General features: G+C 42.0%; 4 protein-coding genes across 14 annotated transcripts in view; 2 read left to right on the top strand and 2 right to left on the bottom strand.

Annotated features, from left to right (window-relative positions):
* The window catches only part of LOC111252385 (adenylate cyclase type 3-like), a 169,191-nt gene extending 149,494 nt beyond the window's left edge, over nt 1-19,697 (bottom strand). Inside the window, exon 1 of the mRNA XM_022810190.2 lies at nt 11,183-19,697. Coding sequence (XP_022665925.1) covers nt 11,183-12,322 — 1,140 coding nt within the window. The 5' untranslated portion in view covers nt 12,323-19,697. The remainder of the gene's footprint in view (nt 1-11,182) is intronic.
* A 17,568-nt stretch (nt 19,698-37,265) lies between these two features.
* On the bottom strand, nt 37,266-59,708 carry LOC111252485 (uncharacterized). 9 transcript variants are annotated; one of them, XM_022810469.2, is made up of 18 exons: nt 59,539-59,708; nt 59,115-59,406; nt 57,837-58,280; nt 56,860-56,924; nt 50,365-50,442; nt 48,863-49,108; nt 47,394-47,932; nt 46,894-47,148; nt 46,098-46,551; nt 44,621-45,819; nt 44,205-44,401; nt 43,859-43,977; nt 43,384-43,576; nt 42,433-42,639; nt 41,568-41,915; nt 40,797-41,200; nt 40,081-40,408; nt 37,266-39,477 (listed from the first exon to the last, which is right to left on the bottom strand). In XM_022810469.2, the coding sequence occupies exons 3-18, from the start codon at nt 58,030-58,032 to the stop codon at nt 39,287-39,289; spliced, it is 5,019 nt and encodes a 1,672-aa protein (XP_022666204.1). In that variant the 5' UTR covers nt 58,033-58,280; nt 59,115-59,406; nt 59,539-59,708; the 3' UTR covers nt 37,266-39,286. The 9 variants fall into 9 exon arrangements, with proteins under 9 accessions (XP_022666204.1, XP_022666205.1, XP_022666209.1 ...); XM_022810470.2 differs by having other exon boundaries at nt 59,543-59,708; XM_022810474.2 differs by having other exon boundaries at nt 41,628-41,915; nt 59,539-59,706.
* Nucleotides 59,709-64,164: 4,456 nt separating this feature from the next.
* On the top strand, nt 64,165-65,244 carry LOC147754714 (patatin-like phospholipase domain-containing protein 4). The gene has a single exon (XM_086992491.1). The coding sequence runs from the start codon at nt 64,165-64,167 to the stop codon at nt 65,242-65,244; it is 1,080 nt and encodes a 359-aa protein (XP_086848617.1).
* A 2,294-nt stretch (nt 65,245-67,538) lies between these two features.
* On the top strand, nt 67,539-69,974 carry LOC111253152 (uncharacterized). 3 transcript variants are annotated; one of them, XM_022812165.2, is made up of 5 exons: nt 67,539-67,649; nt 67,934-68,258; nt 68,637-68,783; nt 69,299-69,608; nt 69,755-69,974. In XM_022812165.2, exons 2-5 carry the CDS (start codon nt 68,239-68,241, stop codon nt 69,926-69,928), a joined length of 651 nt encoding a protein of 216 aa, XP_022667900.1. In that variant the 5' UTR covers nt 67,539-67,649; nt 67,934-68,238; the 3' UTR covers nt 69,929-69,974. The 3 variants fall into 3 exon arrangements, with proteins under 3 accessions (XP_022667900.1, XP_022667901.1, XP_022667899.1); XM_022812166.2 differs by lacking the exon at nt 67,539-67,649 and having other exon boundaries at nt 67,656-68,258; nt 68,681-68,783; XM_022812164.2 differs by lacking the exon at nt 67,539-67,649 and having other exon boundaries at nt 67,656-68,258.
* The last annotated feature ends 2,115 nt before the right edge of the window (nt 69,975-72,089 follow it).

Raw genomic sequence — 72,089 nt, 5'->3', positions numbered from 1 at the left:
TAATACACGCAACTAGTCCTGAAACGTGAAGGACTGTTTATGTGATGAGCATTATCCTGTTTCATTCGCCCATGACAACGGCGATGTCGGATCTGTCCGGTGCTAAAAAGTTTTCTAGCCGACCCTTCGCACTCGAAAGGCGACCCACAGACAGATCAGCAATGGGTCCCTTGACATCTGTGTTCTGTGCAGTGCTTAATATTGCGAATGCAGACGACGTTTTGGCCAATCGTCTGGTCGGTCGTACTCATAGACGGTTACTCATTTAGTAATAAACGAGTAACGTCCGAGCGAGTTGTTGTCCGCAATTGAGGGAAGCCGCACCAGACAGAGTCCTATCATGAGTTCGTCGGGCTTCGTTTTACATTTAGTCCTAATGAGATCAAAGGCTCATATAAGGCTAACAAGTATCGTCCAGTATGATATTTCTGAATTATTAGATAGTGTCAAAATACCGTCCCTGTGTACTCACACTTGCGGTGTTTTCTTGCATGTTGAGTTTTAAGATGGGGCTACCATAAGTTTAGTACCTGCTTTTTTTTTTTTTAGAAAAAAACTATTTTATCTGATCTTACACATTTTATTAGTAGCTGGTTAAAGTCATTTTGCGATTATAATTTGGGCCCAGGCGGTTTACTGGTTAACGACTTTGCTTCATTACTAGCCTTATTCTGTTTCGATGTGCAAGTTGAACTTCTGCTTGGACATCAACTTTCCTCTGGACTCAAGTGGAGCTCGTTGACAAAACGTTCTACATAGCCGTCGTTAAAGATGGCTATTTTGAGCGTGGTGTATATGGTCCGCACATATGCAGCATATATATCTCTTCTCCTACGAAGTCAACCAATAATAGTAATGATCCTCTTTAGCTCTATCGGGCATCAAATATCGACCGATCGGATCCCTAATTATCTGTGTCAGTTCCATGCGTAACCTTTTTATGCTGCACTGCCCTTGGAAGCATTCTTTAGCGGGATCGGAGCAGCCTGATAGCCTTCAGCGCAGCGGGATAGAGCTTTTAGCTTTTACCTGCGGCGGCGGCGACGGCAGCAGCAGCAGCAGTTGCGCTTGCTCAGATGCCCGTCCTGCCACCACCATTAGTAGTACGGACCCTGTAAACTTCAACCCCACAGTCTGGCGGCGTAGTAACGCTATTATGGCTCATTTTCTATAGGTGCGAGCGGCAGCGTGTGGCCATATTGGCAGCGCCCCCGCAGACGCAGGTTAATACCAGATCTAGATATCAACCAATAAATTAAATTAGTGGTGATGATCATAATAAGGCGAACAATTACCTCAATTAGCCAACGGCAGCACGAGGGCATGCAGAGTCAAAGTATGGATGAGGTCAACATCGACCGAGGCGGCCGTTATTACTGCAGCCATTATGATTGCAATACGCCTGAGACAATACTAAATTAACTACGCGAGAAGTGGCGGCCTTTGAATACGAGGAACTCATTTTAACTGTTTTTAGCAAGCGATATATTATCATGTCATCATTGTGCTCTTCGCCAATCGTTGTATGGCTTTTGTTCGATCTTTACTAAAAGTTTGTTTGTTTATTAGCGTCAAGGAAATGTAAGTTATTCGTGAGAATAGATAAATCACGTAACTGTTAATCGTATCTGGGTAATTTTAAATGTATAAACTATTTGCTTGCGAAAATGGAACTATGGCAGTACTGAATTTCGCTGTAAGGTCAACGTAATCTGTTATATTTTTGTACAGCCGACAACGACGATGCCGTGATTCCACTACCAGCTCAAAAAGGGACTAGACATGGATCTAGAGAGATTTAGAAAGATTGCTCTTTTTATTATTTCGATTGCTTTCGGATTGCATCATAAATACGCAGTTCGCGCCATTTTTTGCTTTACTACCATTTGTAAGGTAAAAGTATTGTTACATTGGTTCTGCCGCTGCTGCCTCTACTGTTGGCCACTCGTTATTGTTTGCAAGCCATTATTCTTTTGGGCACCGTATATTCCAATAGCTTCAAATGCACAATCGGATGTGGACTTTGGGACTGCATTTATAAAGCGGACCGACACGTCATATATTTGTAAATCTACCCTGGGTTAAGACACTCAGTCTCATGTAAGATTTTTTGCATTTTGTCCAAGTGTCAACCTGCTGCTTCCGACACGCAAGATGATGCCGCACTCAGCAATGGGCATCCTTCTCTGCATCAGGAAGCAGCGCTCGATTATGTCGGCGCAGAGTGAATTAAAACGCCGGTTGACATCTGCAACAACAGAAGCGATGGCGTTCCTTCAGTAGCAATTCAGCTTATTAGATACTATAACGATGCGACGACTGTATGCTTCTTAGTTAACCGCACTCATATAGAACGTGTATGAAGTGAAGAACGCTTCGTAAATGGTTTTACTTCAGGCAGATGATGCGTCAAAGCATGCAACTTTTTAGGCAAAATGCCTGCAGGCGCGAAGGCCCAAATAAATTGGCTGCCAGAAATATCGCAAGGGCCAACAGCTGGGGACTCTAGCCACTCGTCGGACCCGCTTGCATTGCCACCCTATGAAGCGACCACGCACAAAAGAAGAAGAAACGAACACACATGCATGGAACATCGGGCCACAATCTGCCGTCCTATAACAGTTATTGCAACAGGTCAGTCTTATCTGCCACCAGGAATGCTGTTCCAGTTAAGGCCTTTAACGTTCTTCAAGAACAAGGTCTTCAATATTTAGCGTATTTTTAACGTGTCTATAGAAGTCAGCAGCCCTTTTACCTACACGACACCGACGCTAGGTAAGCGCCCGGAAACCCACACAGGTTAGTAAGCATATGAGTATGAGGACTATCAGCCTCATCGCATATAGACCGGCATGTGGTTGAATCATACCTGCTTAAATTCATCATTCGTCACGCATATATATCTAGAATTTACTTCTTCAATCGCATAAAGTTACTCTCAGAGATTTATATGGGCAACAATCTCATGATATCTGTACGCCACCGTAATAGCAACATCAATTATTTAATTGAGTAGACCCGAATTTATTGCGCAATAATAATTCTAATACCCCTATCCAGCTATGGCTGCGTTGCGGGAGTCGAGTGGTTAACTGCTGCTGTTCTCGTTTTACTTAGTTGATTTTTCATTCTCAACTTAATTGAACGTTGATTAAGTAATCAAATGTCTTCACAAAAAAGTTTTGGAAGTTGTCGTCGTCGTTGCTATAGCAACGCATTTATTGCTGGTCTGACACAAATATGTCCTTTATGCATGCAACTAATTTAATCAAATTTACAACTACTTGTACCGCAACGACCTCTACCTATCGGGAACGTACACACACTTAAGCAAAAACTTCCTACGAAACATACACACAATTTATCTGGTTATTGGTCTAGCTAGAAGAACTGACCCCCCTCTCCTGAACCCGTTCAGCCAGAAGCTTGCCCGTCCAGGTTGCGCCGTCACTAGCCAAGGATCTTGCACCTGCGTGTACCGGTCAAGCTAAAGGCACAACAAAAATTAATGCCGTACCTGATTTAACAAATTGAAGCGAAGCTGGAGCAGCCTAAGCGGCCTGTTGGAAATATTGTATACCATCAAGCAGAGCGATCCGTTTTAAATTCAAGTTTTATTAAGGTTCTCAGCTGTGAAACAGCAACTTCATGCTGTGTTACCCGTCAGCCTCAAAAATAGAGTTTGAGTACGAAGTCCATATATAGGAAGTCTGTACTGTTCACTCATCTGTTCATTGATGAAGATCAACCGAAGTGACTGCCCGTGCTATTTATTACTCCACCAACACTGAAAGCGGTGGGCAAACCTAGGAATCTTTGCTATTGACTCAGGTGTTTATTGCATGATGTATTATTCTTCTATCCAGAAAAAAAAGTATGGCGCGTTCGATTGAGACCTACTGGATGCAAAAGTTAGATGAACTGAATCAAAAAGTATTTATTTTAAAAAGAACAGCTTTTTTAAATATTCTAAGGCATTTTAATCACTAGGATAGATCAAACACTGAATAGCGTTTCTATTTTTTAATTAAGTTATTGCGTTAATTGAGAGAAAAGTTCTCCCTCTCGGCCACGAAAATACAATCCCTGTACCGTAAAACAAGAGCCATTTTTCAAATTAAGATTTTACTCGGGATGTTCAAACACTCGGCCTCTCTTGCTATCGATGAGCCTCGCTTTACGCAACAGGATCAGATGGCCAAAGTGTATTGAGTTGCCGTGTCCTATTCAGTTTGTTACACGAATCAACGAAGAAACTTGCAGCTTTTTATAAATGTCATTACTGGATGTCCCTCTGCTGTTGTTATTCGAATCCATCTAACTTACTTTCTTACTCTATTACGACGGAAATTCCAGGTTAATTCGATTAACAGAAATTTCATACGAAGCATTTTTTGCCACTTCAATGACTGCGTCTTTTCTCTCGCACGGTTTTATCCAGCACTCATGGGAACACCTATACATATGTACATGTATGTACAATGACGGAGCGTAATGCCATCGGTTTTCAAGGCTTCCCTCCGTGTTCATTAACTGTGTGCATTTCAACACAGATCCTGTCGTACAATGGACGGGACCAGACTGGGGGCGGCTAGGTCGGTGGAACGGTTGCTCGTGGGGCAGATGGATGATACAGCTGGATACTATCACTTGAGAGACAAGCGCATGTGGCCTAATAGAGGTAAGCGCTGGAGCGAGCGTTTCATAAGCAGAGACAACGTGGACTACCGTTGCGGATGTTGAATTCACGCCGCTACTATGGGCCGGTGGTGGCCTTGAGGACCGTTCAGAAAACGATTAATACTAAAATGTCGTACGTTCCTTGTCGTATCGACAGTTCTTCGCGGTTAAATATATTTTACCTTTAAAGATATTAACACATCCAGAAAGAGCTCAACGGAAAATACCGAAACATAACGTTTAAGAACGTAACATGTGACTTACACACGAGTCATATATATTCATGGATATTGTTAGTAATAATAATTCTTTTTTTTTTTTTTTACTAATGAATCGAGAAATGAAACGTAGTGCCGTATGCCTGTTAACCTCGAAATTGAATTACTTTTGAATTGTTTGGGTATATATATGAAGATTTTTAATGTGTCTCGTTCATTTTTTACGCACTTGTCCCAGCGTTGAGCCAGCTTCCGAACACCCATACGCCTACTATTCGTGTTCCTATATGCAATATCTCTATATATAAGCTTTTCGAAGTGAGTCGACTCACCTTTTTTAGGCCAAACGGAATAATGTGGGAAATATATGCGGGTTAACGGTAACATCGGGTATCGTTTTGCATAAACTAGGGTGCAACTGATGCATGGCGCTATTGTCGAGTAATTAAATTGCGGGCTTTCGACTACCGCACTAACGGTCTACGAACCACCGGAACTCCATTCATACTCATACTAACAGGTTGTAGGATGACCGTTGCAAGTATCTTACTTTAGAACATACTCAGCACTGCAGCCGAACTCGATTTCGCCCAAGGGCAAAGCTATTCTCTCGTCTGACCTCCTTTCAGCTGGCAGTATTGATCTAACCATGCCTGGTCCATGGCGATCGTATGCCTTAAGCGGTTCTCTGCTGATTCAGTTCCGTAAATTGTACGTGAAATACACCACACGCATTTCCAATTCATGAAACACCTACGTTTTTTTTCTTAGTTCTTCCATTTTCAGCAGTTGAATTATAATCACAGGCCACGTTAGATTTGACCTGCCCACAAAATTCTTGAGCTCCAAACTCTGTTTCCGTGAAACGCCTCCTCGATTGCGGGAATGCGTTCTTGTCCTCTGGGTCCCGACATTTGGTCACTTCCTGATTGGTCTTCAACGCGCCAATCTTCGTTATTGAAACTTTTACCACCGTTCATGTACTATGCTTTTGTTTAAGACCCCCTTGTACAATGCATTCGCCATTCTTTAGCCATTTTTTAGCCATTTTCGTCACCTTCAATCCCTAATTTACTTCGTCTTATTTCAAAGCGGTTATATATTGAAGCTACTTCCTTCATTTTCCTTTCATTCCTTCATTCAAGGATTCCTTCATTTTATTTATAGCAGCATAGGCGTTCGGACAGACGCAATAAATAAGCGTCGTCATTAGGTAGAACCTAGCTAATAATACGTGTGGCGTCTCTTTTATAACATTTGACTGCGGACGCCGACGGTAAGAAATAAGCCTAAACGTTGCAATGGTTTGCACCACTAATTAACTACTTATTTGGTTTACAACTACTCGATTGAGCTTGGAGTTGACTACCAACAGGTAATTTTTTTAATCAAACCAAAACTTCCGCCTTTCAACGTTTTCGTGTTTGATAAAATCGGCTCCCGGTCGACAAATATCTATCTATCTATCTATCTTTCCGCTTGTCCGCTTTGTTCGAATTGAACCTGACGAACATATCCTGCCTATGCAAATCCAGGATTCGATGAGACCTCATTAAAGCAAGTGGAGGGAACGTGCGGCACTAACGGGCAGACGAGCTGCCGGCATCATTGTGGGCCGAACTTAGTAGGGAACATGGCCAACAGTTGCTTAGACGCTCTCGTCATGTATCAGTCAACTGTCATGATTTCGTTATTACATGTATAATAAGATTATTTCATCGTAGCCTTTATTTTACAGATGTGTAGGCAAGCGAGCTACAATTGAGCTGTAAGATGCGGCCCTCAACAAGCAGCTAAGAAGAACTAGATAAACTGATAAGATGCAAAAACAAGCGTCATCATTTATAAACTTGATAAATTCGTGGTCGCTAAATTGACGTCCGGTGACTGGACAAACCAACGCACAACGAACTAATGCGTCATTCGTCACAATCACCGGGACCTGCCAGTAGGGATCCTGTATTCAAGAGAGCGTGTCTGTATGCATGAAATCGATCACAGCAACCAACTATTCCTATTGGTCCTGCGTTCCCCAAGGACGTTGCTAACATGACTTTGACAAAGCAGAGGACACAGCGACCCTAATTTTTGATGCTTTACCAGCAGTTTTCTAATTCGATCGCGTATTACCGCCCATACGTATATGGGCTAATTACGATAGAAGCCTATTACGACGTTGATGTAGTAGTTTATCAGCTACAGGAATAGTAGCGGTAGCCCTGCTCGGTTAACAATGGCGCCTCAGAAGAGTACTAGGATGTAGCAAAGCGCAATTACGCCTGTACTCGGTACGACTGATCTCGTACAAACAAATAACGAAACACGTGTTTTCGCATTCAGATAATCATATGGCAAATGTCGGGTTAGCATATTAATTCCACCCTACTATTTTATTACTATACTAATAATGATATTAGGCCTGTAATCTAAAGGCTGGTAGGAACTAGAAGCTGGCGGGGTGATAGTGTGTGTGCAGCAAGGACCTGATAAGGTTTTTTGTGTATCAGTTAAGACTCAATTAATTTTAGCACGGTAAGCGTTAATCCAATAGTCAGCTCATCTGGGAGCTATAGCGCGTGTCACAGCTTATATCTAAGCTGCTTCTCCTCAGAAAGTGGGCAGCGCGTTGTGGTAATAACAACTATTATTATGTAGGTAAGTTATATGGGATAGTCGAGGTATGATTAGTAAAGAAAATACCATACCGCACCATTCATGAGGTTTAAGAACGCCCCTTGGCTACAGATAAGTCTAGTTACGTTTACTGAAGCATAGAGAATATGTCAATTCGTGTTGTTTAATACACATTTTATGAAATGATAGTTCGATAGATCATTAAGAGTTCATATATATATATATATATATACATATTATTATAGAGGATGCCTGATTCACAAACAGAAGCAGGCGTAACAAATTCGAAAAGGGCGGTTTGGGCTAAATAAAGGGCATTTGTGGAGAAGAACACTACTCGATGAGACGCCGTGGAGGTGCAGGAACCTAAGCACATGTGATTCATTATGTTTGTATTTTTATTCGTACGAAGTGACCAATGGTAAGCGTTCTCAACTACAGAGATTTCCATTAAATGAATCCGTTGAGATAACAACCATCGTGATGGATGTACTTTGGATCCACGCTGAAACTTAGTAGGCGGCTATGCCGTGGACGTCATCCCTGTATTGCCGAGACTTCATTCATTAGTAAAAACTGTTGGTTAAACTATAAAAATCAACATTATACAATAAATACTAATAGACTGAAAAAAAAAAAATAATTGAAAAGTTATTGCAAACACAGTAAAATGAAGATTTACCACGCGGCAGTAAAATACAGTTACCAAGAATAGAGCGCATAAAAAAGGCGACATTATCTATAGCAGATTGTTCCTACCTATTTAAACCCATCTGTATGCGTTCGTATGCTCTTCAGAAGCCCACAACGACCCACTTCCTTCGTACTTCGCATTGCGTTTCGATCATGCTAGCCAAGATTTTTCTACCATAAAGGCACCGAGCTCCTATAAACAACGTGTCTTATTCCAGTTAATTCTGGAACGTGGGCAATACGCCTACTATGTTTCTAGGCATTCATATCTCCTAACGCCAGAGGTTTCAGGAACGAAACACGGAACAGCTCAAAAAAATGTTCTTATCAAACGCCAAGATTTCCAGACCTCATGAAAAAATATTTTTCTGCCCGTATTATTACTATTCTTAGCGATCGGCGTCGATCGTTTCCTAATCTTGTAGTCGATCCGCAAGAGTGCTGGAACGGATTCTGTTTATATATTTACAGAAGCATGGTAACTTGCGGGCCCTTGTGGTGTTCGATGTTGAAAATGCCGATCTGATCCACAGACACTATGAGTATGTCTAATGTGTATTTTTGTAAACTAACTTTATTTCATATTTTAAGGAAGTACCCTAATTGACAGATGAATAAGAACTAAAAAACACACAACAAAAGTTTTATTATGGAAAACCCCCCATTTCCAAGTGAACAGCACATTTCGGACGAACCTGCTGCGAAGTAAATATCTCATTTGCTCTATATTTCTGTTAACAATTTCCTTCCAGACAGTTGGAGAAGTGTGGATTGTACGGAAGGATATGTAGAAATCCAGCACAAGTTACTGAATAGTATTCTTTTTCTTTCTTGGTGGCCAAGTAGCAAGTCAGGCGGTCTGTTTTTAAACTTAGTTGGCTCGTGAGTAATGTGGGGTCGTTGTGAGGTCGTACGTAAGCTACGGGAGTGCCACGGCACTTTTCCACGTCGTTACTTCGTTGATCTTGCTCATCGAGTTGACCATGGAAGCGAGGGCGAGCTGCATAGACGTCCATAGTTAAATCTACGAACGTCAGGAGGAAAAACTTTTGTGCAACGGCACAAATGATTGCTCAGTTAAAACTAACGTCACACTACGAACTCAAAACTTATGGAATACCATCTTGCAATAGTTTTCGAGTGGATTGCCCTGTATATTACAGTGACCTTTGCGGCAAACTTCTCTGCACAAAAACGTGCACAGATACTCGGAATAGTCCATGCCGAATTGTATATTCTGTAGTCATTCATTTCTATCCTTCCTCCTTGTTTTCTATGAACAAAGTTTATATCACCACATCCAGAGATGCCCCTGCGATCTCGTGCGCAAAACTTCCATTTTCCAGCGGCTTAGACATGTTTCTTGTACAATAATAACGACCCACACAGCTAGAGGGTCACAGCAGCAAGAAAACAGACTCGAGCTTTGCTACTAACGCTTTGGCGACGGAGTCAATCAGTACGACCGGATCGTCACTGTCATCCGCAGCAACAGAGAGGACGACGAACTGATGCTAGCAGGTGCTCGGGCACAGGACATATCGGTCTTCCCATATTCATATCGGCCGACAGTACACCGCCATGACTTGGAACCAAATTGGTTCCATATTAGTCCCATAATTACTCCCTTGTATTTAGTTTGTATGCATAAATAACGTCGACCTAGTCATACTGAATAAATCCAATAACATATTTTAGGGCATTCACGATCCCATTTACGGTGGCGGCCATTACCGCTATGGTGGCATAAAAACGAAGAGTCACGACCGAACCATGTCAAGTTTTGCTGATGGAGGATGAACTAATTTCTCTTGGCCTGTATCTACCTCTGTGTCTGTCTACCTGACGACAGGTGGCAAGCGGCGACCGAAAGACTTTTATGCCAGACATATCGGAATAGTGTTTACGTAAGCATCATTGATTAGATGATACCGGAGTTATCGACGATCTTATCACCAACTATTTCTATTGAGAGATAGGCACAGCAGCATATTTCGGCAACGATATAGCTAAACAGGACAAAATTCCGGCGACGTGACATTATCACATTCTTAACTAGAAGTAAAATAAAGCTGGCATGAAAAAAGCTATATACGATTACACTGTGTCCTATTTGTGACATCGCGAACTACGCATAGTCGTGCTTTACGTTGTAGGTCCACCGGACGCATTTGTGAAAGTGTGCATAAAGTTTTTCCCTAAGTGAGCATCTATCATTGAGCTAATTGGCTTCTTAATAAATGTCAAATAAAAAGCTTGTAAAGAACCAGTTCTTGTCAAAGAAGGGGAAACACTGAAGTATGGTCTTTACGCTCCCCGTTAAGATGGGCTCTGCACGCGGTTAAATCTAGCTACAATAAAAACACGCAAAAACGTTTGTTTTTTATTTTTTTTTTTCTCAAAAATGGCTGCATATCGATTGACACAATGTACAGCTTTCCAATTTCAATGTCCCCCTAAGGTTAGGTGTGGAAGGAACTCTACAGGAAGCTTCTAGCGAGGCGATATATCTTCACCGAGAATTTGCTGGATAATAAATAATATCAAAGTTGGCGGGCTGTTTCCCGGGCACGATGAACCTAGGATTGGCGTACTCCGTATGCTAGTTCTCTCGAATATGTCTGACGTTTGACTAAAAAATTACGTATTCGACACTCTGACCGATATGAGAAAAAGAAGCTTCGTCCATTTCGTACAAATGAGCCGCTTTAGCTTAGTGGACATTTCAAAAACGGAATGACTGCTTCCATTGTGTTTGAATAAAACGCAGGGGCAGTTTGCCATCGAGTTTAGATAGCAACGCATATTATATAACTATCGACTGTAATAGTAGCAACGTTTTTCGCCCGCGTTTGTACATAAACGTAACCTATCGATTTTTGTACCCACACTTCTATGTACTTTGCATCGGCTGTATTATAATTATTGTATAATTATAGTATACGTATACTACTTACCTCGGAAAGTTTGTCGAATCGAGCAAATAATTCGTTAAGTGTCCTAACTAGGTCGGCCGCTGAGCAGGTTGATGAAAAGGCTGTAAAGCCAACGATGTCGGCGAATAGAATGGATACGTTCTCGTGTCGAGACATGTAGATCTTTTTGAAGGGGCCAGTTACGGCGGCATCCAGGTCTCGTTTGAGTTCGGAAGCAACATGCTGCGGCAGCACAGACAGAAGAAGACGTTCCTGTTCACGGGATTCTTCCTCCACAACAAGTTTCACCTCGAGTGACTGTCGTGTTTCGAGAAACGCACGTCGCTGTAGTTTCTCAAAGAAGGCATAACACATGACGCCCAATAGGTTTACACAAAGGAATAGTACAAGATTGGCGCCGATTTGCGCCCCGTTGTCGGGTGCCGAGCGGTCGATAACAAGGCCAACATGAACGCCGGCTGTCAGCACAGCGCAGACCAATGTTGTCGGTAAACGGAACGGAAAGAGGAGATACAGCGCGAAACTGTACAACAATACCCATTGCAGGGCGTCGGCTGGTAGTCGAGGGGCCATCGAAAACAGGTAAAGATCGCTGAGCATGTGACCAAGCTGGATAAGTACTGCTCCAGCGACGAGCGCTGCCAGCACACGGCGCGACAGGATCCGCCGGGTCGCAAGCGACCTGGCGGACACCAGAACGAGCAGAGCGACGGCGCCTAGTGTCACGATGGGCGGACCCGCTGCGCCGGCCTCGGCACCGGCGAAGAAGAATGCACAGTAGCCGCCGAAGATGGCCAGATTGACCAGCGACGCCGTCGGGAACCACGCTCGGAAATCTAGACACTTCTCATTCTGGTAGTAGTCCTGGTACAGCCGTTCGGCGTCTTCATCGGCGAATGCAAAGCGCAGACATCGCGGCAGGAAGCGTTGGATGCCGGTCGTATCAATCGAAAGTTCCGTCGTCTCGCCGCCGCCCGCGTTACCCGCACCCCCGGGGCTGCCAGTGGCCTCCATCCCACCGCCACCGCCACCGCCACCATTCTGTGGACAGGGACTGCGGACCGCTTGCAGACCGCTGCAACCACTGCTCTGCACAAGCAGCGTCTGTTTAACCGATTCCCCGTCAGCGACGGGATGCTCGTTGTTGGCCTCGAGCGTCATCGTTGCCTAACGAACGAACGTTGTGTCAGGTACGTCTCACGAGCGTGATGGCCTCTGCTTTCGTTCTTTCTGTCAGTGCAATCCCAATATTGCTGCCGCTCCAAAAGGTTCCGTTGTAGTGTTTGCTGTTAGTCAGGGAAAACGGCCAACGCGTACCAGTTTGATGGTAGGGACAACGGCAACAACATCGCTGATGACGATGACAATGCTTGAATAATGGTTAATATTAAATAGGTGTGGTTCTATTGGTGTCGTTCGTTAAGAACTTTGGTTCTCTGTGCAGCAGACGATTAGGTAACAAAGAGAACAGTGCTTGGTTGCTCTTGTTTACCTGTGCTACAATGCAACTTGTACTTCTTGATTTGCGTTTATATTTAGCTTCTAAGTTTAGATTAAATTCTAACTTGGCCTGCCTACTCGTTCGCTTGCCTACTTGTTAACTTTAGAGTACAAAGAGAGTGAACTGTAACATTCATTGATCGCTTGGTGGAGATCCAACGCTTAACAGCAGACTTTTTCGTGAGCAGAGCTTGAATGCAGAATTTTGATTTTTCCTGATACGGCTGTTGGCAGGATCTTGTGCTCCTGATGTTCCTTTCCGTGCTTAATACGTATCTTTCCCCTGCTCCGATGTTTGGCAGATAACTGCACAATGCAACTTGAATTTATATAGTGGTAATTATCCCGGCTTTCGTATGGTAATAAATCAATTAGGATCACTTGATTTCTATTATTGCTACCTTCGCTGCTGCTGCTACTGCTGCTGCTGCTGCTGCTGCTGCTGCTGCTAGAGAACCCGGTCAGCGTTGATCAAAGCCTAGCTTGTGTTTCTATGCGTATTGTACACGGTATATCAGAGCGACGACGAAATCCGCACATGTAATCATGTACCACCATTCAGAGAAAAGGAAGACATAACATTTTGTAGCGCACATAACGGTGACACCACTATCCACGTTGTTTGTCGTCCTATTTCAGCAGCTCATACCTTACTGACTTCACTTCAATGGCTGTCGAGGTGGGCCAAATATTATGTTGGATGCAGTTTCCGTATTGCGCTCTTCACAATACAGTGATGATGGAACGCGTTAAACGTAAATATGTTGCTGTGTGTGTTTATTTTTCCACGGGTCCCTTTATGTACAGTGAAGTTGTTTAAGTTGAACTTGAGGGTTCCTTTGTCTCCTTGTCAACCAGTGCTCCGCTGGCAAGGTTCTGAAACATGCGCACATCCATACACACACTACATTCATACATTCACACATACACACACACACACACACACACACACACACACACACACACACACACACACATATACGCACGCATGCACGCTCGACACGACGAACAGTACGCGATAAAACGCAATATGCCGAAACGTTTATCGACGATATGCCGCACAAAAAGCCCAAAATTTTATCCTATAAGGTGTTGCGATACGAAGATAGCGTACACCTCGCCATCAGCATTTATTCCTTCCTTATGCACGTTCACTTTATAATTATAACACTATGTCAAAACACTATATATTTATATACCGTTAGACCTATTAGTCTTCTGAAGCTCAGGCAGTAGCAACTCAGCGACAATCGAAGAGATTTTTCAGTTTTTTCAACAACGCCAGTCAGAAAGGATTAATTGTATATACGCGCACCTCCCGCACAAAAGGGTACTATTATTATCTACCCGGTCAGATTTTCAGAATACAATGTATGCTTCTTGCGATTTTGTACAGATATCTAATTGTTATATCTGATGATATTCATGATACACCCTTGTGTTTAGCTTCACTCGCTCAGGCCTGGCAGCCCTTTGTCGAGTTCTGGTCCTTGTCGTAACGTGAACTCAGAATGTTGTACGCGGGTGGGCGACTTGTAACTTCGCCTTTGAGCCTATGTAAAACCTTTTGAGGCTTTCGAGCTATGGGAACAAGAGTCACTGTCGTCGTTCACTTCATGATGCAACCTGGCGCTTGCAGTACCGTTGCGTTGCCGACGCTATTGGCGACAAGAGAGACTAACGACTCTCGGGACGCGGCGAGCCCAGTGATATAGTCGCAACTATAGCGGAAATGGTAGCGCCAGTAGGTTTCGTCGCCCCTTGCCGGCGGTAGCAAATACGAAACTGGACCTGCCGGACGCGTGCGATCGTTTCACCCGCGAAGGCAGCCGGCCGTTTTTTTTTCCCCGTTAGACTATCGCTGTCGCTGTTAGTGCAGCTACTGTCGTTTGTTTTTTGTGTCTTGTCCCGCGTTTTCGCCGGCTGCGTCGCGGCGGTAGAATTTGTTTCAATCTCGTTCTGATATTAAATCTCCTCGTCCTCGTCAACACCTGCCCACGACGGCTTGTTTATACGTCAGCAACGCGTTTTTCGAAAACGACCAGTTGAACGGGACGAGGTTACAGTTCGTACTGGTTTGATTCTTGTTGTTGTGCGTATCGTTCCCGTCCTGTAGGCAGACGGCCTTTATCCGCTGCAGTTGGTCGAGGCTATGAGGCCAGGCAACGTAGTGCATACTGACGCTGTTGATATTGCTACTGCTGCTGCGGGTTTCCGCAGGCTATTTGCCCTATAGCTTGCTAAGTTCGCCGGTTTGCCGTAAGCCTGCTTGCGTTTCCTGATACGTTTGTGTGCTTACTACAATAGCGATGCTTTAGCATCACAAATGGTGACAACGAACGCTTTTTCTCAACGCGGGACGCCAAGCCTCCCTCCTTGCTGTTTGTTTTTTCGTTCCTTTTGACCTATCGCAGTAGGAGCAGCCTTCGAATATATTTTGCAGCGAATTGTCACTTTTAGTAAGTCAGCGGTGCCTGCTCTGAAACCTGGCTCATTGCTTTCGGGGCTCGACGAGCAACTGGCTCACGCGTAAGCTGTCGATCCGTTGGTCCGTACTGTTGAAGAGATTCGCCGACGTTACTGTGTCCGCGTATCCTGCGACAGTCGATCTAGCAGCGAATTGCTGTCGAATGTTGTTGCATGCGCCGCAATGGCTACAGTCATCGCTGACGTCGCTATTGAGCGGGACGAGTTACTGCTTTCGCGGGTGCTGCTGCGGTGGCAACGTCTTCATCATATCTTTAGCAAGCGATGGGCGTTGTGCGCCACAGATAAACAGCGCTATCGTCGCCAACCGATAACAGGTCATCACGAAGCTGCGTCGTTACAGGGTACAAAAACAACACCTTACCCTACTTGCAATTTCTTGTCTATCTGTCGTTCGTGCTCTTAACCGGCTGGTAGTCCCCCTGTCGATAGACCTCGAATCCGTAGTCATTGTTGTCTCCGACGCTCGCGTGTGACCCGTGTGTGTGTGTAAGTGGGCGTGCGTATGCGTGTCTGCCTGTACCCCCGTCTCTATAGGTTGCCTCCGTGGAGCGTCCCCAACAGTCAGTTGGTCAGCCGGCAGCTGTGGCCGTACCACCGGAGCGAGGCCTTGCTTGTTGCCGCTGTATGGGTTAAAACGATCACAACATTGGTATCAGCCATCGCTATTTCTCGAGTAGCAGAGGTCAGACCACATTGGTGACGGCCTTTTCCGCCAGCACTGCAACTATAAACCTCTTTCTAGTGCAACAGCATCTACTTACACGAACTCGTCATGATGATGAAGACAAAGAACAATGATACAGCTACCGGCAGGGACTCTTCCGTCGCTCGTCCGTCACTCACCCGCTCGCAAACTCACAGGGTCATCATGAACCACAAGCACACATCAGCAGTGGCAAGCGCTGTCGCGGTTACTGGCTCTGTCTATTCCCGCTTACGCATTCGCGCACCCTGTCTACGACAAAGAAGCGACGCACAAAGTACACTTTTCTGTAGATGCTAAAGCTTTGTTCCGTCAACACGACACGACGGCAGGAGAATAGGTAAGTGAACACACACTGGCGAATGACAGCGGAGATAGTATAAAACAGACAGCCGTAGAGTCCCTCAGATACTGCCGGTCAGCAGTCGACGACACTCAATGTTTGGCTTCGTCGGTTCGAGAACAGCGGCGTATTATTTCGGGACCGTAAGTGTCACATGGATTGTAGTAGCAGCAGCAGCAGCAGCAGCAGCAGCAGCTGCACCAGTAGTAATCTACGCTGTGTGATGCAGTGCTGGGGACGTAAAACCCACAGCGCTCAGTAATCGCATGTGGTGGCCCGAATAACTGTAGCAAATAGATGAGCAGGAGTGCTAATGTTCGCAACAATTAGGTGTTGGGGGTCAGCAATTAGTCCTCGTTTGTGCGCTTTTACACAGTCCAATCCATGCTGCTCGCAATGATCATTTTTGTCAATGGCAACGTCAACGCTACTACCACGCGCATGACGATTGACAGACGGTAGCGGGAGCGGCCGCGACGCTGGTGACATCCCCTTTGTCTGCCCTTCTTGTATCAGTTGAACGCGCACATTGAAACACCAAAGGAGTAGAAGTGTGAGCATAGCCTTTAATATAGAGAGCCACGTAGAGAATGAATCACGCGCGTTGAAAGCCTCGCAGAGCAAATTGTAAATCCTGATAATTAGCGGTCAACCGAATGGTTCGATTGCTCCAGATAAATGGCTCGCTTATGGACGAGCGTGACAATCAGATGTTTGTTAATAAGTATGGTAGCATTTATTTTTTGACTGCAATTCTATTGTTTTTATCGAAACGAACGAAACCCAGGCAGCGAATACGTGTGACGTACCTCGTCATTCAGTCGACCCAGGAGCAATTACAAGGGTAACGATACAGTTCAGTAGGGATTTTCATCATCGACGTAATTTATATCTCCTTATATACGAAGCATTACTTTCTCGTTCCGATCGTAGGGACAAAATCACTGCCATTGTCAAGGACAGCGAGCCCTCAAGATGCATTACGTACAAAACATGATTCCTTTAGCCTGTGTTGCTGCCACCGCCGCTGCTAGTACAACAACAAATAAGCATTGCCCGTTCTTTTCGGACTGGTAGCGGGAGCAGAAAGGGCAGCGACAACAAGTTGATTAAGTTCGTGGCAGTTACAGCAGCTACGGTCTTTGCTGTCGGCACGGCGGCTGGTCAGTTAAAGTCGGAAGCGGGCACGTGTGGTTCGAGGAGTCTGGCGAAAGAGGGGCATAGTCCGCTGACCTATTGTTGCACATGGGCGACCCGCAGCAAGAACACAGATAGCTGTTTTTTCAGTTAAACCACTAGACAGAGCCCTAGGTAATTCGTTTTTCGATGTGCTGCTACCCCTCTTTTTGTTTTACTTCACTGTGGATAATGAACACGAGCGGATCACTGACAGCAGTGGTCAGCGCGACAAAATACAACCCTATCAGGCAAAAGCACGGCAAGGGAGCGAGGGCCGGTAGATCGTGCTTCGGCTAGAGCCTGCCAGAATATGGCCCGATGACAGTAGTGAAGACGCTGAGAAACGCCGAATGAAGGCCAGATGATAAAGGCTAGGGACCGCTGCTTAGACGCGACACATGCAGATACAGACCACACAGACAAGGAGAAAACGGAAGGGAGAGTTGGGACGGGAAGAGTCGGGAGGCGGCGATTAACAGTTAGACGTAGTATTCAGACGCCAATGCACTAACCGGGACTCTCCGTCGGTCGATCGGCAGAATATATTGACAGTGGCTGAAGGGAGTCTGTCGTTTGTCTTGCGTACACTGTGCTCTTCTGTAATTGTTATGTGAACGACCCATTAGTGGTCCTAGTAGTAGTTCCTTTGCTGAGTCAGTTTATAAAAGCTTGCAAACGCTGGCTAAGAAAACCTTAAAGTTTTCTGTAAACGTTGCTATATTATCAGTGTTGACAATGATAAACTGTACCTGTTGTTGTTATTACTATTGTTGATTCTGTGATTGTTTTGTGTCAGTCAAATGGGGTTCTGCTATTTCAATTCGGTCGTCTTTGCATCGAAACTTTAATACCTTTTCGTTTAATACAACTTTTCGTTTACACGTAATCAAATTAATACAAATATTATCTGTCGAACTTGCACTATTATCGCTGGGTACGGATTGTTGGCAGGCAATGGCTTATATGCGGCGTACAGCTCACGACATTATATGTACATTGCAGGTGACTGTAATTTATCTTGGCTGCCGGCTGGCTCATCGGCTGCACGAAAAAAAACCGATGATGGCTAGCGTCGTTGTTGTTCTAGCTTGCTGGATCATAGGACATTGTCTGCAACTGCTTTGCCTCTCCCCAGCCCAATAGCTTTGCCCGCCGTCACTATTCGACCAACACTCTATGAAAGCTATTGTTCTAAACGACTTGAAACTATGGGGATCGGTTGCGGATGTCGTCGACGACCCGCGCTTCTGTGTTTTATGACTGTAGTTAACATTGCCGTAGCAATGCGTTCGATACTTCCATTTCTGCAGCCGAATCAGGACAGACCACTGCAGGACACAAGGCTGTGGCGGATTCTCACGACGCACTACCAGCAAACGCTGAAGGTATCAGCACCGCAATATATAAGGGCAGGATTACGACATGAGCCGAGACGACAGAGTCGCGTCAAGCGACAAACATCGCGCAGCAGTAATAGCGGTAGAACTCGTCGTCTTTACTGGCCAGGCAATAATAATAATAATAATAACAGCAAAAACAACACATAAATAGTCGAGCATGAACGTCAATCGTCTTCACTCAACAGCTGAACGGTGGGTCCTTTCTGCTACCAGCTTTTTGGTAGTGCCTCCCTGTGTTATCAATTAGTGACTCGTTTGTACATCAACTGAGAGACATGTTTGACGATCATATGAAGCAGGTAAATGGTGAACCTTCGAACAACGACCGATTAATAAACAGATCCTTTAAACACACACACATGCATACTGCTCGGCAAGCGATGCCATAGGCCAGAAAATTATCCCAACACCCAGATTCGCTGCACGGTCTTTTTTTCTATGCACACTAGCAGTAGCACAGTAGTGCCGCCTATTATGTTGCATCTGCTTTTCGTCCGCTTTGCTGCTGGAACTTTTATTCCTAATAAATATAACAGTAATCTGCTCCGTTCGTCTGACGGGGCCTCACGCCCGATCTACACTTGCTCGCCGATACTCGGCCTTTTGATACGAAAATTCAGATGGAGTAAAAGAGACTGCGGTGTCGTAGTGCGGTTTCTGAATTATTCCGTGACTCGTGTTCTCATGCTTAGATTAAGTGGCAATAGCAGCAGCAGCAGCAAACGCATTCTGCGCGAGCTCATTCACTGTGAACAGCAGTCAATCACCAAAACATCCTACTCCTGCTGTTTTTTGCTGCTTCGATGGTGGCGGTGGACCAGCAGCACGAACCGCTGTTACGTTATGACGGCCGCTGTGTATAGCGTCCGCTTCGTTCCTGGCACGATAGCTCCTCGCTGCCCCGCTATGGCCATAGGATTACTGCTGCTTCAGTCGACTTGAGCGCCATCGTACCGTGCCACAAAAGTGAGTGTTTGTTGTAACTGTCTGGCGGCAGCCAGCGAGAGGGCGGCTAAAAGGGAGAGTACGTTAGTAAGCAACGGCCGTCACTAGCGAGCCCTTCGTCTGTTCACACGGTTTCGCGCGACCGTCTCTTTCCTGTTCCGTTTGCTGCCGTTCGCCGCCCCTATTTGCCTGCCTGCCTGCCTGCCTGCCTGCCTGCTTGCCTTACTGCTTCGTACGCCTGCCTCTTCACTATCGCTATTGGCCGCTGCTGTCGCTGTGTGGTAGCCGGCAATCTTTGGTCCCACTACTGCCAGTACTACGACTACTGCCTTATTCCATGCGAGAAAACAGCCGGACAACATGGAATCATCGCAGCCATGGCCACGGCCACTTGTCGAGGCTATGGCGCCTACTTGACTGTAAAGGCAGCCTGCGCTAAGCGCCCGCCAACAACCCACAGGGGTGATTTCACCGCCCGCCCCAACGAGTCCATTGCTATCTGCGAAGATAACAATGGACCTGCAGACGGCACAGTGCAGATCACTCTGTCGCATGCTAAACTATTTACAAATATGTACCGGCAGTATTGCGGGAAAGCTGAACGACGGCTACAGCAGACGTTGCCAGATCAAGATACTAGTATGAATGAGAGGAGATATGCAGCAGCATTGAATAGTGGGCTGCAGTCCGACTTATCGACAGGGAAACGGAACAACAAACTCACGGACGATGTACCTGAGAAATCAGGTAATCGAAGTACCTCTAATAAAAGCTTCCCTTGGCAAATGGACTTCTGTAGTTTCTATCCTATGTTGCCCTCTGATCCGGATGGATCATTCATGTTTTATACGAGCATCGAGGGGCATATCCCCAGTTTAGCTTAGCTTGAAGGGGACATGATCGTTAGCACCTTCCCTGAAGGGCCCCAAACCCGATTATTCAATACACATTTAGAAGAACTAAACGCGTGAAATAAATTAAAAAAAAACATTAACCAAATCAATCTCTATATTGTGATTATGATTATCATATATGAGGAACAAGTAACGTCCCAAACATATTTACTCCCCCTTACTTTCCCACAAAAGGGAATACTGTACATTTAACAACTGGCATAGCTGGATCATCCTGCCGACCTACTTGACCTACTGCCCAAAAGCACAAAACGTCCTTAAAAGTGTAGAATCATCTTAGTCGTACGTATGAGGTAGGTACGTTGATAGTTGGCTAAGAATAACTCGTAAAGGTATGATTCGATCCTAGTTAGTGTATAACACAGGAAAGCTGTGTCGCATCAGGAGTTTATGGTCACGGACATTTGTTGTTTACGATATGTACGTTAAGTCTCAATTCAACCACTGATACAATGTTTCATTAGGAAAGACATGCTTTTGAATTTAACCCACTTGAAACGAGCACGGACATTGGTGACCTTTAAAGGTACTTTCAAACAGTACTTGATTTAAAAATATGTGAATATTTAGACTCAGTGTCTGGTTTATTTCGGACAGCGACTGTTTTTAAGTGAAAAATGTATATAAATAATACATTATAAAGCAGAATTTATATCTAACATAATTAGAAGTATACAGCATGTACTGGAAGCGATTGGCTTGTTTCATAAGTAAATCTTTTAAGAGGGGCAAGCTGGCGAAAAGTTGTTAATTACAGCCTTAGATTTAGCGCACCAGATGGAAATTTCATAATTCGACCGTAGTAACCTGTGACCTAATCGTGTTTCATTACCTCTCATCATTACTATCGTGTCCCATTTGCATGGAAGCGTTTGTTGTATTGTATAATCGTGATTTCGTTATCGACCGGGTGAGTGCGCATGCGTCCACTGGCCCGAGTGAAGGCCTGTTCTAGAGTGGAGCGGCCACCGAAGAGGGCCAGCTGACGGCGAAATCAACAAGCGTTCGTTTTTACGAATCGAATTCGTCTACTGTAGAAGTTCTTCGTCTTTACTGCAAAGAAGCACTGACTCCTCCGAACAAACGCATGAGATCAAATCTCGAATCAAACGGGTCGGTTGTTGCTGAAATAGATAGATTAACAGTCACATTTTAAGAAGCACCCCTATGACTATAGGCTTGAGTGGAAAACAGATGACACGAAATGCGGCCTCCTGAAAAATGTCTGTTACTTGCAATTGCAATACGCCGTATAGCGTCGCCATTTTATGAAGAAAAGAAACCCTACAGTGTTCTTCTTGTTGATTATCATAAAATAGCAACGTGTTAGGAACGCATTTGATCATTTCTTACTGCCGATCCTCATCGATTCAAGCACTAGCCTTACGCCAGGGGGCTGATCGACATAGCATCAAAGCATCATAGCGACAAAGCACCTCCTGTTGCTGTCAGGTCAGTGTTGTGGCTAGGATCTACGATTGTAGGACTACGTATCGTCCTTTGTTCTCTAAAAGTCACTGCATTAGCATAAAATACGCATTTTGAAATGTTTTTAAGAAGATAGAATTGTGTATTTATTAATGTTTTTTTGGCACGATTGGCTAGTAACGACCAGGAGAATGCACTCATATATCTAGTAGGATTCAGTAGTAAACAGTAAACAATCAATACAAATAATAAATCAAATAGATAGGATACACTTCGATAAGCGTTAGACAAGATACGCTGTTGTTGTTCTTTGTGCTTTTACGCGGACATCTGGAGTATATAACAACATTTTATTTAACATCTTAACCTTGACAACTAGTGACCTATTGGGTTTAGATTGATATGCGTTTTCAAGATATCTTAGTACATCATATTTTGGACGGATCTTTTTTTAAAGGAACCATTTGAACAATTGATACCCATAAATTTCACTGAGATTTTATGCCAGCCTGTAAGCAATACCAAAGATTAATCTAAACCTAAATAAAAACCAGAAGAGCCTGAGTCCATTTCGATAAATGACAAAGATAAAATTTATCCAACTCAACCTAAAATGAAGCTGAGGTTCACTAGTAATTCTTATGTAGATAATGCGAACTAACGTTATCACTTTTTATTCGTAAATAAAATGTATTTTCTCGATTTTTATGAAGATTCATCCTTCCCTGAATTTGTTTTTGCACTATATTAATGCCAAAACTTTGCTTATTACATCCGTTCAGAGCTAGAAAAATGGGCTTCTTGAGAAAACAATGTACATCTCAATCAAATATATCCTTTTTTGGCTATAACTTTTGGACAGAGAATGTAATTACTTTTAATGAACATATGTTTTCCGTCCTTTGTCCAGGAATACGCTAGAGTTGTGTCACACTACGGGTCTTCTTTTTCTAGACGGAACGTCTTATAGAACCTTTAAAAAGTATGAAATATAGCCTTTCTCTGGCTTTGACACGTTGGCTTTAGAGAGTCTCATAACATAAATGAATCTTATAACATTAGTGAAAATCCCTGGAGCGTTTCGTTTTACTTTTCTTTTTTTGCAGAAGATGCTTCCTAGAGAGGAAATTTCTAAAAGAAAAATTCAGTAAAAATAAAAACATCTGGATGTATCGTCCGAGTGTATGGTACCGCACGAATTTCATAAACGCAACCCTTTGTTGTTCCTGCAGTGGAAATATTCGGTGCATTTCGTTCGGTTTTGAAAAAGAAGGGAAAGCGAGTGATAAAAACTTCCGTCTTAAGTCGTTTATGCCGGGCGTAAGATCCACGGGTGAGGCGTCTCTGAGCGTCTGGAGGTTTCCATATGTTCAGAAGATTAGATAGATCACGGGAGCAGCCGGCCGCCTGCCCGGCAGTACAGTGAAGTGCTTCTGCTTGCCAAAGGGGTTCCTTCGGGGGGTATTGCCTGCTGATAAAAAAAAATTAAATTAATTTTTCAGCGCTACGTTCCGTGCGGATGAGCGTTAAGATGCTATAATGGGTAGAGCCGTCTGCTTCTCGCCTGACATCTTGAGTCGAAACCCCATGTAGAAAATTAATCAGTAGTCCTTTCGAAACCGCCCGCGGAAGCCGCCTGAGAACCGTAATTTTTTCTCATCCTTCCAGAAATGGTCGTTGACAATATCGTTACCTAGCTGGTGTAGCTGTACGCCATAAATACTTTTATCACGATTGTCTACATAGCTTTTAGTACTACTACTGTCATATGTCTTTGTTAGTTTTGACTAAGTTAGGAAAACCGTATAATCGCTATCGAGATGCACCGAAAAATAATCGCCAGCTGAGAATAGCCTAGATCTGTCAATTGTTATTGTTATATGGCAAATATTTTGGTAATTTAGAAACGTACGCAGTGGAGATAAAAAGCTTCGTTTATTTTCACACGATATTTTCTGTTCTACCGCAGAGGGTTGGGCAGAAGCTTCTTGATAGTTTAAAAAATTTCCGTACAATTAGACAGTTTGTATTTTGCATCGGTTAAAGTGACAATGAATTTTCTTAGGATATAACGCAGCGTAAAGTATTACAATGACGTATTTCGAAAATACAATTGGCCAGTGCTGATCCATCCTATCAACAGACAATTCCTCATGGAAGTTTCGAATATATCAGGTGCATGTTTGCGCATCCTTCTATCCGAATATATCCGTGTGTCTCGGATTCAATGCTAGCAGGTCTTTCTAGATAAGTAGAGCCGTAAGTTTTTCGCCCGCCGTAAAGCTCTTTCTGCAAGCCATACGTAATCAATTGAACCTTGAGAACCTGGTGATCTTAACGGAGTTCGAAAAGCAAGGCTGGTAGTGATTGGGTTAAACCGATATTAATGAAACCCTTTAAGTGACCACAGCAGATGTTGATGTTGTATTTGGGTGGACTAAAATTAAATATTTTACCTTAAAGTCAAATTAGATATTAAAAACACGTAATATTAGCCAATTTGGCTTCCATGCAGGGATTGCTTATATGACCCGATCCATTTTTGGGCCATGAACTTGCATAGTTCAGCATCAATTACTTAATGAATACGGTTTTTCTATTCATGGACCATTTTCGATACTATTCGTATGCAATGTTTTTTTACAAAGCCTCATAGCTTCATAATGAATCGGGGAGTGGCGTCATGTTGAGGTCGTCAGATCAGCATCAACGCTGCTCCGTACGGAAGCGATCTCCCTGGCCCCTTTTTATTTGCGGGTGAGGCAGCTCCTTCGCATTTTTTGACTACTCGCTCCACTGTTGTTTAATTAAACATGTCGCCTTACTCTGAAGTGCCATCCTAATGGACTTTCCAGTTCTATCGCAAGTTTTCCGATACGACACAATCTACTCCGAGCTCCAACGTTCTTCGTTGACAAACCGCAAACGCAGCCACGCTCTGCTGCGCTCCCAGCGAACACAGGACGAGAAATACGAAGTGGAATACAGACATTTGATGGATATTGTAACTCTTATGTTTTAGACGTATCTGGCTGTTCTGTCCTTACAGCATCGTATCATAGGAACTATAAAAATGCTATTAATGGACGTCGCCGTTACGCATGTGTTACATAGTGAATTTTTTTGTGCCGAGAGTTTTTTTTTTTATCTCCTGCTGCTTCATTAGATATTAAATGATGATGTCTAACTATTTACAGATCCACTTGTTTCTACATCATAGAAAGGCTTCAAATGTCAAAGACTTTTGGTCCACCCTATGCATTGTCTAATATGTCTAATATGTAACCTCAGAAGGTTCGACCTAAATTCATTGTACGCATTTCTCTGTTTTGAATATGTCTTTTCCTTCATGCGTATACTTCAACAGGCTTTCGAAGCTTTTCTGGTATCTCCTGAAGTATCAGTTGTCGAGTGAACCGAGTGGACGACAATGTTAATTATAGACGAGCACATATGTGGATTTCTCGCTCATCGTTTTGTGGTTAACAGAAACGTGAGAGCAGGTTTGAGATTATGGGAGCGATGAGTCTCAGCGAGCTGGAGCGAGAGCTATTTAAAATATAAGTATACAGTATAAGTCTATTTAAAATAAATAGACTTATACTGACAGCTATGACGAAAATCGACTCGAGAGAATTGGCGAAGATGGCAGAAAATGATTTGAGAAAAGAATCGACAGTAGACTACTAGTGAGTAAGACACTGTAACGAGATGCATGATACAATGCCTCCAGCCGGTAAAATAGGAATAACTATTGAAAAGCCTCACCGGATGTAAAAAACAGACAAAGGTTGGAACTTGGGCTATTAAGGGAAGTCGCGCAATGTTTATAACTGGGTTATAGACTTTGTAATAATTTTGAATGGTGCCTGGTATACAGTAGTTACGATTATATATATGATCAGTTGGCACATCGAAATAACGTACAGGCCAAGGGATGTTAAACAAGCGGAGATTTAAAGCGGTAAATTTTAATGATCAGCGCAATGTAATTGTTTGTCAAGTTACAGCAGGTCTTTTATTAACACTTCGAAAAGCTTGTTAATCTGTTAGTTATGTTGTTCCTTGACGCAGCTGTATGTTCATGGTGGCATACCTTAATCTTGTTCCTTTCATTAAACAACCTGGTTACCCACACAGCTCAATATCTTGAGCATTGTTCTAAGACTATTGAACCTGCGTGGCTGATTTGTTGGTTTTTGTCGTTCTTGATGATTGTTCTGCTGTAATTGTTATCGTCTTTTGTTTTTTTTTTTTTTTTTTTTATAGGACACTGTAATCGGTAACTACCAGATTAAGGCAAGGAACGTCCTAAAGTATTTCATCTTCTTTGTTCCAAGGTCAGCGTGAAGAATATAAGGAATCTACACTTTGAGTAGTTTAATACATATTGATGAGTGCACACTCACAAATCAATTCCATCTGCTTTCGCATATTTGCAGGTTAATATAAGCAAGATTAATTAGTTCCTTTAAGTTAAAGTTCATGAAGAACCGCAGAAATTAACCCGAGAAGAGAGGATTTATCGTCCACTGTCCCGCTCTGGGAAACGCGCAACGCTTCGCCAAGGGTTTGAAACAGGTTTAAGTTCTAAGAACTTAGAATGGTCATCTAATTGAGCAGCTTGTTTTTTTGACGGAAAGCCGAGAGAAGGATTCAATAAAGCTAACATCTTAACAGAGAAAAAACCTGTGCTGCGATATGACGGCGGCATTGTGCCTGAGGAACGTAGTCAAGTTCCAATGAATTAAGCTGCAAGATGATTTCTAGAATAAACGCATGCTAGCGGCTATATAACGAGTGACTTTAGAACGCTCGCTTCTGTCTGCAAGCAACATAGCTAGAATGGTTTCGCCTTTTAAACGATGTCTCTTCTTAATTAAACACGATCCTGGCCAATCTTGATGGTGTCTAAGGGTATAGTGAGGCTAACATTATCAATTGTTATTAAGTCATTTGGATAAGTCGCGCGTTCGAAGCGATTTTTACAGACATACAAAAGAAAACTTCGCGGTGGGAACATATAATGAGGAAAAATTTTGCTAGAGGAACATACATTCGGAAGAGAATTTGTGCTGCGACGATGTTACGTAGTACCGGAGTATGAAGCGACTCTAGAGTCGAAATATATGAGTCACTCCAGATTGACCAAGGATTGGGCAAGAAAAATTCTAAAAAAACACTGACCAATTACGGTTGCCATGAGCGAATATTTTGTTTGCTGTTGTATCACTTCCTCATTGAGGGTCGTATTTGCCTGAAATCTATTAGACTGGATAATAACAGATTGGATTTCAACAGATTTACGCTGCACTCATATTGTTTTATTCCGTCTCTTCCGTTTAGTTGAAAATTATTAATACATATTGATCTAATCCGCTCAAACCTGGTTTATGTGAACAGATTGAGGGTAGAGCGTGACTGGTCGATTAATACAGTACTAAAAAATCAGATACCATCAAAATTTCCGGAATGGATGTGAACATACAACCGTCGATAAAGTCAATATTCGCTGTTCTGTTTAGTGAAAATAAACAGTACAATCTGATAATAAATAGCACGGATGAAGTAAGCAAAATTACGGCGTGGCGACATTTCTCTAAAAAGCCTTGACCAAAATCTGCATGATCCAGAGAAGCATCTACGGAGTAGCAGCGCCTAAGCTAAAGGTAAAAGGAAGGTAGCAAAGAAAATGGGCTTAGTTCCCCACGCGATTCCAATTTGATGCTTGATCAACAGAATCGAGGAGATAATGAGTTTTAGTCGCTATGTAGTGATATATATATATCTACTGTAGATGTACAGAACTGTATATCGAGCTCAAGTTAAAGAAAAGAAAATTAACCCAATAGATACAGCACACTTTGATCATATTTTCAAACATCAACCGCACCGTAAACCTCTAAACCCTGATTCATCTACACTTTTTTTTATTAGTGTCCAGCAGTGTCTCTATAAAGACACTGCTTTCTTTTAATTATTGATTAATTAATTACAAAAAAAAAGTAAGCTTTCTTTTAATTAGTAAATTGGTCGGTTTATTCGTTCATTTATATATATCAGGTATAATGATTCGATCAATCAGGCTGAATTTGATAGCGTCAATACGATGGAAGAAAAAGGCCAAAAATAACTCGTGGATTTCCAAGTAGTTATTGCCCTGAACTAATAGGTATGGAAATGGTGTCTCTAGTAGAAGCCTGGGCGTTACCATTCTAAAAGGGGCTGGCAAACAAATTTTTCGTTGAAGTGACAATCAGCCTGTAGCTGATAGATATTTTTAGATCAGCCTTAGCAGACAGCCTTTTACCCTCTCTTCTTTTACGTTGTAGTTGCCTCCTCTGCAACAACGGTCGCGGCCAAGTGTCAAAGTCTGGCAACTCGATTCCACAAACTTGAAAGGTAGGTATCAATATAGCGAATCTAAGATAAAACTGGCCAGCAGATGGTGATCTTTGTGCTTCCAAGGCCATGTACAAACATCGTATTATTCCTAATATGCAGTAGCAATAATATAATACCTATATATTTCTACCCTGATACAGGCCAACATTCAAAGAAGTTCAGTGCTCACAATAGCGGTTTTTCCGAGGGTCTTACTCGACATCTTATCTGGACGTTTCAAAGTTGCTCGATCCTACTCGACCCAACCGTCGTGAGTTTCTGCAAATAAAAAAAAGACTTGAAACTTGCAATACGAAACGAACATGTCTAATGGCATCCACTCTTTTCAGTTTGAAGTACGGTAATACTGTGTACCGTAATAGTGTTGTGGGTAACTTTTTTACTTGCTTTAGGGACACACTGTGGTCTAGGTTCGAACCCGGGCATAGACAGAGACACGCGGTTCGTTGCGTGCTGGAAGCCAACCAGCCGCCCGTCCGACAGCAGACGTAAAACTCGAAACACAGTAATACTAGCCTTTTATTGCCTTGGAAGTAGGCTATTAAAAAAAAAAAACAGTTTTTACATTGTTTGGACCAGAATTCCCAGAATAACATGCTAGCTCCAAAGAGATTCGAGACAACATATACTATTTGCTTAGGACAGATAGGAGCGTCTCTGTCAACTCTAGCGGCAAAACAGATTTAATTTTCGATGATACTGTCGTTTTGCACCACCTTATTTTTATATTTTTAGAGATGATAAGAAAGATTTGGCAGCGAATTGTCGACGGCATCGTAAGAACAGCATCTACCCTCATACTGGCCACATTTCATTATTAAAAGCAAATATTATATTATTATACACAATCGGCATTAGCTGGAGTCCAAGATCACAATGAACGAGTACGTTTATTTGTTATTATTATTATTTTGTCAAATTCAGTTCTTTACAATACACTCCCCGAGATCATCAGCTTTTATTTTTTTTCTCGACTCGCAAAAAGTTTAGGAACGTTGAAGTAATGTTGTCATATTGTTTTCGATCGTGCAAATTCGCAAAAAAATTCTTTAGGCCAGATATGTTTGGATCGTTTGATCAAGCTGCATGTTTTAAGTTTTTACAGATGGTTCAGTTAACTTACGCTAGGCTAACTTTCACAAAAAAAAATACCTATGCCACCCATGAACGGCTACAAAGGTACAATATTAACCATGTGTTCGAAAAAGCTCCAAATAATATCCCAAAATATAATATACTTGTTCGTCGTACTATATGCTCGAAAGCGTATGTCTAAAGGTTAGCAGTTTAGCGTAGATGACATATGTCCGCGTACGGATTTGCGCTCTGCGAAGTGTACACACTTCGAAGGATCAACGCTACTGACTTCCCACCAGATCACTCCATATTGAAGTCGATTGAAAAAGTACACTTGCATCAATTAACTATTAGAACAACAAGAACCTGACCTGGACTAATGAATTTTCCCTGCACATCTCTCATGGTAAAGCCTATTAGATAACCCACGTGCTTTTTGAACGTGACCGTAAATGCTATCACAGAACTAGTATATATGTAACAGTTATCAAAATTACAATATGACAAATTCAGGTACTACAGTAAGACACTCTTTTTTAGGACGACTAAGGATTAACTCATTTCCTGGCAAATTTATGAGGCGGACCAAAAGCACCGGCCGTACCAGGGTAATACAAATAAGCACTGGAAAGCTTTAACCGCTTTGCAGGGCGTACTGTAGCATAGTGGCTGAATAGACAAATCTTCGCAATATATTTCTTAGGCTGCTCCATGAAGACCCAGGGCGCACAGTTCTATCCATATATGCCCTAGCCGTAGTATTGTCGCACAGCAGACTGCCCAGTCGAACCCGCATGCGTAGCCGTGAAAATCCTTGAAGATTATAAACTGCTCAAAGTAACGGACTTTACCCAATATTAAGCGGGGTAGATGTTAATCGAGATTCCTCAATGCAGCCATGATATACGTGTTGTAACTTGTATCAGCACTAAGTTCTGCTTGGTTTTATTTCATAATCACATTAACGGGAAGAGGGTCAGCTTTCGTCGATACAACTATATGCAGACGTTTATATTTTAGGTTTAGCTCATTTATAGACCAGGTAAATATATGACTTTCCTAATAGGAAAGCGGTTTTTTGCCATGTTAATTTTCTACGGCCCGTTTTGTCAGCTTATGCTAAGGTTATGGACATAGTTATTTTTATAATACGACCACTTTTCCTTGTGTACTTCTATTTATACTTTCTGGCTTACCACCGCTCACACTGTTTGTCCATTTTTGCTTGACCTTTTTCGCTTGACCTACTTCGGAAACCACGATGGGCGCCAGACTGGATGAGAAACGCAGATCGTCACATCAATGATGTCAGTGTGTAATAAATTCGCACGAAACAGCGAAAACTGGTGCTATCTAGATAAATCATTTAAGGCAGCGTAATTAGAACCTAAGTTGAAATAGCAGCAGCTGTGTCGCCGAAGACTGTACATCTCGCCGCTCTCTCAGAGATATACTCTACAACAGTTACCGATATGGCTGGAAATACTGCTTCTTCTCTTCGTTGTTATCCTCGTCCAACGACGATCCAAGACAACTACGGGATGACGTTTTTTGCCTAAAGTCTTTGGTAAAGTCAGGCCGCTGCTCTCAAATTGGTGTAGCGTGGTAACATCGTTCGGTATTGCAGCGTAAATGTTTAAAATAACTGCTCAAGTCCAAGTGTAGGACGTATTAGAACCTAGTATGCTTAGGCGCGTTCGAGGAGAAACGAATATTCTATTTCCATACCTTATTTTCTTTGCTAGCCCATATCGCTGTTCCTCTAGAATCATTTAGTCGACAAACACTTATAATCGACAGAATAAACATGGAGCTTGTTTTTTTTCTGGAAAATTCTGTTTCGTCTGGGCCCGTTGATCGATGACTCTGTACGTTGTAGTACTAAGATTAAATAGGTTCCCTGCGCGAATACTGGCCCTGCTAGTGCGCTTCACCAGCTTCGTGGAACGGCAAGAATTGTAGCAAGCATGTGTTTTATCGAAACTGCTAAAGATTACGCGTGGGACATTGGAGGAAGTCTATGCACTTGCTCTTGGCTCGTTGGCGAGCTATCAATACTGAACTAATACCATCAGCTCTATCTATCAATGTTTAACACAGCATTTGATTGTAACGCTTACTAGCTTATCACGCGTGTTAAAACTATGTGTCAAGATGTGAAATGTTCTAGGTAAGTCAAATGAATAATACATACAATTTCGTAAATAATCATAAAACTAATCTGGACTTTTACCCAAGATATTTCCTCAGGTATTTTTCTTAAGTACAGAAAGAAATAGTAGTCATGATTTCATTGAAACATGTACCTCAATTTCCTCCATCATTTTCTTTGACCACTTCACGTAGTTAGTTCAAGTGTCAGGCACTTAGAATAAAGTTAAATAAAATATATAAAAATATATGTTGTTCTATTGCGTGCGACAAGTACGCTAATGTTCTTACATATACATAGGTTTCTTATAAGTCTGGTATGCCTAACCAACTGAACATAAACTATACAATAACAAAATAGATATATTTCATAACCGTTTTATTGTGACGAGTCGGTCCTATTTTAAGTTCTAAAGAAGACTAGCACGCAAAGTAAGGTGTTACAGACAGACATCTATACCTCGGCCACCCAGCTTTCTATGATAAGGCCAGAATGCTTACGGCCGTTCAGGATTAAAGATCTGCGTAATGACCAGCGTTGAGGATGTGTGCCGACACCAGTTGACATAGCTGAAGCTCTGTAGTGCAAGCAAGGATTCACTGGCTATCATCGTCGGGAGACGATGTAACGCGTAAACAACCCCCGGTATCGTGTCTGCCTTAGAACGGGAAATAAACATCCCTATTAAGTGTTCCGGCTTTGGCATTGTTCAACTCAGCAGGGATCTATCTATATGAGAGAGATCGATTGGCGTTCGTGTAACAGGTGTGCATCTGTGCTCGATGTTGACCTTTATGACCATAGGAAGCAAGTGCTGTTGATTTTTTTCTGGACCCACTAATGTCAAAGTTATTATTCACTTAGAATTAGACGGCAGTGTAAGAAGAATAGGGAACTTTAAACGCGGCGGACTACGCTGTTCTTATAACATTGCTGTCAACGACATCCTTGAGCGTGGGTTATCTGACGGGTGCACGACAAATACAATTTGTAGTCGGAACGTCTTCTGCCTTCTACTAATACATTAATTTAGATGACTGGAGGAGAACGAAGAGCACACGCACTCACCTACCCGAGCATAGGGTCTATAAGAAAACACTGGACAAGCTTACCTAGCATATCGATATAAAGTTATTATACTTGTCGATTTGCTTTAGTCGGAATAAGGAACACATTGTGACATCTGTTGTGAGCTACGAGCAGTTAAAATATCATCGATTTGTGTGTTCTAAGAAGACGTCACCCTCACAATCTAAACTGCATCTGCTTTAGGCGAATATTTGCCTTTCCTAAATACGTAATTTACTACTCAAACTTACGTCATATTCTATTGTAAGTCTGCTTTTGCTGGGCCCTCACACTGCATCCCTATCTAATAATAGGGATCGCTTTGTTGGTCAATTCTCAGCGAAGACGGTAACAATCGGCAACACAGCGTCTGTTGTCACGTGGTGGCACCGACTCGTATACGCTCCTTTACGTCGATTGCAAATAGAAATAGCAATCAAGAAACGCTACTAATTGACGTAATCTGGCAATAATAAGAGAAGCTGCTTAAAATAAGACCAATACGCAGACATATCGACTAAAGCTTCAAGTGCTCCGCGCCTGCATAGGTCGGGAAAAGCAACCTGTTACGTACATGCATAATTCGTTGTTTTGCAGAAAGAAACTATCCAAATATGCGTTATCGACGCCCAGAATGGATTATGATGTCAGTAAAATTGTCATGGTAATGAGAAGACCAGAATCCTATGATCAACAGCCTGCTTTTCATCGATGAAATGCTTTACCGATAATAATAATCTGGAAAATAAATACAATGGAAGCAAAAAATAAGCCGAGCCATTAAAGCAGAGTTTTTTCAACTTCTGATTTATTATATTCTCAATCCATAAGTCACAAATAAATACTATCGTCGTCGCAACCAGCTTAACCAATAAGCCGCGTTCTTTAACAAACTTTACAGTGGCGAATGATAATGCTGGCCTCTAAAAGACCGTACACGTTGGGAATAGATCCTCTCTGCTTTTATGGGGCTTTGCTAGTACAACTAGACGGATCAAACACTTTTTGTCTAAAGCGCGAACTTTCAATATCGACTGTAAAACTTCGTTATGAGTGTATGTATATATATAGGGATATCGACTAAGAACATTTAGAATTGGCAGTGGTCTCTAACTAAGCAAATCACACACAAAGTATTTATTAGATCGTTATAAAGCACGTCAGAGGTTATCCTGCAATCCTGCAAAACATTCTTGTGTTCAGGGTACGTTATCGTGCGTAGATCACAGTCGTATAACAAGCAAATCGTATTATAGATACAGGGGACGGAGGCACGAAGTTGATGAGGTTTGATACGAATCCCTTACGTAGGCCAGCCGTTCTGGAAATCCTTTGCGGTGATGGGAGTTGCAAACTCAAATTGTGGAGAAGAGGGTACTTTAATGTTATATTTTTAGACAGTCTGGCTATTGCTGATATGCGTATCAGGTTCTGTCTTGCACGCTCCTCGTGCGTATACGGAACCTTTTTGCGTTATTGCATTGAGACGTATAATACAACGGATTATCAAGAGAATTTCTGAAAGCTCGTTTCTCTGAGAGCTGCGTTTTATCTTAGATAGTCTAGGCATGAATCAAAAATCGATTCAACGTATGGAACTTCTGTTGGATATCTATCTATTTCAGAACCATCAGAAATACATAAAAGAAGCGACTGACTGATGAAGTGCTTGATTAGGCGTTCATCAAAAGATCCAGGAGGAATTCAAGAGCAGACTGGAATATGGATATGCTTATTACAATTGTTTAGGGCGACAGAAAATAGGTATATAGACTCGTTCGCTACGTGGTGCTTATAATAGGCTCCCCTATCGTCTGGGGAGATCCTTAAAGCATTTAAAGGAACGACGAAGAACTTATCTTAATGATCAAACCGAGTAACTTTGGTATCACTTTCAGGTGCGGAAGGCGTCGAGCGAATGCCTCTTGTGCGACCCCCCTAAGATTTTATTTTTATAAATAAAGTAAGTTTTCAGATCAGTTCATTCGGCGGGTCTTACAACATTTCGGTCGATTGTGCAGCAATGCAGCTTGTTCCGGCTGTTTGTTGTGACTGTTTAGTCGAAAAGCAGTATCTCCTAGACTACCAAATCGCCACATATCCACCGGCGTAACGCAAAAGATTAATTATACGATTGTTGTTTTGGAAGTATTTTTCTCTAAACTGCAGGAATGACTGGGATTTGTGATACTCCGTTTGGATTTTGTTGAGTGACGATGGCGAATCATAAACAATAGTGAAGACTTATCATAGGAATGAGTGCTTCGAAGTTATGCAGACTTTGAGCTCGGGCAAAAAAGTCTGGTGAACAAAACTCAAGCTTTGTCTCTAACCGCTGATAGCAAGAATTGAACAAGATAGTGCCGCGTTACTTACTAACAGACAGCAGCATCGGAGATGACTGTATCGGCAACGACCGGCCGAGGTACCTTGCCGTCCGCTGCTCACCGTGCAATACCTAATCGGCCCACGCGGCCCTCATATTCAGGTCCAAAAGACGCGTCGTGAACGCATCCATCGGTCACTGTAAGACTATTGGCCGATCCAATAGAAACAGCAGTACTGATTTAATGAATAGCACTGCAAACGTACGAATGGGTGTGTTTCTACTTTCGCGAAATGCAAAGCGTCATGTCAAACAACATAAAGGGGAAAGCTTTAATTTTGTTCAGGCCATACCTGTCTTTTAGTACAATTAAATGAGTCAAGTATGCAAGACATGACCATTTTGTTTCTCCATAATTCTCGTTTAAGGCCAGGGAGGCGTCGGCAGGATGCGAGCACCCCACACCATTAGACTCATCGGCTTCACTTTACACTTCTATACATTTCATGCAACTGCAGGGAGGATTGTTACTGAGTGCTAGCTCATATATATAATATTGCGCGTAGAGCAATTAGCTCTAAACGTGACGTTAAGCGGCTGCTCGTGCTTTGGCGTCAAATTTGTTCTCTTCGCAAAATATTTCTAAATCCATTTGCGCTAATTAGTGGCTTTTTCTTTTCCATTGTCATTGAACGCAGAGCAAAGTAAGATTAAATAAGGCGAAAAGTAAGCGCCCATATGAGTGTTTACGTAGAGTTATCCTCCCATACTTTGCAACGACACTGGTGCAGATCTTAATATTGTTCCGAAAAAGATAAAAACCGCATGCATGTTGCAGCAATTTTGTAGTGCGTCAACAGACACAATGATCCCTTCAAGTGCTACCGCTTTGTAAATAGTGGTGTTAAACTTTTTTGTTTTTGTGAAAAGACACCCATCCTAATTAATAGATTATAGAGCACGGGGAACACGCATTGCTCATAAAAGTGATAATCTTTCTCTACGACGCTTTTGCTCCCCTCAACTAATGCACAATTATTCTAGAATGCAAAAAAAGTGTATTAAAGACTACAACGCTTACCGGTGTGATGTAATGACAACTTTTAGAAAAGATATGTTTATTGTAACGATATAAATCATATGTTCAATGATATTAAAAAATCGATTAAGTAAAAGGAAACATAAAAGAAAAGTTGAAGGCAAGTTAGAGCATCTGATGCAAACGTTCGAGAGCTTTGAAGATCAGCAGAAATTAGTACAGCGCGGGTGTTTGCCTTGCGCATAATGATCAACGCACGAGTTCTCGAAATCCACACACAGAAAAATAATTCCTAATTAACAAGTGTCACGGCACAATTCAATAACAGTATGCGACTACGTCCGCGGATATGGCCAAACTCAGACCGAGTGCTACCGTTTTCGATATTTCAACCTGATCTACTTTTCTTCTCCAACAAGTATGGATTCGCATTGCCATATGAATCTTAATTGAAGAGCGAAAAAATTATCACTCTTCTGGCGCTTAACTTTTCGACAGACTTTTATTTTTTGGCTAGCATATAATTACAAGGTGCTTGACGTTTTGCAATACCAGTTCATCTATTCATCTCAGCCAACTCTTTCTAAAAAAGACCAGATAAAGCGGCCTTATAACAGATTATCAGAACTTACAGCTGGCAATGTCGATATCCTCTGTGAGGGTCCATCGATAGATACCGGAGCGCCTATGAATAAAATTAGCCTTTGGATTAAAATTTTGACGTGTATTTTTAGACCAAAGAGAAGTATCCGCTGCTCGCTACTCGATATCCATTTGCCCTCACAGCAATGGACTTCAGGCAAATGTTAAGTGTTTATACGAAACAAACATAATTTAAGCGACCGCCAGAAACGCTCATATTGTTTGAGAACACATGTCCCTTTCAATGTTCCTACAAAGGCGCTAGCCATGAAAAGGTCACCCAAAAGACGAGAGAGTTCTAGGTTAATTGGCCAAAATCCTTATGCACGATAGTGGTCCTCAATTGCTATTATTATTATTATAAAAATGTGCAAATTAGCTCTGCTCAAAAGTTTCTCGCATGTTCCGCAGTCACTGCTACAAATACTAACAGTACTGCAATATAAAAAAAATTTTTTAATGAAATTCACGTTGTACCACTGTAAACACACAGTTTAGAAGCCGTCGAAATGGATGTTTATTTAAATAATAAACGACCGAAACTAATCACAATTTCATCGTCGATATTATAATATATACCTGACGTTCGTCGTTTTTCTTTCCTTAGCAATACTATGTTCGATATTACGAAAAACAAACGTACCAATCAAGTGACGACTTGTCTCCCTAATAATGGACATACTTCGTTATCAGTAGCAGAATTAAGGTATGGTCTTATTTTATATTCGTGTTCGTTTTCGTATCATGAACCATGATCGACGCACGTTGTGACCTATTCATGGCATCATCGTCTTTTATTCCTGCCGTCATCGTTATATCCACTCGTTCTCCCGTTTTCGTCTTTTGATCTCAGTACGTACATTGTATTATTATTTATATACTTATAGAAATTCATATCTATATGTATATGTATGTATATATATATATGTATATATATATGCATATATATATGTATGTATATATATATATATGTATATATATATGCATATATATATGTATACATATATATGCATATATATATATGTATATATATATATGCATATATATATATATATGCGCGAAATCTACTTGTTTTGCGACGGTTTCGATGAAAACAAATTCCGTGGTTCTTCTTTGTCTTTTTCAGCATCAACGTACATTTCCGACGTGTTCAACATTATATATCTATATAATAATATTATATATAGTATCAATAATAGTATTATTATTATTCATTGTAGTATTACTATACATGTGTTTATATCTGTGTGCCTACGTTTATAAATGTATAGGAATATAGGACAGTCAAACACAACATCTTAGCGTGGGCGGGAGAGCAACAGCGTGGGGAACAGGGCGATGATCACAATTTCTCAGCCTGTGATTTCTCACAATGCTGCGGTCTGTTGGGGTACCGTACCTGCCTAAGGCATGCCCTATAACCGTATGCTGATATCTTAGGCATAAGACAAAAAAAAATATAAATCGAAACACATCAATTGTACACAAATAAGATATTATTTCTAAGTGTTTATTCTCTCGGCGATGATTGATATTAGATATGATAAATGGAAACATGACGCTGCGTTCAAATAATTAGCTAGGATGCTGCCAATATTCTTCTAATATCATCATCATATATATATATACCAAACGTACAGGCGTGCGTGTGAGTATGACATTGTCTTCGATGATGCAAGGTGTATTTTCGGTGCTTCAAAATGAAATCAAAACTGTTTCCAGGAATTGTACACTTATCCCAGTCTGTAGACATATTACAACATCACAGCAACTAGTTAAAACACTTCTATCGAAGATGATGTCGCTTATTTATAGAAACGCCACCATTTGCAGTGTCAACAAATTGTTAGCAATCAGATAGTCGTCGTGCGTTTTGACTCATATCTTTGTTGTGAAGGCAGGCACCTCTGGCTCGCTTTCTACATCTATGGTATTTTCGCTCTAAGAAGTCTACAACGGCTAAATGCCCGCTATTATGCATTTCTGTTTTTAGATCGCTCTTCCAAGTTTTGCTTTGCTCGATCCAGCTGGCGCAGGTGGCTGCTTACCGATTATCGTTCGCACGTTGCCATCTAAAATATTTGTTAATCGTGTTGGATCGGCTCGTACGATGTGTCCCTATTGCGTTGTCTTTACGAAACGCACTGTTATTTTTGTCCGCCGCCTGCGATCGAGGAGCTGTCATGCAAGCAGAATAAAATTTGGCCGCGAACGGAGTCCGCCTTTCTTGTGGTAGTTCAGGTTCACTGCTATCGCTGCTGCCGTTTCTGCTTTATTTGTTAGTAATATGTAGCATACCACAACCTACTTCCACACCGATTTGGGGGGACGGGGGCTGGCTGGATTATATGGGATGTATTCACTTCATTTATGCATATTTTCAGAAATATCTATGCAACGAAACGTACTTACGTACGAAACGTATTACATTTTTAACAGCATAATAGTAATATTAGTTATTATTGGTGTTATTTTCATCGTATTGGGTTCCGTATTCTTGTGCTGCTAGTGGGTTTACTTTTGTTGCTGAGCAGACTGCGACTGCTGCTGGTGACTACCGCCGCCGGCCTGATGCTGCTGATATTGCTGGTAGTACTGAGCATATTGTTGTTTCCACTGGCTCCATTGTTGCTGATACTGACGCATCTGTTCCGCTGTATATTGGCCACTTTGCACGTTACCGGCGGCCGCGGTCTGTCCCGCAGCTGTAACGTCAAAAGCGTGCCATACGCGTCATTTTGGAGTAACGATTAATATATAATAATATCAGTAAAATCCGAATCTTGGTTACAATATTAAAACGTGTTTGTTTACGAAATTTGTCCGTTTTGCTTAAGTCGATTAGACTGATGACGACCGCAAAAAGTCAGGTAGAAAAAACCCGTATTTGTTTTAAATTTAGACTATTAGCAATATACGGCGCAGCTCATTCCAGGAGGCAATTTTGCCCGTTCGACAACCCGCAAAAAACACTTTACATCACCCACATCAGGGAAAGAGGCCAACAGAGAGACAAGCATCCTTTACAATAGCTGGACGTGTGAATAACGCTAACTCCAATGAGTAGTACATTTTTTGCTCTTCAGCAAAAAACTGAGCTATAAACAAACTCCGGCAAAACTGAAACACCTAATTCAGAACTAATTACCAAAAAATGCACCCGTTAATTTCACACTTGCAGACAACAGTTTTTGTCTGACACGAATGCATTCGGTTCCATTTGACAACCAAATGTCTTATATCGTACTACCGCTGTTCTACAATAACGCCAACGACCCATATGAATACATAGCCCCACGTTTACTTACCAGCTCCGCTGTAGGCGCTGCTGTACGCGTTCGCGCTAGTTGATCCGGTTGAGCCTCCTGCTCGTCCTTGAGAACTTTGTGCTGCTTGCTGGACCGTCTGTTGTTGTTGTTGTTGCTGCTGCTGTTGTTGTTGTTGCATACGGTGGTACTGTTGCCACTGCTGACTCCATTGGGCCTGCGCCGACTGCTGACTGCCTTGCGCGCCGGTTTGGCCGCTCCAGCTGGTCTGAGCGGCACTTGCACTCCGAGCTCCAGTTGCCCCTGAACTGTTCTGCGTGGACGCACCGACCCATGACTGCGCCCCTCCACTCTGGGCAGCTCCAGCACTCTTTAGGTCAAACAACGAAAGCATAAAAAGCAAAAGTTTCTCGTGAAACAACCCGCAGTTTCGATGTATCTATTTAAGCTGCCTTCATTAATCGTCACAATGAAATGATATATACGATACTCGTGTCTTCTACAGAGCTGACATAACTACAGCACTTCTTGTATTAGATATTTCCACTAGCATATCTTTGTAATAAAAAAAAAAAGTCTAACTGTCTTCGCATAGTACATCTAGCTTATTACTTCCTGGCATCTCAAAACGCTAGCGACGACTTCAGAGATTCTTCTGTTCCCGCTTGGAATTACGAATTGATACATCATACTGATACACAGAGCATTTCTATTACTGTTGTGTAAGACTGCTACATTAGTAGCATTAGTGCACCCACTTGTTGCTGTTGAGCCTGTTGAGCATACCACTGCTGCCACTGCATTTGCCATTGTGCCTGCTGCTGCTGCTGAGAAGCACCACTGGCATGGGGGCCGCCTGCCTGCCCCGTCTGCTGCGAACCCCATTGAGCGGCCGGCGCGTTTTGCTGGCCGCCTGTACTCCACGGCGTTCGGTTACTACCCGCAGTGCTGTTGGCATTGCTGCCGTGACCCCGATTCCCACTGTTATAACCGCCGCTGTTGGCGTTGTTCGCATACGTCGAAGCGCCGCTTTGATAGCCCGAACTACTACCACCTTGATAGCGCTGGCTTCCTTGGCTATAGCTGCCAGTTCCGCTGCCAGCGGCTCCATACGAAGAGGTTCCAGACCCACTCCATCGGTTTCCAGGACGATCGTTGTCAGCTGTGAGATTTTTCGGAAAAAGACGAAATACTCTGATGAGCGTACATTTCCCGGACAGCCACATAATTCAGTATGCTGCTGTTTGTACACCCGTGAATTGGGCACTACATATATTGCAGGTAAGTTACCTGGCTGAGGGGAGGACGAATCACGGAGTAAGCAGACCTGTCTTAGCTTCTGCAGTGTTCCTCATAGACTAAACATAACTGAATGCAAATGCCTTTCAATTATATTAGTGTGTATCAGGTGCGATCCGATTGATATAACATAGGAAAAACAACAAAAAACAACCCAAATACAAGCAACCAAATAAACTCATTGCCCCAGTTTAATGGGTAATAGCTGGTCGTTAAGCTCAAATCATCACCGTCATTTAGGGGCTGCTCATTTTTTTCATCTCTCGTTCTTCGTCTTGTGCCGTAATCACCTCTGCGTGTACTGTCGCGGCTTTCTCTCGACTCGTGTCGGCCGCTATCCCGATTATCACGGTAGTTTCCGCCGTCTCTTACGCCATCTCGACTGCCTCCGCCGCCAGATGCGGCTGCGTCCCGATGATCGCTCCGGTGACTGTCACGTTGCTCAGCCCGGTGACTTCCGTAAGTGCGTCCGCCGTCACGATTATGTTGGTAATTAGCGTTGTACGAACCAGCGCCACCTGGCCCACCAAAACGGCCGCCACCATCTCTACCAGCATCACCGCGATTGTAGCCGCCACCTGTTTTGCTCATTTGGTCGATTGCAGTGGACAGTAACGGATCGATAGCGGAGAAACGCATCAATCAAGAGGGCGAGAAAGAGAGAGAGAGCGTAAAACGAGAACAAAAGAACAAAACCAACAAACATAGAACAAATGAGTAACAGAGTAATGGCTCGTGCTAGGGCATGTATGTGTTCATATATGATGGACGGGCGTTTCTGGCCAGCGCTCAAACGTCCTTCGCGCCAAAGGCCTACGTACGTTTTTAACTTCTTAAACAAAAGGAACTGCGCGTATTTTCAACATCGAAGTAAGAACAAACAACAAACGCAAAACAATCAAACTTCATCTGAAACACCAAATGGTCATCGTACTATTTGGGACCTCATTTAGAACTCTTAGACACTTGGTTGAACTATTAAAAATGGGTTAAGTAAGAATGTTAATGTGCTTGCTTGCTAACTCGAATTGACGATATGTCACAATATTGGGTGCTTATCATAGACTGTAACAGATGTGTATGAAAACAACCTACCGCCTTGATTGTTGTAATTATTATAGTTGCTCCCTCCACCTGCGCCAAAGTAACCACCCCGACCACCACCGTACGAGGGTCCTCCATCGTGGCCACCGTAGCCGCCTCGATGACCGCCCCAGCGAGGTTGGAAACCTCCACGATCACCGCCGCCCCAGCCCCCCCGACCGTAACCACCAGGTCCGCCAGGACCACCTCGACCGCGACCTAAACGTTGATGAACGATGCGACGAATGAACGAGCAAAAATGAGAAAACACCGAATGTTACGTAGAAAACACCGTCAATATGACCAGATTTTGGGGACAGTCACTTGAAGCAGATGTAAAAGCAGATTTGGATTAGGATTTTCCTAGTTAAGTAACAACGTCTTGTATATGTCATATAGAATGGAACCGTAACGCTTTGTATCGAACTCAACTGTTTTCTTAGCCCCGATCCTTAGCTTCGACTGCCTCGCAACTAGCAACCCTGGAATCTCCCTGAACACTACTATTATTACTAGTTTTGAGGTGGACGCACAATTTCGCTAATTATACCTTCATCTTTGTGTCATTCTGCCCTTAGGTATATTTTAGAGATCTCCGTAAAAAGTCTTGCGTGGATGTTGAAATTCGGACGCGCGATTTATGCAAAACCTGTCTCGCTATCGTCTCTACCATCACGGGATTCTGCTTATATTCAATTCTCCTGTTGTTGTTTTTCCCCGTGTTACGTCCGGGACCATTAAGGGTTACTCCAATACTGCCGGCTTTTAGCACACAACAAAATGTGTGTACGCCATATTCAAGCCTAGACCACCACGCGTCCCTAGGTCTAGCAGTCAAACACATTGCCTACCGCGCTATCACAAGGGCATATTCAACTACCGATTCTAGAAAAACTAGCGTTCTTGCAAGACTTTGAAACAATTGTTGGTATGTTATATAGTAGAGAAACACCCGTTGATTACCTCGAAAGTCATTGTATCCACCACCTCGTCCACCGTACTGAGGATAACCCCCTCTTTGATAGTGTCCAGCACCCCCGTAATTACCGCCTCCGCCGGTACCACCTCCGTAGCCTCCCCGACCTCCCCAGCCTCCAGAGCCGCCTCCCATTCCTCCCATCGGGCGCTGTGGTCGAGGCCAAGGAAGGCCAAGTTCCTAGAATATAGCAAGTAGAACGTTTTTGAAAAAAATATTTCGTCGCCAGTTGGTTAATTGAATCAAGCCTAATAAGGTCAACTATTATGCTATAATATACTGCTACTGTTGAACCACTTACTGTTGAATCAAGAGTGTTAAAAACATTTCCATAGTAATTAACCAGGTAGTAAATAAAAATGATACGCTGCGTTATCTCAGAAGTAACCGCCAACGTCAATATGGCTGATATCAATACATATTTAAGTCTGTCTTGAAAAATGTCATATTTCTATTACTTACCTTCGAAGCAGTTTCGTTGAATCGTGCCACCACTTTTCGGGCTTCTTCGAAAGGTAGCGCTACGTATTCTATTGAGCTAGAGCCACTGAAGTCACGCTCATTCGGAAGCTCAAAGTGGGCTGCAAATTCGATCATAAAACGGATTGCGTCATTAAACTCTTATTACCAGTTCAAGTTGGCAAATTAATTACAAAATACATATGGAATTGTATTTGTTTTTGCATATCTGCGTAATTCCTACGTAAACTCTGGACAAGTATATTTACCTCGAGAATGAAAAAAAAACCTGCTTTTAGGTTCACTATTCTTATTTAGTTTATCTTTTATGATATAAATGCGCCTTTACCTTTCATCTCGGTGACTGCGTTTTCAGGTAGAGGAAAGTTCGCTGCATCGTTTTCGCCTTCGACTGCCTTTCTTCTCTTCTCAAAGTCCTCCTCCGAAGGAACAACGACAACGAGCTTACGTCGAAAATTGTCAAACTGATGCCATTTTCGATTCTGAGCTGAGCTGTACACATTCGTCTGGTCGAGGATGTAGTTTCTAAGAGGAACACAGCGGAAAAAAATTAGACGTTTGAATACTATAGACTTCATACCTGAAGTATTAAATTTTGCTAGGTCATCTCATGGTACTAAACGGCTCCAGAGACTGCTTAGGACCTTCTGTGGTTTATCGAATACATGGCTCCGCGAGATTGGGAGACAATACTCACAGTGGGAATACTACAGCAAGATAAATAATCGTCATGAAACAACTAACCTATTGCGCCTGCTAGCGGCATCGATAAGCCTGGATACAGCAGTAACGGCTTTATCAGCGAGAGCCTTTAGCCACTTCTCTCGCGGACTCATAGCTTTAGGTGTTACATCCGGTTTCTTACTGCTGCCATCGAACGTTTCAGCGCTGGTCTCTTTTTTTACATCCTTGTCATTCTGTGCATCGTCATCTTCGCCCTTTTTCTTCTCACCGTCGCAGTCCTCTTTCGGATAATTTTTGTTTACGATTTGCAATTCCTTTTGGCTTTCGTTCGATTTATCGTCAGTGGTTTTTTTGTCTGACACTTCGCTAACGGTGGCTGGAAGTGGCGTCTTTTCGCTGTCGACGGTCGAAGCTGTTTCTTTCAATTTCGGTTGATTCTCCTTGTTGTCCCTCGTTATAGTCCCGGGCGGTTCCGTTTCTGGCGGTGGTGGGGGTGCACAGGCCAGCATACGTGCGAGAACGTCTTTAGTGCCGAGCACGTTATAGTGTCGTTCAGGATATTGGCGGATATGATTAGAGACCCAGTATGATTTGCCGGACGCAGGAAGTCCTACCATCAAAATGAACTGACACTCCCGTCGCTCAAACGGAGGCAGTGGAGCTCGTTCACGACCCGCCCAGTCTTCGCTCGTCTTCGTTGGGAAGACATAATCTTCGAAGCCGGGCAGTGGGTCGACTTCTAGCTGGCCAAGGTTGACCTCAAGCCTGACGTTCTTTGTCAGGACGGCAGGAAAAAGGGCTGCAGATATGGGCGGTGGCAAAGTGGGTCTATCTTCTTTTTTAATATCTTTCCCTACGTTTTTGTCCATTTTTTTTGCGACTACTTTCTCATCATCTTCATCAGGAGACGTTTTGTCCTCTGTCTTATCGCCACAGCCCTCTTCAAATTGGCCACCACCGGTGTCTTCGTCCATTTTCTCTATAGCGGCACTGTGTTCGTCTGATCTCGTTTCAGCGACAGCTTCCTGTTGCACGTCCATAGCTTCGTCAACCTTCTCATCGGTTTCTTCCGGGGCAGGCGATGGCGTGGTTTTTACTTCAATATCCACTTGTCCATCGATCAGCTTACCGTTCAGTGCAAACCGGAGCACCGCAGGCTTTGTGCTAAGGTCAAGCAATGCAGTAAAAATGTCACCAGCTTGAAGGGGCTCGACAACATCGTTTGGAATAAACTGACTGTAGCGTCCGCTCGAAGCAACCTGTCATATCAAAAAATCAATAGAAGGACTAAATCATCCTTCAGAAAATGCTGCCGCGTACTGTTTTAAGCCAGAATAAAAAAGAACGGGTATGACTTCCATTTACCTAGAAGAACACAGTGGCTAAATGATTAATGAAGATCTCATGTTATACACGTTCAAATGTGCATCACCCAAATTAACAACCAATTTCCAACCCCGCAGCAGTATTAAATAGTGTTTTGCTGTTGGCTATAGGTAATATTAACATCATCGTCATTACCTGACGATTCTCTCACCTGTCCATTAGAGCAATACGCCCATGAGTCCTCATCGTCGCCGAGTTTTGCGCTCTGTTTTATCAAGCGTCGAGCAAAGCCAAGCCGAACTGCGTGTAGTTTACGTTGGCGTGCTAATTCATCGGCTCGTTTTCTTGCATCGGCTTCAGCTTGAGCCGTCGGGTCTTTCTTGCCGTCACCTTCCGAGGACTCTAGTTTTTCTGAATCCTCTGTTTTCGGTACTGTGCCATTAAAGCCAACGTTTCTTGCCTTAAATTCTTCAGAAGACTCTTTTAAGGCATCTTTTTCAACATTATCTCTATCCAAATCCTTCGACTCGGCCTCTTCTGATTTTTTGGTGCCTTTATCGGATTTCTCTTTAAGATCTTTTTTTTGCTGACTCGGAACGGCTGCACGTCGCGCCTCGCCATATTCTTCAGAGACATCCATTAACTCGAGGATTTTGACATCAAACCTAACCCATATGAGCCCAAAGCAGATATAAATATCTGTTTTAATAGGTGAATCTGATACCCATATATGTGTATATATATGGTTGTCTGTTTTATTTGTATACGAATTTGATTTACCTTTTTTATATTTTTAGTCAGTGTTCCTTAAATTAACTGAGACAATTTAAATTTATTTCCAAAAGGTTAATTAAACAGTTTTTTTTTTAATTATGCAAAAAATACCAAATACTTAGTTAATCTAGTAATAATAGTGTTTAAATTGGATCACTTTGTTCTACAGGCTACCGAGAATAGGCGTCATTCAAAAGGCTCCAAATGATCATAGAAACCGACGACAACATTACCTGATCTTGCCATCGGTAAAACCGTGGCTGGCCTTTGCACCAGCGGGTAGCCAGGCAAATGCATCTCGGAAGTATGGCGTCACAGCCATTCCCCGGGAATCAATGTCGCAATTGAGATCAGCGGCATACTCGTCCAGGGTCACGGAGTTATTGAGCTTTCGAGCCCATTCGGCGCGTCGCTCTGCCCACGACTGGTAACCCGGAGCACTCACACTTGATGACTGCCCAGTCTTTGCGGTGCTCCCCGACCGAGCTCTATAGTACAACAATATAATAATAATGCATTTGCAAATGTATATGGTTTCGAATGTAGATGCCTTCCGAAAGTTTCAAATGACTGAACAACGTATGAAGGGAGAATGCTGGGAGCCGCAAATCTGATGCTACTTCGCCAGCATACATAAGACTGTGAAGTTCTGTGGCATAAATAAATTGAATTAGTTTGCAATAAGGCTCAATGTGGTACGTTCACTCGACTAACGATCTGAAAGGGCACTTACGCAATTTCTTCAGGTGCGGCGTCAGTGAAGCGGCTTTTGCGTTCTCGCTTCACTATGGGCTTATCTCCAGCATCTTTGCTCGCTCCTTCTTCATCCTTGCCTGAGCTTTTGTTCGTGTTTTCGCTAGCGTCCTTTTGCTCTTTATCACTGTTCGTTATGTCATTTCCATCTTGCTTACATAAGCGCTCGGTTACTTTGTCCTCGGACTTGTCACTACTACCAGTGTCATCGCCAACTAGACCAAGAAGACGATTCTCTTCCTCTTCGTTAAGGCCACCGCGAGCGATGACCTGATGGTCCATGGGCTCGTCATCTCGCTCGCCTGCACCAGAATCAGCCTCTGGCAGTCGACCGCCGAGCTGAGGACTATCACTATCCCCACTATTGCTGTATTTATTGTTGGTGTCTTTGTTACTGCTGGAACCACTGCTACTACTACTGTTTGAGTTCGTCGTGTCCGATCCGGACGTGGCCGAATCATCGTCGTGGTCTTTAATCTCATGACTAACTACGTCTGCCTCCTGCTCGGCCCCATCAGGCTGAAACAACATCGACATACGTCCCAATGAACATATATACCTTTATAACGTTAGCCCACTAGAAATACCCACTGTTGCTTCATGCAAAACAATAGTGAATATGGTTCAAAATCAGGATTCGCCATCATCATATATACATACGTTGCCTGACGGGAAACGTTTTTCGTGTTTTACGGTACTTAAACCGTTACGCATTACTTCAGGCAGCTGGTCCCCAGCAAAAAAAAGTGCGGCTACGCCCGGATTCGAACCTACACCACCACGCGCTTAAGTTAAACGAGCAAATTCGTTACTCACTGTGCTATCATGGGAAACTCTTCTACCGAAAGGTAACTATGTATGATTGTTATGGCGCACCCTAAATTGACACATGCTTTCTATTGTTGCAGCTGGAAAAAGATACGCGGACAACAGGCAACACCAGTAAACGCATAACGATACTTCAAGACAACGAAAGCGCACAAAAGAAAGCGGAGACGACAAAAACAAAACACGTTTGGTGGTAGAACTCGGCAAGACAATGAAGAAGAGCGTTGCTCTTGAAATTTAATGTAAAGACTCAATGTAGCGTTGCTATGCCTTCGCTAATTTTCTGCAAAAAGACCCAACGAAAAGATGCAGAAGAAAGGCAACACCGTGACCAGCGAGCTGTAGCAAACAGATGTTTCATAACAAAATAGAGCGATACACCATAACGAAAACACTAAAGAACTATTGCCCACGAAGAACGTCTAATATAAGAAAATATGAAAATAAATTGAGAAGAACAACGCAATTCATCCCAAAATGTATGCAAGATACGGATAAGCGAATCAATAGATAATAAAAGATGATTGAATCGATGTATGACAGTGATTTGTACGTTGAATGCTATGAATGAACTAGAAGAACACCAGGGGTGACTGGCTAACAACTGGTTTAGTGACTGACCCCTTCAAGAGCGACTGATAGATTTGCGGCAGACGTTGTTGAGTCGACTGGAAGATGTTCGCTGTGGTCGGGCGAGATCTCCGCCATCCCAATACCAACTAACTGCGCAGGCTCAGCGGTAGAAGGCACATCGCGTCCCCTTGAAGATGAGCGTGCTCTCTTTGGGATGCCAGACGAGTCGACTGCTGGCTCGCTCGACGATGCTCGACGCCGGCGAGCGCCGCGTCCAGTCCCGGATCCGGCCTCCTACATAACAGTATATGTTTGCAACACACGTAGACGCAATGCCCAGATAAAATCGACCTGGCTTTTGTTTCGTCTTTCAATCCGAATCATGATCGTAATCATTTAATTAAACTACCATTCAACACAAATATAGAGAGCGAAATTGAAAGCAAGCTAGTAAATCCTGGTTGGTTGTGCCGCCATTATAGTTCCGCTACATCAAAGTAAGCAACGCCCGGTAGTCTGACCTTTTCCCCACCCGCGAGCTATAAACCATTATGCCACCACCAATAGGAATGTAAATGGGAAAATCACTGGGTATCATCTGAAAGGGAATTGTGCTGTGTTCAGAGAAAGCGCTCACTGACAAGCGGCTAAATAATGAATAAAGACAGCAAAGATACAGAAGACTGTACAACGATTGTCTGTATGCCAACGTAAGTTCCGAAGTGAACTAGGAAACCAAACAAACCTTCCATTGGAAAAAAAACTTGTAAAGAAAGTTGCACGACATATCCTGCCATAAGAAGTTCCTTGTCTGGGTTCAGCTGTCAATCAGTTGCCAGTAAAAGCACTCTGCTGATCGAGGCTCAGGCGGTTGGACAAATTACTGCTCAATTCAACACATAAGAGATGCTGCTGTTGTTGGTGTTTGAGGAATTAGCGCCTGTGTAGTATTACTGATGAATAACCGCTAAATGGTATCTTGCAATAAAGCAAGAAGACTTAAGTGGAATAGGGGCCGTCTGCAGGGTGGTCTACTGTTTGATCTTGAGAAAATGAGCAATGAATTTTAAGTTGATCTTGTTGCATATTGTTGAACCTAGGCAGCTGAGCAGGTTACGATACCACACAAAACACTATTTTGGTAATACTTAGTAGTAGTAGTGGTAGTAGTAGTAGTGGTGGTAGTAGTAGTAGTAGTAGTAGTAGTAGTAGTAGTAGTAGTAGTAGTAGTAGTAGTAGTAGTAGTAGTAGTAGTAGTGGTAGTAGTAGTAGTAGTAGTAGTAGAGGAATCCGAAGCTGAGCATCATATACATATCATAAAAAACAATAACATAGTGAAGTAGATGACACCACACAGCACAAAACACCTGACACATGACTAAAGATGAGTAGGCCTGATCTATTAAATTTTCGGATCTGATTGCATGCGACTACAAGATATGTATTTACTGTGGCGGCAGCAACAAACACCCGGCAATAAACATGCACATGATCGCCACTATAATAATGAAACTACGAAGAAGAAAGTATCGCCAAATATGAATTCATACGGCAGAAGATGCCCCCTCGACGTCGGCGGGAGTACGGCTTGAAGCACGGCCTGAACGAGAACGACCCGACCCCGAGTCCTGCGCATGTCGATGCCATAACGCCACAAGCCGGTAAGACCCAACAGGTTCACGAGCAGAAGAGATGAAAGACAACCATAAAAATATGCTTATTAAAAATAAGTTTGACAAAAAGGGGCTACATGTAGTTAACGGGTACTTTGGCCAGTCACCCGTAAGAGTGTTCGTTAGATTCGCTGAAAAGTTCTACCTAGTTTGTTGGTTAAGTAGCTCACTTAGCTCTAATAATCTCACACTTCGAGTTCGTGATCCTGAGCAGTTGGGTGGGTAGTTCGATCGATCGTTCAATTTGTGTGAAGCCATGGCTGAAGTGATGGACGTAGACAAATCGTGGTCTCCGTATTTCTGATTTCGATTTCTCAGTTGTTAGCGGTACCCCTATTCGTATTAACACAATGAAATAGTAAACCGGCTAGTCTTTTCCTATTGACCCAACTTGCCCTTTGACGTTCGTTAATCAACCCAATCAAGCCCCGTGTAAACGCGAGACCACCCCCTGTGCTGTAACAAAGCCCCTCCCTTCAAGATATCAATATTGTTATCAATCAACATTCATCAATCGTTTATAAACCACTGGTAAAAGGGACACTTCTTCCATCGTCGATGAGCTGAAACAAGCTGAAAAATAACACGCGATATTTTGGGTGAAAATATCCTCATACTCTGAACATAGGAAAGATTCCTCACATAATGTAATAATATCTATGTGTTCTTCATGTTGATCAACTGACAGAGTGACTGACCCTGGCTGAAAGCGATTATCATTTCAGGTTGTTTCGTTTGGTAATTCGCAGTTACACAAGCGTGCAGTCTCTTTGTTAAACAGCCTTTCTCTTTGTTGTCCCTCATCTTGATGCATCTTGTCATCATCGCCGAAACCACACCACCGCCACTAGCACTTAAGACATCGTCACGTAAGCACATAAGTCTCTAGTTCTGTTCCCTGACTTCATACCGCCCGTTTACACCCCATCCCACTGTGACTCTGCAAGGCTGAATTTTCTTTTAGCTGTTTCATTTTTCTCTCTGGTGCTCGGTTCTGAACTCTGGCTGGTGGTGGGCCTGTAGGTACGTGGCTGATCTGTAGTAGTAGTAGTAGCTGTTGTCTAAACCAACAAACATCACTGTTGTTGAACGGTCAAGCAGTAGACGACACTTGCCCTCTGATCTCCATCGCATGCGTATGTTCCTGCTCCGATCTTGCACTTTCACCCGAGTTGACGCTGAGGCCGACCCTTGTCCACGGCCGGTTTGCGCGCCGTACGAGACACCACCAAATTGACGCGTCTGCTGGTGCTGGCACTCACGAACAGGTTCGGGAACAAGCTTCGATGCTGCACCGGGCTCGGCTAGGTCGAATATCGGTCGGCCCGTCGGTCCAACCTCAACACCGTGGCGTCGACCCTGAGCGGCAAACACCGGCAGCACAACTGCATTACCTCAGCCAGCAGAAGCGACATCGGATCCGTTGTAGTGGAAGTGGTGACCGTAGTTGACGAAGCCAAGCGGCCAGCAGTCAACCCGTGCAGCTGCTGCAATGGAAGCAAGGTAACACAAGGGCGCCTTGCCCGTTAAGCACCTGCCCCTTTCCCATCCCCAGCAGCGATTGCGCATTTTTGCTACTACAAGATACGCGCATCGCTATAATGATAGCGTAGCACTGAACGTCAAATTAGCGCCGCCCTGGACTGTCTCTTTGCGTACAGAACAGAAAGGTAGATCTTTTTTCCTTTACCCTTTGTTCGATACCACCCTACATTTTATCTCCCCCACTGTGTCAATTTCCAATTGTGACTAATTATCAAATTCCTTACCCATTATTTAGACCCAGTTATTAGCTATCTCTGAGTACCCATCTTGCTTTAACAATCTTTGCCAAACTCTAATAAATGATAACTTTCTATCCGAAGAATATCTTTTTCTCTATCTCACATGATATCGCGTACCCCCTACTAGAATGTTTCATTCAAAATTGACACCGAAGCTTGGAGAAACCATCAATTGACTTAATTCTTATGAAAGATACAAACCCGTCGCTGAAAATTCAGCTATCATCAAAAAACAGCGAACCAATATCAGCAACTCACTGTACCTGGCTAACTGAAAGTAAAATGGCCATTGATTTCTGAAATGCTCAACTCGACTTCAACCTACTATCGTTACTGATCTTCAATAGCAATAACATTAAAACTTATCATGACTCGGCACCGGGCATCAAGAGAAGAACGCACTTCATGGCCGGAAGTAACAACTTACATAATACGCGTATTTACTTTTTTCCAAAAAGACCTGAAGGAACTTTCCGCTTTTTTACAAAATGGCATAAACATGCAACGGTAAATTAGCCAATCAAAACATCCGCTAGAACTCTATCAAGAGGCTACTGCTTCAGTATAAAATTATTAATTGTTGAACAATAAACCTTATATAACATTCTCCTCACACAAGCTTTCACCGCCTATTTTGAATGAAGCTTTTCAATCGGCCCGCTTAATAGAGGTATTTTCGCATTTTTCCTCTCCCGCAACTCTTGCTAGTTTGTTTGGCATGTTTATATCCATATTTAAAACAATCGTCATTCAACAAACTTTGAGCACTAGGACTTACCGCTTGTCACTGTACACAACACTCATTCGTTTTCTCCTCTGAATATTGTATACTTTATTCAGACCATACTAAAGCGCAAAGAAAAATATATACTGCGATACTCACCTCAGTTTCAATGAGCTAAGAAATTTTGAATTGTTGATAACGAGAAAATTAATAATACTTATAACTCTGTTTAAGGACGCATTCATGTCTAAAATATTAGTGATCATATTTCAAATGATATCTGATTCTGCAGTGGGAAGGTGAGAAACTTCCATTGAGAGAACCGCTTCGATTCTTAATAATATGAGTACTCTACTAGATTACATTCCTTGTTCGAATTGCAACCAAAAAATAAAACAAAACTTAAAATGCAGTTGAACGCAAGTGCATACAAACGAATGTTTATCATTGGAATCACCTTTGTACACTATTGCTATATAATATCCTTTAAGCTATCTCATGTATAAGACGTACGTTTAACCTACAATCAAGAAAGTTGCCAAAAATACAGAGCACCAAAACCGCCTATTAATTGAAAATGAAGATATCTGTGAAATTTTTAATTCATCAGTAATATTTTAACGACGTTGAGCGCTCACACTACGAATGGACGTGGTTCACGACCTGCATAATACCTTTTCTTGTATCGACTCTATTATTCTGCGCGCATGATTTTCTACCTAATTTGTAAAAGCATACGTTATAGCGTTACTCTACCAACCGATGGGTGTAGATGTACCATCAATATAACATATATATACAGCATAATACAACATATGTATTATGCCATATATATGCAAAAAAATGACCTAAACGAACTCAGCACTTGCTATGGCATAAGGTTGTGATATTAACCTAGCGTAGCTGAAGGTCAATACGACAGGTAACACTAATGTGACACTTCGTAAAGAATAATCTATCATGGAAGCAATTTCCGTTTTTGTTAGAAATGAGAATGCGTATTGTAGAAAACCGTAGAGTATTTCATGCAGAATCCCATTAGATCATATACTTATCTACGTATTACATAATTTATGTTTTCGCATCTATACGACATAACTGAAATATCTGAGTAACAAGTGATATTCAACGACAGTTTATCATAAATAAGCAAATATAAATACAGATTGAGATATATATATATATATATATCAGTTCGTCACAATACTGAATAACCATGTAATTGTACTTTTCTCTATAATAAGAATTATATTGCTAGCAAAGAAACCTTTTACTTCGTAGATCAGCAGGGACATGTCTACCATTAGTTTGTCCAACTGCACCAGGTAAGACTTTTGATTCAATAGTACGAAGTAAAGATCCCCCCTCTGAAGGGGTCAAACAAGGGTATGCCGGAGTCCTACCGGTGGAGCGACCTATTTTGAATCCCACGCTGACTTTTAAATAATGCCTAATTCCAGCACAATAACCTATAATGAAAAACGTCTAGACGTAACACTTTTCCTGTGATGTTGTCACACAATTTTATAGGCATAACGAACCTTTTTTCAATTGCCCCCCTTTACAGGAAATCGAAAAGCAGGCACACTGTCTCCTTCGAGGTTTGTAGATCCGAAACTTTCCTAGTAGGATTGCAGAAAATAATATAAGTGCCAAATTTGTACGGCGCAGTCAGGTGTTTAAAGCTACATATATAAAATAGCCTGGTAGATGTCGAAACTAAATTTCATGGCAAGTGAATTCCTCATTTGTTGACGACTGTAACACGTGTACTATCTGATATCTGTTTGGCCTGACATACAAGCTTTATCAAATGAAGGCAGTGTTATCCCGAAGATTGTCTTCTACAGGTGCTGGAATTGTGACGTCCTGAATCTCAGCAGTCAGCTCAATTATATATACAGTTTCACGAAATCACGGTAGATATCTGGTTATAAACAGGTCGGAGTACGTTCTCTAATAAAAAAAATTCAAATCGTTTTATGTATTGGTGTAGTATACCCGAAATATAATGAAGAGGTTCCAGTCCGCAAGTTACACTTTAAATCAATGAATATTATATGGCACGTCCATAAAACACTTTGCTCTCTTTGAATTCAAAATATATACTACAAAATCGACTAAAACTACTGCAGTGTAGAATACAGCCATCAAAAGTGTGTGCTACTACGCTTGCAACAAATTAATACAGACTGTCTAATATTTAGTCCGACATTTCACCACAACGAAATCGGGTAGCCCATTATGGTTTTCTGGTTAGGGGCATCTTTACACCAGTTACCTATATTGTTAAAGCCAAGTCGAAAGAATACATACCACAAAAAATTATAAATTCAAATCATCACCGTTGCTTCCCTGCAACAACACTCTGTGAAGTGCTAACATCTACGAACACAGCACATTTTCAAATCTAGTCGTAACGTCATACTCCTTTCTTTGAATTTTGCTTATAACAGACAGTTCACCAACAAATAAGCTGTCAAGACACATAGGTTGTTAATGAAGTGTTTCGGTTTTAGTACTATAGTCAATGTATTGCATCACTGTTGGATGCTACAAGTATCAACAACGTTTTGACTGCAAGGCTTCAACGGTTAATGAAAAGTCATGCAGAAAATATCTCCGTTGACGACAGTAAGCAATACACATTAATTAGTAGTCGCGTAAATAAGTATTGTGCTGTGTCGTAGGGGAGTTGATGGTAAAATTTCGAATATAGCATAGTGAGTCCACAAATAATTTCGGAAGCACATGACTACAAAATTTGTACTAATAACTGGATTAACACCGTCAAATACGCCAACGTCCCTCTCTCTATACGGATCACATGATTGATAGCAAATGTTTGTGAAGTTCTACTGTCTAAACTTTGTGAAATCTGTTGTAGTTGCAGGTTCTTTCATGCCTTCTAAACAGCTAGATCTTAGCAGCAGCAGCAGCAGCAGCAGCAGCAGTAGGGTGCATTTCCTTCTTGACATTACACTTATTGCCAATAGCTGTCGTATGAACCTACATAAGGACGCGTATTATCAAGAAACGGCTAATATATTACTATTAACAACTAAATACTCCGTCTCAGATAAATGCCGAACCATAGGTTTTTGCATGCGCCAGTTGAGGCTTCCATCGAGAAGTCATCCCTCCAGTGGACTGGCGCGCTTTCTCTCTCTCAGTGCGCGGGGAGGGAAAAGAACAGAGTCATTGCCTTATGGTTAGTGAATTTCATTTGTTCGTATGAATTGGCAATGCAATCCGAATGAGCCTTTGTTTGCAACGCATAGTTATTTCTTTCATGTATACCATCGTCGTTGCACATAGGTGTATATATATATAGAGAGAGAGAATTAGAATAATGTATAATTACTTGCCTATAATTTGTTTATACCAGCGCTTGCTTATCATCAATATGATCTATCTATTTATTTATTTAATCTTCATCTCACATACCTATCGTTTTTATTAAGAGATAAATACACTCTTAAGCTTTCATATATAGTAGTTCCGTATATGAAGCCGCATACAAATAAATCTTTTTGTGTACTAAATTATGCATTATAATATATAAAAATACACCTGTTACCAATAAATATCCAGTTGTACTAAATACCATCGACCTAACTGACAAATTCTAAGCTATATAATCAAATCTAGAACCGATTTTAGTACTACCTAACACCGACCAGCACATGTCACAGGGCTATATTGCATTCTAACATTTCTCGTCATTTTTCCTTTCGATAGCTCTTAATATTTACGAGCCACTTGTAGGCTACATTACTATAGCAATAGTTTTTGAAATCGTGCTATTTATATAGAGGTGCAGGTCGCGAAAGTGGACTTGTATTGCTATAGGCGAACGGTTACCTGTGAATTGTTGTTGTCGCCAACGCCGGCTGAATGACTACTGTCTCCTGATGATGAGGAAGTCTCTGTAAAGCAGTTACCAAACCCCAAAAAACAGGAATTAGCAATAAAGCGATAGCGGCTGGAAATCAATAACAACTGGTATAAAGCAAAAACTCCTAACAGATATCATCGATCAACTGACTGAAGTTAAAATCTAAAATGGGAAATAATGTTAATGAAATAAAAATTCAATTACGCGGCTCATTAGGTCACAGCACCTTTTCAGTGAGTAGAGCCCACAAGTTCATTTTTTAATAAAACACGATTCTTCCCTATATTAATAATCTCATAGTATTTCAGAAACACATGAATATAATACAAAAGGTACACTTTCCTCTAGCTTTTTTTTTATCATTAGCAAATTCCTTATGAACGGTTCGGTGGCATTTTTATTGTAGATCACTCAGTAATTTACACCTTATCCAACACGTCCACACAAGTACCAGGGGACAAAACATTGAAAAAGCGTATATAAGAAAATACTTTATGTTCCTCGAATACCTATATTATAAATGAACTTACTACAAAGTGTTATTATAAAATCCATATTCCGTCGGACTTCATAAAACTTAATAATAATGAATCTAAAAACCAGCAGAACGTAGCGACCGAAATCAACAATCTAATTTAAGTATATTTATTAAACGCAAAAATTGGGCAAATGACACTGTTGTAGATTTTTTTACCACCCAGCCTAACGTTACCCCTGTGAGAATTATAATCTAGGCATGCTCCATTAGGAACATATGGACAATTATGAAGAACATCAAATTAGCTTTTTCATAGAGAAGTTTTTCCAAGCGAAGCTACACACAGATACAGAAAGCGGAGCAGATAAATACCAACTCTTTCCTACAAGTAGAGCAAACATATGATTAGCGCAAATTCTATTCAGTATTTACAGAGATGATCGAGTGGAATGGCGCGATACTCACTGTCGTTAGTATCCTCTTCATCTCTCTCATCGTGTACGTGTTCGGCAGCAGTGTCGTCCCGCTGCTGCTGTTGTGCGGACAACGCTTCGGCTAAACGCTTTACCAAAACTTGCTTCACACCACTTTTGTCAAGGCCCAAGGCCCCAAGCCGATCCTTGAGCTTCACCACTGTCAGCTTATTTAGCTCTTCCTCCATGGCGTCGTCGTATGCCAGTAGGCGAGTGCGTGTTCGCCACTGGGACGGCTTTTACTGCAACAGAACGGATATGACAACGGCAGCCGTGTCGCTACTGCTGTTCACTGCTTCGGTTGAAAGTCGCGATCGTTGCCACCAGCAAAACAAGTTATTAGTTCTGAGACGCGTTTGCCTTAGCCAATTGTAGGGGGCGCGAGATCGCCAGCGCAGAACTTTATCGGCAATTGATTACCTACGAATCACCAAATCTGGACAGACGCGAATAAATATGAGTACATATACGTCTCTTAGTAACTTTAAATATTTTTGTCGTTGTTTTTGGTAATTCTTTGTTTGGTTGCTCTTTATTCAATCACACCTCTCATGTAACGTATGTTATTGGCAAACTTGAAATGGCTGTCCTGGCTTTTTCAACTTAAGCTTCAGCCGTCCAAATCGCCGCGCCAATTCGAGTATAGTGTGCTTATAAGTACAGACAGGATTTTTCACACATAAAAATGCAGGTGGTTTCGCCTACTGCTTGCGAGCGGCCTGCCTTCGCGTTCACTGTCGAACACATACAAATCAGACCCGGCAAATGCCAACTTTTAACGGTAAAGGATACTGCATCCTCAACTTGGATCCGATTGGCCAGGCCGGTTAGCTACGAATCACTAACGACCCGTTCGCCGCCATCGTTAACACTGCGCTAAGTCGAATATTAACGCAGTCTTACACATGCTCACATACTTTACGCTAGTTTCTCGCGGCGTAGGCAAGCGGGAATATCCGACAACGTATCAACTAACTGAACACATATTCACTGGACGAATAGATCACACAGAGGTCTGGGAGTCTATAGCCACGCATTGAATTGGTATGTATAAAAGCCAGTGTGCGTGATTCTCGCGGCGAGAGCCGACTCGCTGGGTCTCATATTGAGTATCGAGTAACAACTAGCAAGACTGAAAAAGCAGGATCCGCTCTAACATTAGCAATCACAAACAAGTATATAGAAATAGATAGCTTACGACCGACAAATACAAATGTTTGTTAGCGCAGATAAAGATGCTGGGTACGATAGAAGACAACATATTACGTACGGTCACGCTGGTAAGCGATTATTAGGCAAGAAGGTTTTGCGAACAGCTTTTTTGCGCTGAAGTCGCCCGTCACCGGTTGTACACACGGCGAAAAGAAAATTTCATCGCCAACGTAAAGACACCCAAACACCGAACAGTTTATTGCACGATGATATGACACGGATCGCCACCGCGAAGGCTACACAACGCCTAGTTGGCCAGCATCGAAAAGTGGTGCAGTAGGCAGTAAAGCGATCATAAGCGCAAAATCTCGTCAGGTTTGCCGACTCCGACGATTAGGGCCCAGACCAATCTGCAATCGTAGCTTGTCCTTAATCGTGTGCTACAGGCGAAGTGTGACGTCGTGTAACGTAAATACAGGTTGAAGTAACATTAGTAGATAATAATGGCAAGCGATCGTTGGAATACGCGATGATATCCGTACCTACCACGGGGACGGCGGGCAATATCCGCCGTGAACTCAGCAACAACACTAATAGCGTTGCCACTAGCACACCTCCACACCAGACACACAATTTGCAGCGGCAGTTTGTATTGTAACGAACGCATCAACACTCAAATAATTAACAAGACAACTAAAACACAATTGGTGGCTGACGGCTGTCGTCTGCTCGGCGGAGTGATTTACGCGTGAAAAGGTTTTGAACCGGCGGCGCCGTAGTTAGTGGGAAGACACGAGCTTTTGCGAGCCAATACTACCGCGGGGAGAGTAGCACGAGCAACTAGTTGCGTGGTTAAGTATAAGAATGAAGCGCTTTGGCGTGCCGGGATATTTAAATAGGATTTGGCAAAATGTTTGTAATTCTCGTATAATCCTGTGCCTTTTTGTACCTTATACATCGATACAGAAAAGTATCCCTCCGGCTATAAAAATGCATGCAAACTGTCGCGATCAACTGACAGCTTTTTGCGGAAATATTTTAACTCTATTCTGCTATTTTAATACACTGCTGAAATTACACAGATTAAGATATAAATGTTTCGAGTTCTGGATGCGCTATTCAAGCCATTATGCATTACTTCAAACGGCTGGCTCTCAGCATTGAACAAAGTACATCTATAGGCGGTCTTGAAACTAGACCACTACGTGCCTTTGAAACTAGTAAGCAAAAGTATTACCATCGCAGCATGACGGGAATATGATATTAATCGTTTTCTGACGCTTTAAAATTACTGCCACGGTTTCAGGTAGCTATCATCCTCTGTAATAATAGAACCATTGCAAATACAAAATTTGCTACATCAAAATCTTGAGCTAATCACAACAGTTGGACTATATAGGATAATGCAACGTTACTTTTCTTTTATTAAGGGCAAAACTGACTGCAGTCTACATTGAAACGTTGGAACTGGCTCCTGTGAGTTGAGGACGAAAGAAAACTGAGCCTGATTTTTGGACCTTACATTTTCTTAAACAATCTCACTTAAATCACACAAAAAGTGTATTCTAGCATTTGAAAAAGCCAGTCCGAATGATTCGTTTAGTTGGGTAAGAGAAAGTTACAACTAAGAAACCTTAATTCAGACAATAAAGTTCTGTAACTAAAATAGCGAAGTTAGCCCGCTTTCAGATGACTCCTTTGATGAGCATAGTGACCATATTGATGTAACATTTAATCTGTGAATTAAGAAAACATTAAATATAGTTTCGAGTTGTAAATGCGATGAGGGACAACTTAAAGCTACTTAATATATATGATTGGCGCTTTAAAAAAAGGTCTAGATTTTTGTGTGAGGCACTTGTGGAAGAAAATTTTACGAGGAGTGTGTATTATATGTACCAAGAAACTACAAACGAGCTATAGTTCGTTGAACTTCTGGAACTTTAGATATTTGGCCATTTCTTGCTACTTAGAGGCAAGGCCTTGAATTTTACTATCTCTACTAAACTCGGATTGTGGAAGAGGCCGTGAATGACGAAACAGGTGGTAAGGTGACGATTTGTCGGGTTCGACTCCTTCCAGCCAAACTTCGTCAAACTATTATGTACGTATGTCTGCTTCGGCGCATTGCTGCTCCTATTTACTGAGACATTCGGAAGAGGCATTAAGTGCCAAAGTCAAAAGCGAGTTCTCAGATCTTAGGTGAGCAACAGAGCCTCGGCAAGGATTTAATCTACTTCCTTTCTAGCCGTACGGTGAAGGCTTAGAGTACTCCAAGGTGAGCCCGTAAGCCACTATAAACCACCTTCAGGTCAAGAAGGCAGTACGCGGTCGCGATGGAGAGGCGGTTTTAGGTCCTAACAGCAATCGTACAAGACAGTCAACGTTTTTGTAGATCTCTCTGATGTACAAAATGGAACCCTGGCCATTAAAACAGATCACTAGGCCGATATATGGGAATTCGGTGATGTATCACAGCGGAGACCCGGCGAGAAACAGTGTATTACAAACCACGATCTTACCTCCTTTCCTAAATTTTACGGCCTTTTATTCAGACCTAGCCTAGACTTGGTGCAGTTGAAATCTGTTAGAGCCATAAATGATTAAGTCAATTGCATACAGGATAACTTTAACCAAGCTTTTTTCAGCCGTTTTTCTGTTATGAATATTCCTAAGTATTGGGAGCAGAAAGAAATTCAGACTACTATGTTAGGTCAGGTTTGTAGTCTGAGATAAGAAAGCTTCGCCTTTTTGCTGTCTTTGTTGATCTTGCTCTCTTGCAGACTTGCAGCTGGTAAACTAAGGATATTCTATGGGGCATCCATGTACGTCAGAACCATATCTCCAAGTGCAGAATGGAATGCGGCCCTGAAGTCAACAAGCACTGTATACAAGAGGCTCGCTGAGTTGTTGAGATCCTTTCGAATGTAGGCCATCAGGATCTTGTATGATGTTTCCATCGAACGTTCTCTCTAAAACTTGTGTTGCCCCTGAGGGGTAACTGGTGTGCTTAAAGATTTTGCAAGCTATCTTCCATTTTCTCCTAAATTCGCGCTTGACAATGGATAATTTGTGAGCGATTTTAAGGCTCTCTTGGAATCGCAGTTTAAAGTCTTTAAATCTTTTCGAATCACAGTTTATCGTTTGCCTCAAAAATAGCTGCCGTGGGTGTATAATGCTTATGCCTGTGGCGGTTATTTTAGCTGAAAAAGCATTGACCTGCTTGGTCCGCATGATCTACCGATTTGTAATTGACGCTGTGTTATTGTTAGCTTTTTTCATATGTCATCGTGGTTTTAACAGGGCGAAATATGCATTTGGCGCAATCTCTGCTATTTGTTACTCTCCGCTGAATCATCCAAAGTTAAAGACTGCGCACCGAACTTCACTATACTTGGATTTTGGCAATACCAAAATGACGCAATTCTGCAAACTGGCACCAAATCAGCCATTAAAAACTCTGCCAACGTTATTTTTATACTCACCGTTTTATCGGGTTTCTGGAAGCGAGTTCCAGTAATTTTGGAGTCTTGATTATTTCTTATTTGCTTTGACGCTAAGCCCGTAGACAATCTTTATCTACCCATTTGTACCGTCCAGTACTTAAGATGAGCTTTATGTTCATTTGGTTCTAACTCAGGGAAGCTGATAGTAGCTGTTGGCTGCAAAATAGTGCTGGGTCTTCGCTTTTCTTCTTAATTAGTATATATCTTTTGACTTCTTGGGGCGATCCATATGTACGAAAATATACAGTATTTGATGTTATATTTGAATGATAACAAAAAGATGGCTTGTGTGTTCTAATTTAGTAGTAGAGAGAGCAGAGATTTGAAGTAAGAATCTATTACTGAGGTGAAACAGCTTCCTTAAAGTCACATCATTAATTTCTGCGGTTCATTTTTAACAGGTAGTGCTTTTTGATTATCTTTTCAGTGTCATTGGTGTGATTTGCTGAGTCCCTTTCAATAAAAAAACAGTTGCTCGTCAATCACCATCTGATTATTTGTATGACAAAATAACATATTTGCCATATAGAGAAGCACATGTGCCGAGTAATAAATCAAATGGCACTTCGTCTTGATCTGGTGTAATAGTATCTTTAAAGGTTTTAATCGCCTTTTCGGACCCATTAGCCTCTAAGGTATTTTTTTTGCTCTTTAATAACTGATAAAATGGCCTCGGCCTCATCATGAATTGAAATTTAGCATAGATTTTAGTCATTAGGACTGTCTGCTTTGCTGAGAAAGAATCGCGTTCTGTTACTGTTCTTTGCTATCATAATAATTTGCCAACGTACGCAGCGGGTAACAACAGCATCGATAGCCTTTTTGTCAATTGAATAGTAAGTATCATGTCTGCATCTGTTTGAGTTCAAAACGTCTGTGGCACCGCTAAATCTAGAAGCAACATTTTAATTAAATCCCGGTAAGCCGGTTAGTATAACTGCACATATCTGCTTCTTCATGCTTACTATCCATCACGATGATATGTCCTTTTGTAGCCAGAAAGCAGACTTAGGCATATGTACAAATATTTGTGTTCCAGGTAAGTTAATCGTTACTGCGGTATTCACAACACCGAAATAATGTAGAGGATTCCTTCCCTTTTTATCTTTTCGATGCTGCTACCTTGTTATAATAACTATGATTTTGTAGTTCAATAAAAAAAAACACAAAGACAGCATCTACCGTCTAAAATTGCCTTGCCATGCTCTGAAACGAAACAAAGTTCTCCAGGGAACTTACTATAATTTGGTCGAGTATCAAATCACTGTGTATGCTGATAGAAACACGCTAGTAAGTATAAATAGTGGTAGGCACGCTTCTCGTAAATGGCCCAATCGTGACTCGACAGAAGACATCATTCAGTTTTTGTTGTAAGCCACTTCGATTAAAAGTCACAAAACTAATCTAACAACCTTCTAATTTCGCGTGCTTAGCAACGCAAAAATTATGCGGTGCGACGTCACCTTCAAACGCGCCGATTGTGGATTTCAGATGCAGTCTCTATGCCTAATAATAGCAAACATACAACGAAAATAGCTATGTTATATAGTAATGGCGACCGTATCTGTTAGATCCAACCTGGAGCATGATTGAAGAAAAAAATTCGAATTACGTGTTTTCTCTATGTTTCTAAAATTGCATAGCGAATATTATACTAAGAGAATGTCATCTCAATCAATTGATGAGATTTACCAGCTGCGACACTTTCGACAAGAGGCACACTTGAGTTTTTCCAGTGGAATGTATTTTGGCATTTATCATCTCGGTGTACTACAGGCTATCAAAGATTTCGCCCCACAGTTTACCAAACGCAGGGCTTTGGGGTCGTCAGCCGGAGCTCTAGCAGCTAGCTGCCTCGTATGTGACGTGCCTCTTCAGAAAGCGATTGATGCTGTCACGAAAATGGCGGTTCATTGCAGAAGCCTGATGTTCGGCGCACTGGATCCGCGCTTCAATATCTCGCAAATTCTGCGTTCGGAACTTTACGCAATTCTGTCTCCCGATGCGCATATTCGAGCCAATAATAAACTATTTATAGCTGTAACTCGCGCGTCTACCCTAAAACACAAGTTGGTGAGTAATTTCGACAGCCTGGATGAGCTTATTGACACGCTCATGGCCTCTTGTTTTATACCTTTTTTCCTTGGCCTTGTCCCTCCGAAGATAAAGGGAGTCAGTTATATTGATGGCGGTACTTCGTGTCGGATACCCATTCTTAACGAATGTACAATTACCGTCTCGCCGATTCGGTGGCGTCGTGCTATCATAAAACCTCGAAAAGATCTAAACAACATGCTGGGACTAAATTTTACGGCCTACATGCGTCGAATCGTAAGAATGGTCTTTGCACCTTCTCCATCAGAGCTTATCGATTTATGTCGGCAGGGCTATGATGACACGGTCTATTTTCTACGAACAAATAAGCTTATCTTATGTCATGAGTGTTGGGATGAAGAAAATCGGGATGAGAATGCCCACATGTCTACTGCACAGCCGCACCCTATTGAAAAACTGCAAGATTGCGCTCAGTGTCAGAAGCTCAGAACTGTATCGATGCTCGCAAAATTTCCGAGCATATACTACCGCTCAGTTGCGGAGGCGGAAGAAAATGAGCAACGTTTACAACGTCGAGTGAACATATTGGCATTTGTATTAAGAAATGTTAGATACGTGGCATTATCTCTATTGTTGATAGCTTTAGCTTTCTATTGCAAAGTGTTCGTTTCTCATATTATTGCCTAAAGCTGATAAGTAAGTGCTAATCATGAAACGCGAAAAATTAGGTGTGTATATCTATCCACACGGGAAGCATTCTTATTATATAGCACATAGTCCGAACGTGCAGCTATTTGTAAGCATAAAATTCACTTATTAATGCCGCTTTGTCCATATGTGTTATGCGCGCATTTTGTAGTGTGCTCTATCTAACACACTGATATGGTTTACCTATTGTTCTAAAATAAAATAACCAGATTTAAAAGGCTGACCATTAATAACGCCGATTTCATTCCCTTTTGTTTCATAGGTATCCGCTTTTCTCTGCTTTTCGTAGTGGATGTATCGTACTAAGCGAATTTTGGTTGGTCGCCCTCTGTATTAATCGAAGGTTTCCAGAAATAGGTTCATTATGATCGAAGTGTATGTGAACCAATGAACTCATTAAAAACTTATCATGATTTATTATATATCGTGTAGTTCTATGCCCTTTGTGGATATGTGGCAGAGTATGAAAAGAACAATGTGATCTTTATTCGCACAACATTCGCAGGAATGAAGTGTTTTTTTTTAACCAAATATCTTTTACTTTACATGTAGTGCATATTAGTTAGAGTATATAGTGCTTCTATAGTTTACGTGCGCTATATTAGGTGTCCTATCTATGTCATGTCCAACCTACTCCCAAAACAAATTCCTAAAGTTCTATAAAGGTTTGCCCTTATCGTTGCAGACACAGCATGTTTGTTGTTTTGGGAATGTTAGAATCGCCCTCAGTTTTCTAACAAAGCAAAAAAATGCTTCCATACGTTTTACTCTGAAAAAAACCCGCCTACACACAAATTCGCGTGGCCTTTGTACCAGGAAAACATCCGAACGAGCAACATAGCGACGGTACGCTGTACTTTCTATCGGAGCCATGACTTGTAATTGAACAGTAAATTTTCACATATTTAAAGTCTTCGAAGACGATTTCCAATTGTGGATAATATATGGCTATAAGAAACACCTGTGGAAGCTCGAAAACAAGAAGTCAAGCTAGTAGACTCTCACTTTGCCATGGGCCTAAGTAGTATATGCTTATGATAAATTTCAGCATCGACGGTACTCGCACGTTGATGGGTTAAGATATTCTGTCGATCAGGGCAAAAGAGAGAGAGAGGTTCAGCCGTAATTGTTTCCAGCAGCAATGGTGGGGAGCGCTAATGGGAGTTTTACGGGATCGCATGTGCATTAGAATTACATTAAAAACGTGCGTATCGGCATGTATATTTAAACTCTGGAGAGTACGGCTAATAAACCAAGATGTCTTAGATTGTAATGAAAATACGTGGTAAAGATTCTCACATTTTACATACTTTACATAATACAACTATATCATTTGTGTACAATAATCACATTTCCATTATGAGTCTTTTAAGTGTACGTTGAGTGTGTTTATCTTTTAATTCACAAAAAAAGGTTTTCGAAATTTTGCCCGCATCCTTGAACGATCGCTTGATTGAAATAATAATTATCAGTTGCGTCATAATAATTTCGTTGGTTACATATATTTATCCAGATAATATTAAAGATATTAGATTAAAACATACGAACATACAGCATTCAAATCCTAGGTATTATGTGTAACCTTAAAATGATCCTATTTGGTTACATAAACTGGCATACAATTTATAGCATAAAAGAATATAACGTTTAGAAATGCAGTCACCGCCAAGTTCATGATACCCCTGCCATCCACACCACAGATAATTGAATTTATGAACTGCAATTCTTATTACAACACGGAGATTTGTCCTATTTGAGCACCTACATTCCAATTTGTTATTTAGGGTGTCAAGAGAAATAACGAGACAATCTTGACTATATTCTATTCGTGATTCGCAATAAGTGCGGCTTAATACTTGGAAGGCAAATCATTCCTCGTGCTCTTTAACGACCTAGGTTTCTGTCAAGAATGGAGACTTAGATATACTCGAAAATTAATCCAACTTTACTTTTTCTTATTAGCATCGTATTTTTTCTCTTTTATTAAGTCTTTCTTTTTATAACTGATGTGTAGTTATTCAAGCATTTAAATGCTACAGAGGAACTTCAGTCCGCTTTTACGGGTTTTCCTCTGATTACTTGTTAATAGGTAAAAGTGCTCATCGAAACGTTCAGTAGACCAATGTTGTTGTCCTCATTTATTTCGAACTCTGACTAATGAATAAAATCTTGCAAATACAATTTTCTAGAAAAAAGGTTTTTGAAAACCTTTAAAAAGTAACATTTGTTTGGAATTAATTGAAATAGGTTTTTTTTGAGCAAGCAATGTTGGACAGCTTTTAACAAAGGATATCTTAGAAAAAAGCATCCATTCGCAATGAGCAGACGATGCTGTCAACTCTGTGTACGGATTCTCTACTCTCCTCCACTGGTCGGCGTAATGGGTATGTATATTCGTTTACGTAGGCCCTGTTAGTTGGACAGGTATATGTTTGAAAAATGATTAACTAATGAATTATACAAACGTCATCCTCGATCGAAACCGTACGTGTCCAAATACAAGAATTAGAAAAGCACTGTTTTTTGGCCGGTTAAATGGGCTTTTGGCGTAGAACATCGAGCCTAGGGTCAGAAATCCTATTTTTCTTCAAAACTCTATGGCCTCTGGGCAACTGAAACTTTAAACGGCGCACTTATGCAAGGGCTTAATCTGGTGTTGCGACTACAGCTGGGGTTCGCCTGGGAGCTGTTATCGAATGCATAAGGACGTAGCAGTAGTGAGAACGAGGGCAGTCCCCGTTGTTACCATTAACAAGATTAGGATGCGCAAACGTCTCGAACAGTGTGCTTCATATTGAAGGGCGCGATATATTTCATTGTTTTTGGAGGAACATCATGGAACGTTATGCACTCATTCTTGCATTGGAGTCGACCAAAAGTTATGGTCTATCAGCTGCTGTTGAATTGTTGAGTGTCTAAGGTATCCGGTATGATTAATATGCATAGGAACGAAAGAATCTCGCGATCAGCGAAATGATTCCGACCGCCAGCAGGTAAGCAATTTAAATTTTCTGAGTCTGATTCTACCATAGCCACTACTCAGCCGCATTCATGTTTATCATGTCTTATTCTATAAATGGTATTCAAAGTTATAGCTGTTCTCTATGAACAGAATACAGGTCTACAGTAGATAGTATTCGAGCATAAGATTAGTGTTGACCCTTAATGAAGTAAAAACTCAGCGTCCAACGATTCACTACTGCAATGAGGGCTTATTAGGCACGGCCTAATAGACGTTACATTAGTAGGCAGATGAAAACATGACAAGATGTTCGCACTTGGCATACCCACTGAGGCGTGGCTGGGGCTGCATGCAATTATCCTGCACCGTTTTATGTGGGACATAAAGTATTTGAACCCTTTTATTCCAGAATACATCACAGTTATTGTAGATTATCTAAATGGCTGCCTTCAGATGTTGAAAGCTTGAGGGGAATGTTTCGCATTAACGAGACTCTCTGCGAGAGCGATCGGCCGTGTCCCTTCGCTGGATCGCTGTGTGATATCAACCTCAAGAGGTATATTGTCTCTATTTGGAGTGTTTTGCGCTGTTTTTTTTTCTATATATTGGTCAAAAATATAGACAGATAGTTAGTTAATTCTAAACGGAACCCCAAGCAATCTGTTTCGTGTCCAGGCGGGCTTATGGGAATTATCATTCTGGTACTCTCCTGTCATATAACAGCCAAATGGAAATATTTATCGGTGTGGTGATTGGAAAACTGAGATGATAGATGTAACCAATCAGCAGCTGTTGGAAAACTGAGATGATAGATGAAACCAATCAGCAGCTGTCTTCAGTCTTGACTGTCGTGATATGTACATATATGTACATATCCATACCATTTACTTATATGCACTCAACATATAGTACGCATGTCCCGTACATATGTATGCCTCCCATTGAAATGATAAACTGATTATATATTCCATAAAACATTCATAGGGGTTATGCGTGCCATCTATTCTACTCTGTTTAGTTACATGAAGCTACTTCTTTCTTATATTCATTCGCTCTCCCTTTCTGCTAAAGATGTATATGTGCTCTCTCGCATGTGTACAATCATGGATCGGATTCTTGCGAGCCAACGTGCGTCGGAGGCCCGTGTGGCTCTGGAGATAATCGAGATGGTGGTAGTCACGGACTGAGCGGCTCGACACGTGACGGTGCTTCAAATTTTCCTGATCTAGGTAGCGGCGGCGGCATAGGACCGTGGCCAGTATCAGCCGCCCATATTGCAGCAATGTTTGCTGCCTGCGTACTCATTTTAGCCGTTTGCCACCTCGTTATCAGACTGTACATGCGTCGACGAGAGGCTGCATTTCTTCGAAACCACAATCGGGTAACAATTTAGTTTGTTGGTGCTGTGCTCAAATGTCGTGCTGATATTAAACCTACACACTGCTATTGAATTATTTTTCCGTCCTGCTTTTGAATATACATATTATGAAGTTGAAAGGAAATTAATTTTATTTTACTTTATTTTAGTCGTATCTGGAATCCCTAGTCGTTCGTGGGGCGATGGTCTCATCTGGCGGTGGACCTGAAGGACCCGTCATAGCCGGGGCTGCACCGAATTTCAACTATGAGGATCTTGACGCGGCCGTAGCTTGCGTTTTGCGACCACCTGGTTATTTGGAGGCCACTAGAACCAACGTGTGAGACGTATGGGTAGTCAAATGAATAATAAAGTAAATCATTCAATGTTTTTCTTCTCTGCTGTTCTGGAAAAAAATATTACAAATATCTAATATTCTATCAAATCTAGTACTTTAAAAAAATTTGCGACGCATTGAATTGGCTAATGTGCCGTAATTCGCACTTCACCGAATTCCTTGGAAATTGCAAATGTTGAAATCCTCTAATGACTTAGAGAACAGCAACATAATTTGAAACAGATGGATTGCAATGATAGTTCCGATCACGTCCAAGGGTGTAACGGAAGCTACCTAGAATATTTCCAGGACGCTCTGATGGAATCTAACCGCATTTGCGATAAATCACAAACGATTATGAAAACAGGCTATATTTTCCTAACGTGCACCCAATGCGCCATAATTGAAGCGCTAGGCTTGTGCGAACAGTTTCTTTCAGTATCAGGCGAGAGTAGGTAAGTTCCTCCTTATTAATCATTTCTCTTCCGTAGGATAAAATCCACTAATCACTAAGTTAAGAAACCAGGAGATCAGATGGTATGCTCAATTTCATTAAATACTGAGATTAGTGGCCTAATTGGCATGGCAGTCATACCAGACGTTCAACGCTGGATTATACACGATTTTGGGCAAAGAAAAGCTAAAGTTCTAAAATTTTGAACCATATGAACGTCAAAAGCACAGCAGTGTTTGCTAAATTCTTTAGCAATGACGGAAGCATTGTTGTCCATGGCATTGTCCTGTAATGGAAATCGCAAGTTCAGAGGGTAAACTGCTCGATATAGACCCCAAGACAAACATTTCTCAGACAGAATCGCAAAAATCAAGAAGATAATTCATAACATAGACAAAAGGCTTTAATCGAAAAAAAATACTAACAAGAGTTGCCTATACCTGAGGACTGACAATAACAAAACTCTTGCTACTTGTCCTTTACTATGCTTTTTGCTGAGTTCACCGGTTGTCTGTTTCTCTCAACGAACCTTACTGCTCCTCTCTTAACGGGGGCACTCGCGATGAAAGCCCTCCGCTTTTTACGAGTAACAGAAGACCGCGATACTCCAATATTTCGCTGCCATCGAGCCGCGAGTAAACAATGTCAATAATACTTCGGTGGAACTACAAAGATGGCAAAATAACTCTATCGTCTTTCTCATCATCGAGTCGATCTCAAATCCCAACGCGGGGATACTACTATGTTATCGAATGTACAAATCGACAAGCGATAGAACTCGACGCACGTGACAACTTCACTGTGTTGTACCGCCGTTTTGAAACGTAAATTTTACTATCATTTATGCAAGTTCTCAGCAGAATTTTCCGGTTGTAAATGCTTAACGCTGTATAGAGACGCGAAATCTTTTAGGGCGTAATGCCGTTTATAGTGACCTTAAATGTCCCGTGGACAGGTGGAAGAGTCCGCTGTAGCCCGGTTCTCGATATGTCACAACAATCTCGAGGCTTCTGGACTGTATTTGTTCCGAATCTTGGATACTTTCGAAAATGGGTCCGTCATCGATTTACCTTTCATAAACATGAAGAAACGAGACGCCATACAGTGGAGTCGAGCAGAGTAGCGCAACTTTTGCGCTAAGATTTCTTTTAACGGTGGTTGCCAGTAAGCTTGGATAGATCTCGTAACCAACGACCACACGCAGCGAGATGGGGGCGGCTATGAAAAATGAACTTACGTATGGATCTACAGGTTAAGCTGTTAAAAAATGCTATAGTTCTGGTTTGTATATGTCCTAAGAGACAAATCCAGTTAAGAACAAACACGTGATTAATAAAAAGTTATCCCGCTTTTTAGTACGACTACAACAGAACAATTCTCTCACATAGCACTTATCATGCGCGAAAACGTGTAGACTTTTTCAAAAATCAATTGCGTCCAAAATAAATTCATCCAAAATTCCAAAGTAAGTTCTGCTGGAAAACAGGAATCTGCCTCTATTACAACCGCTCTGCCATATTTATACGTGACTAATAGACGATCAAGGAGCTGCAACATATTCAAGACCAGCTTCTGATCTTAGACAAGATTTCAGTGGAATTTTTACTGCAAAATCAATATTTATGGTCCTTGCTCCCCCATACCTCTAAATGAGAACGTAACATTGGCAGTTAAGCATCTAACAAACTTTTTACTTGTGATGTGGCAATTCAAC

The sequence above is a fragment of the Varroa destructor genome, unplaced genomic scaffold (assembly GCF_002443255.2).
Source record: "Varroa destructor unplaced genomic scaffold, Vdes_3.0 BEIS01000006.1, whole genome shotgun sequence".
In the NCBI taxonomy this organism is placed as follows: domain Eukaryota; kingdom Metazoa; phylum Arthropoda; class Arachnida; order Mesostigmata; family Varroidae; genus Varroa; species Varroa destructor.
The sequence above is the reverse complement of the archived record's forward strand: the minus strand, read 5'-3'. Positions and strand labels throughout refer to the sequence as shown.

Excerpts from the sequence above, each read along its gene's own strand:
- LOC111252485 (XM_022810469.2), bottom strand. The coding sequence starts at position 58,032 with ATGGAGGAAGAGCTAAATAAGCTGACAGTGGTGAAGCTCAAGGATCGG. Across the intron at positions 45,820-46,097 it reads CGTATTGCTCTAATGGACAG|GTTGCTTCGAGCGGACGCTA; the intron begins GTGAGAGAATCG and ends TTGATATGACAG. Across the intron at positions 43,577-43,858 it reads TCAACGAAACTGCTTCGAAG|GAACTTGGCCTTCCTTGGCC; the intron begins GTAAGTAATAGA and ends GCTATATTCTAG.
- LOC147754714 (XM_086992491.1), top strand. The coding sequence starts at position 64,165 with ATGTCATCTCAATCAATTGATGAGATTTACCAGCTGCGACACTTTCGA.
- LOC111253152 (XM_022812165.2), top strand. The coding sequence starts at position 68,239 with ATGATTCCGACCGCCAGCAG. Across the intron at positions 68,784-69,298 it reads TGTGATATCAACCTCAAGAG|ATGTATATGTGCTCTCTCGC; the intron begins GTATATTGTCTC and ends TTTCTGCTAAAG. Across the intron at positions 69,609-69,754 it reads TTCTTCGAAACCACAATCGG|TCGTATCTGGAATCCCTAGT; the intron begins GTAACAATTTAG and ends ACTTTATTTTAG.